The 64839-nt window shown below is 48.2% G+C and overlaps 1 protein-coding gene and 1 long non-coding RNA gene across 3 annotated transcripts; one reads left to right on the top strand and one right to left on the bottom strand.

Moving 5' to 3' along the window:
* Positions 1-12820: 12820 nt before the first annotated feature.
* Positions 12821-15239, bottom strand: FOXL2 (forkhead box L2). The gene has a single exon (XM_059479293.1). It carries the CDS (start codon positions 14989-14991, stop codon positions 14071-14073), a length of 921 nt encoding a protein of 306 aa, XP_059335276.1. The 5' UTR covers positions 14992-15239; the 3' UTR covers positions 12821-14070.
* A 2036-nt stretch (positions 15240-17275) lies between these two features.
* LOC132077725 (uncharacterized) lies at positions 17276-30948 on the top strand. Of its 2 annotated transcripts, none has more exons than XR_009419103.1 (3): positions 17276-17431; positions 22028-22117; positions 29912-30948. It is a non-coding gene; the product is annotated as an uncharacterized LOC132077725 (long non-coding RNA). The 2 variants fall into 2 exon arrangements; XR_009419104.1 differs by lacking the exon at positions 17276-17431 and adding an exon at positions 17859-17930.
* The last annotated feature ends 33891 nt before the right edge of the window (positions 30949-64839 follow it).

The raw sequence follows: 64839 nt of genomic DNA, 5'->3' as shown, positions 1-64839 counted from the left end.
CATCCAGAATTGGTCCAGCATTGGCCAGAGGCCTTTTTGGTTTTAGAAAAATTACAGATTAGCCATGTGCTGTTAATGAACCTGGGATCCATGCCTGAGCTAGAGTACTTTGTACCCTGGAAAAGGCGACAGGGCACGGGAATGAAGCACACAGGTCGCTGACAAAGTGCTGAAATGCCACTTCCAACAGCACCAGGAAATAAAGTATCCATCCCTGAACTACAAAATCCTTGGACTCCTCAAAAAGGGGCCCTCCCTGGAGGGATGAGGGGTAAACATACTCATGGGAGGAGCTGAGGATACCTGTGGAGAAGAGAAAACTCTCCAGAGTGTGGGAGAAAGCTAAAGGAGTCTGACCTTCCTCATACCTTGGGGAGAACATCAAATAGATAGTTTCAATATCACTCAATGACTCTTTTAACCCTAAAAACCATGAAAGTTTTGCTATTTTACTAACAGCTTGCATGCACAGGAACAGACAAGGCAAAACCAGTGGCACTAATCCAATTAATAACCAATTCAACAATGAAACATTTTATATATTTCAGATCAGTCAATGCAAAATGACAATATCAACAGGGGGAAACAGCAATTGCAAACAACCCAGGGGACAGCCCTGAAGTTAGGGGCTACCAGAACCCCCATTTCCAGCTCTTGGAGGGCAGGACAGAAACAAACAGAAAACTGAAACAGAAAGCCCTGGCTCACAGCATGGCATGGAAAAGGGCATTGCTGCTGCTGGACATGTGGCAGGGTGGGAAAACTGATAGTAGGGGGAACAGTGGGGGATGCCCAGGGAGACTGAAATTTCTGTGTCATTTTATGTATATGATTACATGGACACACACACACATGTATATATAAATACATATATATAACACCATGAAAAATCCCAAACCCCTCCCACATATTTCAATATGTAAGTAGCCTTTATGCTGCAGGCTTAGTTTTTCTAAAGTCAAAGCTGACAGATTACACATTAAAGTGTCATTATTTTTCTTGATGCTCTCCTTCTCTTTCCTATTTCATATCCCTCTGCATTTTTTTTCTTTATCTTTAATTCCTCTTCTTTCTTCCCCCCTTCCATTCCTCACTCTCCCTACTCCCCCCACATTAGCATTTCATCCCTCCACTCATTCTTGTTCTTTTCCTGCTGCTTCTGCTCTTCTGTCTTCTTCCCAGTCATTCATTTCTTTCATACTGAATTAATTCTACCCCTGCTCTATGAATCCTGACAATCTATCTGGTTTTAATTGTTGCATTAAACCTAGCTGGACATTTCAGAGAGCCGTGTACATTTAAACTGAGGACCTTTTCAAAGTCTTCATAATTCAAGTTGATTCCATGTATTTGATACAAGAGCCATATGTTTCTGTGGCTCACCTATTGATTGGCACATGTGAACACTTAGGGAGCAGACCTGCATTTGGGTACCCAGGGCTTTTGCTTTCTCAGCTGTCAAGTAATTTTGGGTCATGTAACAGCATTGATGCTTTGAAACATGCGGAGATTTTCTCCACGCTGCTAAAAATGCTCTTTAAATGTAACAAATGAGAGCTCACAATGCTGCCTGGGCTGTGCTTTCAGGGGTGGAAAAGGAGCCCTCCCATGCAGCTCCTGCTCAGGGCAGGCAGGGTGGGAGGGTTTGAGCAGCATCGAGACCACAGTGCCTCTTCATCACCATCAGCCTTGCTAACACTGCCACAGGTGCCAGCACTGCTTTGAAGGTTTTCTGATTCACTCCAACAGGTTGCCTAGAAATGATCAATTCACCTATTGCATCCTCAGAGCACACCCTTTACTCACACAAAACTCCTGTGCCTCACCTGCTGAGTGCTGAGTCTATAAAGAAGGGGAGAGAAGAGGGGGAACATCATAATGGATTCTGGCAAAGACATGTGAGAATTGACATTTCCTTCTTAGCACCTAACTCAGTAAACTGTACTTTAAATCCTACCCTAGGTGTCCCTGGCACATCTTTGTATCCAATGTGTGCATCTGCAGGGAAGAGTGGACAGAGACTAGGAATGATCTAAATGGAGGGGAAAAGTTCTCACACTGATTCAATTAGAGCAGTAGATGTTGTAATATAGCTTCAAGGGATAACCGAAACTTTTGGAGAGTGCTTCCTTTTATTTTTTTTCCCTTTTTCTTTCCTTTGGCTGCTGCCACATGGAGCTCATTTCACATTTCAACTATAATGTGAGTGATACAGGAAAACAGTTCTCACATTGTGTCAAATCCACTGGTGCCAGATCCACAGGCACCCTCCTTCAAGGAGCCTGAGAGCACAGCCATGCTCAGGGTTTGCCTTTTCCACCCTGCTCCTGCAGCACCTGGGCTCTTTAAATGGACGGGTTTTATTTCTGACTGCCAGCCAGAAAATACTGAGTGACCACCAGAACACAGTCCATCTCAGTCAGTTCTCTGAAAAAAGCACAAAATTAAACCATGACAGGTGTTCTGTGCTACAGTGATGTGAGGCACAGGACAAAGGGAACTGCCCGTGTCAATAGAAATCCATCCTAGCACCATGAGGGTGCACTGGGTTCATTTCTGCTCTGCTGATTTGCACTGGGGCAACATCAGCCCTGCCAAGTTCTCCAGGAGCAGGGCGCCCTTCAGTCTGGATGGCAGCAGTCTGCAAACATCACAGGAGTATTTTGTCTGGGGGCTCTCAGGAGCTGGGGCTGCTCCGTGTGCTGTGGTATTGCACAAACACCTCAGTCTTGCTTGAGCAGTAAACAAATATAACCATAGCTGCAAAGATAAACCACAAAAAAAAAAAAATTCCCACTCCTGGAATTCCCAACACAAGGTGAGCACCTTCCTCTCAGAAATAGCCAGCTCCTCATCTTCCCACTGCACTGGCTCAAGCTGTGAGTGCTCAGTGAGTACAAAATTCAGCCTTTGTCAGCTCAGAAATTAACAGATTTGAGAAAAACAACCCTGGAAATCAAGGTTTGCTCGCTGAGGAGAGCTGCCCCAGCTCAGTCCTTGCCACCCAAACTCTCATCCTGCCATCAGAGCTGGCACATTGACCCTGCAGCACTGAGCGGGGCTGTGGCTTCAGCACGGCCAGGCTGGGCAGCCAGAGGGGCATTCATGTGCAGTGTGTATTTCTGTGCTGGCAGGGGATATCACAGCTCATCCTCCCGCTGCCTGGCTGCTGGGACACAAGGACAGGAGCCTTCATCTCAGCCCAGGGGCCGTGGGGACCCCTCGCAGTCCCACACAATCCCTGCCCAGCCCCGTGCAGAACTGAAACAGGGCAGGGAGCTCCCAGCAGCACGGGGAATGCAGGGCTTCCTGCGAGCTGCAGCATCGCTTCACTGCTCCTCACATTCTCCAGCATCCAGCTCGAGTTTCTTCAGCAAACCCTGCTTGTCTTAATACTTTATAAATAGTTCCTTTTCAAATAAAGGGCAATAGCTGATCATATAAAGAATTTTAGAATTCATGTAGGATCTAATAAATTGTGAACACCTCAAACTCATGATGTTGGGAACTACAGAACTTGGTGATTTTGTTGCATGAATTACAAACCACTGCTACAAGCTAGCAACAATCCTGTGTCTGTGCATTAACAGATGCAAGTAATGTATGGAAAGGGATATTTCCTTAGCCCATACCCTGTTCTTTTTTTTTTCTCACTTCAAATTTCGCAATCACACATGTCCCTTTGTTCAAGGTTAATGCACTACACAGTGACTTTTTTGGATGCCAGTAATATAAAATGAAGGTTTACTACCAAAAACGTCAGTAAGTGTGTACACACACATTTTCTGTATTTGCAAAGTCTCAGTTGCCAAAAAAGGATTGTATCCTGCATGTATTTACAGGAAAATTTGGCTATGAAGATCACTTGACACCTTCCAGTTCTGCTAACCAAGTGCTGCTTTCCACAACACTTTATTAAAATTTGTACGGGGCCACGCTCCAAAACGCATTTGGAGCGTGTTACATGAAGGAAATTTTGTTACATGAAGGAAATTTTCCTTCAAGGAGAGATCGGTGGTTAAAAACATGGAACACCAGAGCAATGGTAAAAGCCTGCTGTCAGGAACGAGGACGAGAGAGGTAACAGCCAAGGAGAATCCGCGAGGGGAAGGGAGCCGGCAAAAGCAGAAATGTGCAACGGCGCGATTTTTATAGCAGGAATTCCCCGCGCTGCGAGACCGCACGGAGAGCCAACGCGCCGCGGGCCGGGAAACACCGCCCGCCCCCGGCTGGGCTGGGCTGGGCTGGGCTGGGCTGGGCTGGGCTGGGCTGGGCTGGGCTGGGCTGGGCTGGGCTGGGCTGGGCGGGCTCGGCCGCGGCGCTGGGACGGAGCGGAGCCCCGCGGAGGGACACGGAGCGGCTCCCGGCGGAGCGGGGCCGGCAGAGGGCAGCGCCGGGCCGAGATCGGCCACAGCCACAGCCAAGGACAGGCTCGGTCACAGCCACAGCGCCGGGCCGGGATCAGTCACAGCACCGGACAGGGCTCGGCCTCAGCCACAGCACTGGGCCGGGATCCGTCATAGCTCCGGACGGGGCTCGGTCACAGCTTCGAACTGGGCTCGGTCACAGCTTCGGACCGAGCTCGGTCACAGCCACAGCGCCGGGCAGGGCTCGGTCATAGATCCGGAACGGGCTCGGTCACAAACGCAGCTCCGGGCCGGGCTCGGCCTCAGACACAGCACCGGGCTCGGTCACAGCCACAGCACCGGGCAGGGCTCGGCCTCAGCTCTGGACCGGGCTCGGCCTCAGCTCCGGGCCGGGCTCGGCCTCAGCTCCGGACCGGGCTCTGTCACATCCACAGCTCCGGGCAGGGCTCAGGCACAGCTCCGGGCTCTGTGACAGAACCGGGCCGGAGCTCGGTCACAGCCACAGCTCCGGGCTCGGCCTCAGCCACAGTTCCGGGCTCGGCCCTGCCCCGGCCGCTGCCCCACACCGGCCCATTGCAATGCTCAGGGAGTGCTCCTGCCTCAGAGCCCCAAACGTGTCATGTGCAACATCAGAAAGGCGCACTGGTGAACTCCCCGCCTCTAATGGGAAACACTTGAGAGTTCTACCAAATCTGCCACTTTTTAAATGAAAACATGAAAAAGGGCCGAAATAAAACAAAACAACAGGGGAAAAAAAAAGTTGGAATCATGCGCTTTGATTCAGATACTGAAAAATTTTCCTCAAGGAATGGAAAAACTGATGGGGAGGGGGGGAAAGGCAAACCAAAATCTTCTGGTGCTTGCAGCAGCCGGAGCAGACATTCTTCCCTGTAATCCCCTCGCTCCCTTCTCGCTTCGGGAAGGGAACAAAAAACCCAAACCCTTCTGTGATGGCTCTTAGAGATTTTAGGACATTAAGATGTTTAAACAAGTGGTTCCCATTTCTGTTCCAGGGCAACTGGTGACTGTCCCAGACACCACTGGCTGCTCCGGGCTGAACTGAACTGTGGTTTATCAAAAAAGGCGAGCCTAGAGACTTCCACAGCAAACTCGTTGATTTGGGGGAAAGAGTGGGTTAAGAGGACTGTTCCCTGAGACTGGAACTACAACAGGCGGGGCAGGAGGCTGCCCTGCAGGAGATATCATCGCTGATGGGTATTTTAAAAAACCATATAGCTAACTTTTAACATCTCCTCATTGTTTTGTTTTTTGTTTGTTTGTTTGTTTGTGTTTGGTTTTGTTTGTGGGGTTTGAAGGATTTTTTTTTTTTTTCTGAAAACGTCCCTGTATCTCGGAGGCTTCATAGGAAGCAGAAAAGCGACTTGTAAGGCTGGGACAGAGAGGCCGCCCCTTCCCATATCCCTGTCCCTGCCCTTGTCTCTGCCCTGGCTGCCCGGCAGGGAACATCAGACCCATGGCAGGATCTAACGGGGACATGGACTGAAGCGCCTCGGAGCCCTTCTCCCGCTGGTACGAGCGGGGATTCCGGGGCCGTTCCGGTCCCTGCTGCCCCTCTGGGGCTGCTCTGAAAGCAGGAGGGGCTGGCAGCAGCTCCGCGGCCCCAAAACCTCGGGGAGAAGGCACAAGGCAGAACTGAGGCTGCCCGAACCTCAGGCTGCTACATCCTGCATCCCCCGAAACCCTTCCGGCCCGGAGGGAGTTTCAGTAGCCCGGCAGCAAGCAGTGGCGAACATTTCTCGGCATTTCGTTGTTTGGGCTCTGCGAGCCGTTACCGGGGCCGCTTCTGACTCTGCGCTGCGGCTGTCAGCAGCTCCTCGGCGGGGCTGGATGGGGGATGGATGCGGGGCTGGATGGGGGATGGATAGGGGACGGATGGGGGATGGATGGGGGATGGATGCGGGGCTGGATGGGGGATGGATAGGGGATGGATGGGGGATGGATGGGGGATGGATGCGGGGCTGGATGGGGGATGGATGGGGGATGGATGGGGGATGGATGGGGGCTGGATGGGGAATGGATGGGGGATGGATGGGGAATGGATGGGGGCTGGATGGGGAATGGATGGGGGCTGGATGGGGGTTGGATGCGGGGTTGGATGGAGGCTGGATGCGGGGCAGGATGAGAGGCTGGATGAGGGGATGGATGGGGGCTGGATGCGGGGTTGGATGAGAGATTGGATGCAGGACTGGATGCAGGGCTGGATGCAGGGCTGGATGAGGGGTTGGATGCGGGGCTGGATGCAGGGCTGGATGAGGGGTTGGATGCGGGGCTGGATGCAGGGCTGGATGAGGGGCTGGATGAGGGACTGGATGCTGGATGCGAAGCTGGATGGGGGCTGGATGCGGGGTTGGCTGCAGGGCTCTACGCGGGGCTGGATGCGAGATTGGACGTGGGGCTGGATGCGGGGCTGGATGCGGGGCTCTACACAGGGAAACCTTCGTGTCGCAAGAACCACTCGTACCCGAGCGCGGGGAGCAGTCAGGAGCCACGTACCCGATGCCTCAGACGTTGTGGCTGATAAGCACCAAGCGATATCGCCTCCAAAGCCAGGAGCAGAGGAAGCGCAGGTCAACATGTGCCTGATAGAATTTTTTTCTGAACATCTTGTTAAAAGCCACACCTGAAAAAAAAAAAAAAAAAAAAAAAAAAAAAAAAAAAAAAGAGATCAGTAGCGACTGACTCTTTCTTGTTTCCTCCCCGTTTTGATAACTGAGAACATTACGCCTCGTGTTGTGCCCAGCTTCACCCTGCACTTCATTGTTTATTTGGGTTTTCGAGGAACAAAACGATAGTAACGAAAAGAACCAGTTATCGCTGGGCAGAAAACGGGGAAACGGGCGGCACATCTTAAACAACAGCTCAGTAACTCTTGTGTGCGGCGGGGCCGGCAGCGTGCCTCCAAACCCGCACCTTGGAAGAAGTGGAGGCTACCCCGACAAACCCACAAACCACGAACCTTCTCCTCTCCCAGGGCCCATTTACTGAAGCCCCGCGGTTTTCCTTCCCCTGCCCCAGCCAAAAGCCAAATGCCCATCAGCTGTCAGTGACATGTCCCTCGAGGGCCAGCCCCTGCTCGCATTCACCCCGTGCTGCCTCGTGTCATCGCAAATGGTCACTGTGAACGACAAAAGTGAAATTCCGGCCAGTTATTTCGTGATCGCTCCGAATTTGTTATTCAGGTAGGGTGGGGGGAAAGTTACTTTTGGAAAGAGAAAGAAATTAAACGAAAGTAGGCGAACAATTTATCTGCCAGCAAAACCGTAGGATTTGCAGGGACCAGCTGGGAAGTCAGGAGATTTTGCCGGGGTCAGGAGCCACCTGTGTGCGCACACTCGCATGTGCCCTCAGGGAAAACCGAGTTTGGCATCTCCGGCAGGGCACGGCACGGCAGGGCAGGGTGCCGCTCCTCCTGCCGTCATTTTACAACGGGAAAAGGCCTTACACAGCTCGCAAACCCTCTCTCAAAGGCAGAGCAGGGACAGCCGGTGTTTCACTCTCAAATCGCACCTGATGAGATTTCTCAGGCTTTTTGCTCACTGAGCGACTTGAGGGAGAGCAGGGCTCTCCTTCCCTGCCCCTGCGCTCCTGATCTGCGCTGCTCGCTGCTGATCTGCGCTCCTTGCCTGCCTCTCTCTCTCCGGGACAGCGGGCGGGGTCCCGCGGGGCGCAGCCCTGCCCGGTGCCCGGTGCCGTGTGCCTGCGGCGGGAACAAGCAGGCTGTCGAGGTTTTGTCGAAAGCCGAATTCTTCTTGAGGAAACACGCAGCTGATTCTGAACGAATTCCCACCAGCCCACCAAATCCTGCAGCTGCTTGTTTGGGCAATAAAACCCCGTGTGGTTTCTAAACTCACGACAGAAAAAGGAAAAAGATGTTAATCCAAGTAAACTATAAGTGAAAACTCATTGATTACCTCCGCCTTCCTGTCTCTGATCTGATTAATCATTTGCCATCATGCTTTCCGAGTCACTTCTGTGTTGGTTTCCCTCTGCCTGAATCCTGTAAGACTTTTCCAGAAGGGCGGCTGTGATGTTGAGACCGACATACTGTAAACAACCACAAGAAGCAGAGCGAATGTTTTCAATACAGCTCGAGGACTAAAATAAACTCATCGGATTAGGCCAGCCCGAGCGATTGTTTTGGTGAACGCTTCCCAGGCCCGCTGCTGAGCACATCCCCGAGGGCTACCTGGGGCGGGCGGCTGTGCCGGGAGGAGCCCCCTGCCCTGCCCCTGTGCTGGTCCTGTGCTGGGGGCAGATGGTACAGTGCCTCAGAGCAGAGATGCTCCGCAGACCCAGGGATGGGCTTCTGGTGGATGGAGAAGCCGCAGGGGAACCGCAGAGCCGGGAATTCTGTCTGAGTCCCTTCTCCACCCGCCGCGGTGTGCCCAGGGCTGCCAGCGGCGCTCCGGGGCTCAACACTGCGCTCTGCGGCGCTTCTCGGGGCTCTCCAGCCCGGCTATCCCGGCCCTGCCCGAGCCCACTACAGCGTCGAGCTTTTTAGCCCTCGCAATAATTTTTTCGCTGTCTGGGGTTGACCAAAGCACCACTCCGCCTGCACGGAGCTGATCCCCCGCGTTTGAGGCTGGCCGGCCCTTCCTGCGAGCGGGCAGGAGCGGACCCCAGGGCGGGGAACGGGGGTCCCCGGTGCCCGCCCGCCCCTCCGAGCCGCCCTCCGGCCGCACAGGCCGGCCCGGGCCCGCCGGACCTCACCGCGCTCCCGAGCGTCACACACGCAGAGCGGAGATTTTTTAAGTAACAAATGTACTTTTTTATTTTTGAAGCAAAAATATCGTTTTCGGCTTAACAATGGCCGGATCTCGCTGAATGAAGCCTTTGCATATTTTCCTGTTTTAATTGGTTGTATAATAAACAGTCCTGACCCCGCACTCTCTTTTCAATGAGTTCAGGGTGAAACGCAGACCATGGGACTGGAAATGACTTTTTCACCACTTAAAACACTGACAAGAATACCAGGAATCAGGCGGTACTAAACAGCCGCTCCGGCCGGGGCGGGAGGGAGGGTGCAAGGTAAGAGCTGTGTGTGCGTCTCCTCACGGAGCCGGCTCTGCCCTGCCCTGCCCGCAGCCACCGCCCCCTGCCCGGTCCCGGTCCGGTACGACAAGAGGAACCGGGACAGAACCCACGGGGTCCATCATTCAGCATCCCGCTGTCCCCGCGCTCCCGCCGGCCCGCAGGCAGAGGGCAGCCGTGCCGTGCCGCGCCGTGCCGTGCCGTGCCGTGTCGCCGGGGAGCGCTCCCTCCGCCCAGGGCTCTGCCACCCTCCGAGCCCGGCCAGGGCTTCAAAGGACCTTTGCGGCCTGCGCAAAGGACCGGAGAGGACGAGAAAGCTGCGGTGACAAAACATCCCCCGGCGCTGGCACTGCCCCGGGGGCTGCAGCAGCACAGGGGCGCTGGGAGTCCGCTCTGTCTCGGGAATCAAAATCTGTCCTTCCCCGACAGAGGCAGGCTCCTTCCACGTCCGCTCCGGGCAGGGAGAAAACACCCCTCGCTCTTCTGCTTTCATCTCTCGCCAGCGTTGCATAAAGCCGTGGCCGCTCCGAAAGGGCAGCGGCGGCTCAGCAGCCCTGAGCCCCCCTTCCCTTCCCTGGCTCTGGCCCCCGCAGCAGCCCCGGGATCGGAGGAGGCTCCGCGCCAAGGTGCCGTCCCGGGGAGCGCGTCCCGCTCCGTGCGCATTCCTCCTGCCGTCATTTATATAACGGGGAAAGACCTTACACAACGCGCAAAGACCGCGCTTGCCAGGAATGCGGCTCGATTTTGTGAGGGACCCGCGGGGCTGGGGCAGGTGGGAGCCGCGGGAGGAGGTGGCGAGGGAGCGCTGAGCCACCACGGGCACCCCTCGGTCCTGTGCTGGTGTTCGTGCCCGCGGAGCTGCCTGCGGAGGGGTCTGCACCGCTCCTGCTCCCGTTCCCGCTCAGCCCCTGCCGTCCCGAGTGCCGCTGTCCGGGACACTCGGTCCCTGCGCATTCCCCGGGCTGCCCAGCGGGGAGGCACAGCTCCTCCGGGACACTCGGGCCCGGTGCCTGGCCGCTCGGTAGCGGTTCCCCAGGGGCCGTGCCCGCTGCCGAGGCGAGCACCAGCACCCCGGGAGATGATGGGCACCCCCTCCCCAGGCCGGTGGCATGCACGGGAGGCCCGGCCGTCCCCGGCAATGGCAGAGGCCGGGCTGAGCCCGGCAGGACCAGCCCTGCCTCGGGCCGCTGCCCGACAGCGCCCGGCGAGCGCAGCCAGCCACGGCGGCCGGACTCTCCCCGCGGTTCCCGTGCGAGTTTGCATTCAATGCAGTCTCTGTAAAATACAGAAAACCATCGTAAAAACATCTTAAAGGCGCGACGGCCACTGCCGCCCGGGAGCGGCGCGGGGAGAATGAGAACAGAGCCCAGCCGGGCACAGGGAACTCGGGATGAGGGAGAGCAGAGCCCGGCCGGGCACAGGGAGCTCGGCAGAAAGAGAGCAGAGCCCGGCCTAGCACAGGGAGCTCGGCAGAAAGAGAGCAGAGCCCGGCCGAGCACAGGGAGCTCGGCAGAAAGAGAGCAGAGCCCGGCCGAGCACAGGGAGCTCGGCAGAAAGAGAGCAGAGCCCGGCCGGGCACAGGGAGCTCGGCAGAAAGAGAGCAGAGCCCCGGCCGGGCACAGGGAGCTCGGCAGAAGGAGAGCAGAGCCCCGGCCGGGCACAGGGAGCTCGGACAAGCCCCTGGCCTGGCAGGAGAGCGTCCGCACGGCCCTGCCTGCTCCCTTCTCTCCCAAACGCACGGCTCCCTGCCTCTCTCTATGGGCTAAATCGGCCGCTGGTCAAGCGCAGCGGGAGCTGGGCGGACACCACCTATTCCAGGAACTGCAATAGCCCCAGGGGCCGCACGTCCCTGCCCGGTCCCGGCCTGCCGCCTCCTCTCCCTGCACCTGGCACGGTCAGGTGTCGCTTCACTCCAAGCTGGCGAGCCCCAGCCGTTCCCGGAGTGTGCCAGCGGGTGCTTCAGCCTTTGCCTCAGGCCGAAGGACGGCACAGCCAGGGACGGAGCCCAGGGAGCGCCGGTGGGCCTGTGCGGGCGTCCGGGGAGCTGCTCCCACCCTCCCTTCGCCCCGTGGCCCTTTTGGCCTCAACATAACCCTGAGGAAAGCAGCGGTATAGGCAGTACCTATCTAGTAAGGAACAAGCAGCCAAGGCCTTGAGCCCTCCGGTGCAAAGCTGCGATCCCCAGTGCGCTGGCAGCGGCGTGAGTCCCGGCCGCGTCCCGTGTGCGCCGGCATTCCCGCTTCGGCCTTGGGCCTCGCGTTACAGCGGTGTTCGTGCGGAGGCCAGGCTCTCTCCGTGCTTCCCGGTACCACACGGCCGCCTCGCCGTGACCCCGCTTTCCGGGCCCCTTGTGCCTCTCTGTCCGCCCGGAGCGGAGCCCCTCGGCCCCATCAACGCTCGCAGCGCCCTCCCCGCCTGCGGAGCGGGGCCAGGGGGCACCGCAGGGCTCCGGGATGGCCGGGCGGGTTCCTCAGAGCCCCTGTGCCCTGGCCGTGCCCGCCGAGCGGCAGAGAGGCCGCCAGTCCCCGCGTCTCGCACTGCGGGCCAGCAGGCCCTGCCTGCAGAAAGGGAGAGCTCAGGCAGCCGGGCAAGGGCGAGTGTCAGGCCCCTGGCTGCGGAATGCTCGGCCCCGTTATTACCGGCTTCACCCCGGCAGCGCTGGTTTGGGCAGAGAGCTGCCCGTGGGGCCCGTGAGGCGAACAGCGCAGCCCGTGAGGCGAACAGCGCGTCCCCGCCGCTGCCGCGGCACCGCAGGCCTGGCCAGGCCGGGAGCTGAGCGGGACCCGCTGCGAGCCGGGCCCGCACTGAGCGGGGCCGCCCCGCCAGCCCCATCCTGTGCTGAGCCCCGGGCCCGGTCAGGGCCCTGCCGGCGGGGACGGGCAGGGTTAGAAGCGAGGCCCAGGCAGGGTTAGAAGCGAGGCCCACGGGCCCGGCGAGGAAAGAGAGAGGCTCCGCACGGGGCTCGGGCCCCGTCGCAGCGCGGCCGGGCCGGGCTTGGAGCGGCACGGGACCGTTCTTTTCCTTCCAGGACCACGGTTCCGAGCATGCCAGGAAGAAATGAAAGCGAAGCAGCGTCCGGCACAGCCCCAGGCACAAACCCGAGGCCTCCGCCGGCCCGGGCGGGCACACGGGCGAGGTGCCGGCGGCTGCCCGGACACGGAGCGGAGGCGCCGCACACCGCGGAACCAACGCAACTCTTCCCGCACCTTGTCGGCCGCCGCCGAGACAGCGCCGGGGCCTGGCGGAGATGATGGAGCGCCCAGCAGGGTCCCGCAGCCGAGCTGCGGTGCACGGAGAGCGGTGCCTGCCGCCCGCAGCGGCCCCGGCACACAGCGCCCGCCCCGCTCCCCGCTGCCGCTTCCCGATCCCGAGCGCGGAGGAGCGAGTGAAATAAAACGATATGGAAAGACGGAAAGGCATTTTATTGGAGACTTTACAATGCTAGAAAGTACAATGAAAGTGCTAGTTCATTCTAGAAAAGTTGGTCCCAAAATGGTACTATGCCACAGCATCTATCGGTTTACACAAACATTTACAAAATCGCTATGAACTGGCCCCTGTTTTAAAATCGCTATTTTTTTCCACATTAATCTATGTAAAATTGAAGGATCAAAACCTTTTAAGAGAAAGAGTAAGCATTCAAAAGCAGAACCTACCGGGAAATCCATTTTGGGCCAGGTTTGGGGGCAAAAAAACTGAAGATAGTTTAAACTTTCATTATTAATAATAATATGCACACGGAAAAATATCCCAATTTACAGGAAAGAGTCTCTTTTTTTTTTTTAATAACATCAAAATATTTTTTTAGACCTGTATAAAATTACTTTTAAGACCTCAGAGGACATTGTCTCCTTTAAAAAATATATTTACCGCTGCCGAAACGTTTGACGAGTGAACCTGGCGCGTTTTGTTGGTTGGTTTCTATTAACCAGCAATATCGCACGTCTGCTGTTACAGCAGTCCCCACGTTAAGTACTATTTGAACGAAAAGCCACAGCTCGGAAGAAGCGCAGTGCTTTGCAGAGCGAGGAGGAAGACAGAGGGGATGAAGAAGAGGACGAGCACCGCGGGCACACCATGGTGTGTCTAGGCCCCGCCAGCCCCGCACCGCACGCGTGAAAATGCCTCCGCTATTTACAGACTCCGCTTTACTCTCCCCATGGCCGAGCCCGAAAAGATTCCGGCCGAATTACAAAATAATTTTGAGGGCTGAACAACCAATTTTTAATTAGATGCCCCCCTCCATTAAAAAAAAAAAAAAACAAAAACACAAAAACAACAAAACAAAACAAAATAAAACCAAAGCAAACAAACCCAAACAAAAAAAACCCCAACAACTCACAAACACACACGCGGAGCAGAGGAACTCCCGGTGAATCCCCGCTCGCCCGGAGAGGCGGCCCGGCCGCCGCTGCCCCGCGGGGATCCCCACACTTACACTGCTTTCTTCTCATCGAGGGACGCTCCTACACTGACACTACGCGCGGGGCAAAGCCGCTATTTCCCCGCCGCGAGGGTTTGGGCACACAGAGAGAGGGAAGTCCGTGACTAGAGACGAGGAGGAGAGACGCGGAGCGCGGGGGAACGCGGCGGGGTAGCAGCGGGGCAGCGGGGCCGGTGCATTGCTGTGGCGGCGCTGGCCGGAGCCTCCCTAGATGTCTATGCGGGAGTGCAGGGCGCTGTGTTTGCTGTCGTGCTCCCAGTAAGAACAGTGCATCATGGACAGCTCGGCGGGCTGGCGGGCGCAGGCAAACTGGAGGCCGGCTCCGTTTGCCGCCGGGGCCGAGGGCGGCGCGGGGCTGGCCGGGCTGAGCTGCTGGGGGTGGTGGGCGTGCGGGTGGTGGTGGTGGTGGCCCACGCCGTTGTAGGAGTTCACCATGCTGGGCAGCGCCATGCTCTGCACCCGCGAGTAGGGGCTGTAGGACGCCGGGCCCGAGAGTCCTTTCACATTGACGGGACTGACGTTCCCACCAGACATCTGGCAGGACGTGTAGGGCATGGGCGCGGGGGGCTGCGCCAGCGGCCACGAGTTGTTCATGAAGGTGGACTGCAAGTACTTGGGCGGGGACAGGTAGCCGTAGCTGTCGGGGCCGAAGAGGGTCTTGCCCGGCTGGAAGTGGGTCGGAGGCGGCCGGAAAGGCCGTTTCATCCTTCGTCTTCTGCGGTAGTTGCCCTTCTCGAACATGTCCTCGCAGGCGGGGTCCAGGGTCCAGTAGTTGCCCTTGCGCTCGCCGCCGCCCTCCCGGGGCACCTTGATGAAGCACTCGTTGAGGCTGAGGTTGTGGCGGATGCTGTTCTGCCAGCCTTTCTTGTTCTTCTCGTAGAAAGGGAACTTGCTGATGATGTACTGGTAGATCCCAGACAGCGTTAGCCTCTTCTCCGCGCTCTCCCGAATGGCCATGGCGATCAGGGCCACGTAGGAATAGGGGGGCTTCTGCGAGGGGTCCGGCTTCTCGGGGCCCTTGTCCGCGCTCAGCTCCTCCTTGCCCCGATCCGGCTCCTTGCTGCCGCCGGTGTCATGAGCCAGCAGCGCCACCGTGTCCTCCTCGCCGTCCGGGTAGTTGCTCATCATGGTGCCCCGCGCCCGGGGCGCCCGGCGCGGTGCGGAGCGCTGCCCGCTGCCCGGAGCCCGCTGCCGGCGGCCGTCCCGCTCCGCGTTCGCCGCGACGGGGCCGAAGCCGAAGTCGAAGCCGGGACCCGGCCGGAGATCGGGAGGCGCCTCTCGCGGCGCCGCTGGTCCGTGCAGCGCGGCGGCGTCCCTGCCCCCGCGGGCTCCGCTCCCCTCTGCCGCGGCGGCCGGGCTCTTTTCTGATTTGTATGGGCCCGGCCGAGTTCCGCTTTCGTCAGGAGCCCGCTCCCCTATCGCCGCCGAGCCGCTGGGCACGGCCGAGTTCACCCCGCAGTCACGGCGCCGCGCTCAGCCCCGCGCACACGCGGCCCGACGTGGCCCCGCGGAGCGGCGCGGAGCCGCCGGGGGCGGGGGGAGGCGGGGGGCGGCGTCCGGGGGGCGCTGGGCGAGCCCCCGCCGCCCACCCCGGAGCCCGCCGGTGCCGCGGCGCCGCGCTCCCCTCCCGCCCGGCGCGGGGTCGCGCTGGAGGCGGTGGGTGCGAAGGGGTGTGCCCGCGGCGCTCGCCCTGCCACGGCGGCTTGTCACGCTTCCAGCCGCACACGCGGTCGCGTTTATATGTCTTGGCCGCGGGCCCCGCCAACGGATCGTTCCCGGGGAGCGCAAGGAGGCTGCTGCCGCTCCCTGCAAGTCGATTCTTGCAGCTCTTATTTGCAGCAGGCAGAAAGCATAAGGTGTCGGGTCGCCCCTTCTCCCTCCCTGCAGAGCACACGCAGAGCCCCAGCGCGGCTGCGGGGCTGACAGGCGCCTCGAGGGCCGGGACAGGGTGGCCAGACGGGGGATGACACACTGGGCAGCTTTCCTGCTCCTTCCCCTGGAGGGCTTCGGCTTGTTTCACGCGGTTCCTGAAGCAGCGTATGTGGCACCCACATTCCCCTCTCCTTCCCTTTTCCTGCCTTCGGGCAGAGCCTCCCCGAGCAGCAGACAGGCAGTGTCAGCTGGCCCGAGCACAAGAGATGTCGCGCAGTGACAAACCAGTGCCCCGGGGCACAGCAGCGGACATTTCACACTGGTTTCTAACGGGATCTCCAGTCGTGTCCCGGGAGCGGGGCAGACCCCGTTTGTTTCCCGAGCCTTTCCAGCAGACAAGGCACCGCCGGCAGCCTCAGGAGCCGGGCCGGGCTCCGCGGGGCCGGCACCACCGGGGCGCTGCAGCAGCGAGCCCGCCGGACCCGGCATCACCGCCCGAGCTCAAACACAACCCGCGCTGCCCAAAGCGGCCCTGGCAGCAGCCGCACGCTCACCTCGGAGCCCGCAGCTCTGCCCGCCGGCAGCTCATGGCCCTCAGACTCGCTCCTGCCTTCCTTGCCCGCGAACCGCCTCTCACGATGCGCCCTGTCCCCATGATTTTAAGTGCGACATCAATTTTCGTAACCAAGCGTGAGCCCGGGGGGTGGCAGCTCCCGAACGTCCGTGCCGGGACAACCGGCCTCTGCCGTCGGGCCGCCCAGGGCTTCGGTGGCCAGTGAGCGGATTTCTAGTTCCTCTACCCGACCCGGGACAGAGTAATTGCGGGTAAAGGCAGTCGAAGATGTAGAAACCTATTTTAACCGAGATATAAATTAGCTCTTCGAAGAACTATTAGATTTATATACATGCATATATGTGTGTATATATATATATATATATATATATAAAATTATATATTTCGATATGTCTCAGTTAGAACACGTTTCTGCATCTTCGCCTAGAGCCATATAACCAATCCAGTACGGAGGAACGTATGGCCCAAAAGCCGGGCTGTGTGATTTCGGACACAGAAAGGAGGCAAAGCTGGGCTCTGTGATTTCTGTCACAGAAAGGAGGCAAAGCCGGGCTGTGTGATTTCGGTCACAGAAAGGAGGCCCGTCTATTTTCATACCCAGGCACGGAGCAGCGCACACCGGCCCCGGGTTCTCTCCTAACGCGCACAAACGAAAGGGCGAAGGGACGAGGCCTGCAGGAGAGACCCTCTCCAGGGCTCCCCTCCCCGAGCAGCTCCCGGCGGCTCTCCGGCAGCTCGCAGCAGCCGGAGCCAGCTGTGCCCCGCCGTCGGGGCCGGGGCTGCGGGGTTCCCCAGGGCCGGGCGAGCTCCTTTTTGCGGCCACCCATGCTGCTCCCTGCGCTCCCCCTCGCAGCATTTCCGCGGCCAGGGCCGGTGCAGGTGTAGCAGCGCTGCCGCGTGTGTCATCACCTCGGCCAAATGGCACATTCCTCCCTTCTCACTCCTGAGCCCGGCGCGCTGCTCCTTGGCAGGGCTCGCTCGCTCGCTCGCAAAGGGCGTTTGACATCCGAGGGGCTTGTTTGGGTTTTTTTTTTGACAGCCCCATCAAGGGGGATTTGGGATGAACACCAGGGCAGAAGCTGAGCCCAGCGCTGGGAGCGGCGGTCGGGCCGAGCAGCAAAGGTGAGCGCGCAGCCCCGTGTGCGGCTACTTGAACGCTTGACTCAAGGGCAGGCAGGGGCTGTCGGACTTTCCCCTCTCCCCTCTTTTAATTAAGCCCTTTTTGGGACATGAAACAACTACCTGAAAACGCAGGAACACGCCCCTGGCAGCCGAACGCTGTAGCTGCGGTTAAGCGGAGAGCTGAGGGCTTATCGGCACCCACAGAAAAGCCGCAGCGAGGGGAATGCAATAACGGGGACGGGCAGCGAGGAGGGGAGCGCGGAGAGCCCTTTCGGGACAAGGAGCGGGGATCCCGGCACGGCCCCGGGAAGCGCCCGGCCCGCCGGTGCCCCCGGGAGAGGCCGCGCCCCGCCCGGGGCCGGGCAGCGGACGGACAAACCGGGACACGGCGGGACAGAAGGAGCCGCAGAGCCGCTCCCGGGCCGGGCAGCGGACGGACAAACCGGGACACGGCGGGACAGAAGGAGCCGCAGAGCCGCTCCCGCAGCCGCTCGCCGGGGTAGGGGATACAGGAGGGGAATTAGCAGAGGAGGGGGCTCACGGCGCCGTGTCCTTGCCCCGGCCCGCTGCGGCGGGGAAGGGGCTCTCGCTTTCTGCACACGGGGGCAGAGCAGCCCCGGACACTGCCCGGCGCCGGTGCAGGGAAGCGGGAGGGAGGCGGGCAGAGCGGGGCTCCATCCCGGCCGCGCAACCCCGCTGAGAGAGGCGAGCCGAGAGATGCTGCAAACCGGGGCTTCGCCGCTACCGAGCCGGAGTTGTTCGGGTTCCCCTTCCCGAACCGAGCACGGCAGCCCCGCCGGGCCCCGGTGCGGTTTCCCCGGTGCGCAGCGCTGAGCCCGTTCGCGGTGGGAGCGCCGAGCGGAGCGGGCACGGCGAGCGGCGGACTCTGCCGCGGGGACACGGGACACGGTGCCACCCCCGCGTCTGGCCCCGGCAGCCCGGACGAGGATTGCCGCGAAAGCCGTGCCTTCAGCTGAAGCGCTGATAATACTCGAGTAGTTTGGGTTTTCTTTTCTACTCACTCTCTGCAGGCAGCAGAAGCTGGAAAGTGTTGGGGTCGGGGAGTCGGTTTGTTTGAAAATGCGGCAGCCTTCCTCTCCATAAGTAGTTTTGGTTTTTTTTTTTTTTTTTTTTTTTTTTTTTTTAAACTTTTGGCGAGAAAACGGAGCGCCGGTCCGCCCCTGGCTCGGAGAGCCCCGCTCCCGTTCGGCCAGCACAATCCGCCTGCAGGCACCGGGGCAGGGCTCTCCCTCCCGCACCGAGACCCGGACGGGCACAGGCGGCACAGCCCCGGTGTCAGCCCTGCCTGCGGCTCTTGCTCCGTTCGGCTGCCCTGGGGCCGTCCCGACATTACCCGCACTCATTGGGTTCACGGAGCAGCCACACGGACACGGGTGTAAATGCGGCCCCGGGCGCGCCTTGTTCCGAGCCCCGTTTCCCCGCGGCGCTCTCGGTCCCCGCTCCGTCCCCCCAGCCGTTCCCCTTCCCTCGGCACACCCCGCAAACTCACCATGCTGCCCTTTCAAGTATTCCTACTTTATTCCTTTCTTTTTCTTTTTATTTTCTTTTTTTTTTTAATTATTATTTTAAATATTGTTTTCCCAGGTACTACCGCTTTTTAAGATCGCGGAGTATTTTTCCCCATAACAAACCCAGAAAAAGCAGGCTCGGTGTTAAACGCGGCGTGCGCGGCTCTGTCTCGCACCACGGCGCTCATGAGAGTTAACGAAATGTACTGCGGGAAATAAAATATTCTGGCCTCAGTGAAAATTCAGCCGATCCGATCTGTGAAAAGGCTGGGACGGGGCCGTTTTTCCCGTTTTCCCCGTTTTTCCCGTTTTCCCGCGGTACCGAGCGCGGAGGGAGCGGAGGTGCCCCGGGCGCGGCTGCTCGGGCCGGGCCGGCCCCGCTTCCCTTCCAAAACCCGTTCGCAAAACCCTTTCTAAATGACGCCTAGAGGCAGGGCTCGAACCTGGAGGTGCTTTTGTCAGCAGGAATACAACCTTTGTAACCTCAGCGTAGCTATTATGTGAGACGAGACTGCGTGCGCGCCTTTAGACCCTAAACGCTGCCTTGGAAAAGCTCGCATTATCAAAATTTCACCTCTCACTTGGCCTGCAAATCACCTCGCTCACCACAAACACACAATCCCACTTTGCCGTCTGTTCAGGATTCCCGGCAGCACAATCCCGAACATTTCATAAACGCTCTTTAATTACATTACTCAGAGTGTGACGCCAGAAGAAGGAAATATTCACCTGGAAAGTGTCTTCTTCTGCATGAATGAGTCTCATTGTCAAAATCTTGAGCCTATATGTTTCGCAGTGGAGAATTTAGTTTCTCATTTATACCGTACAGCTAAAAATTTTGGTAGCTTCAGGCTTGTTTTTACAAGCTCCCAGCTGTACAAAGATTTCTGTTTTTACAGGAAAAACTAAGCAATCCGTAGACCATGATGGCTGTACATCTAAAATGTGAGCTTCATGAGAAACAGAGCAACTTTATTATGATCTGGACTGAAATCCCATTGAATAAAAGTCCATCTAGCAGAGCCCGAGGGGAAGAGTCACAAACGGGCTCAATTCTCTACCGAATCCAATGGGTGTGAAAGGTTTTAGGACCCGGAGAGTAGATTTCCCCGTTCAGCTGATACTCTGAGGATATTTTCATGATCCCATTTAGTTTTGAGCCTATTCCTGTTGCCTCAGTATCAAAGAAATCTATCTCACAAGAAAAGACCAGCCCCAGCCCTTTCCCCTTATCTATTCCTGCTTCCCATCTCTCCTCTGTAGCCTGAGCCCGACTCTTCACTCCAGTATATTTGTTTATGCTTAGAGAACAGACCAAGAGGAAAACAAACTCCGCATTTCACCCCAGCATTTGGTAGTTCCTTTCTTTCATGTGAAAGCAGAGCCTGATCCAGGGAAGGTTCTTGAATTCACACAACCGGTTACATGATGAAATGCAAACAGTTTCTTGTGGTATTAAATGGCAGCCCGCAGCAGAGTTCAGGTTGGCTGTTATGGATTCAACGGGCAGGGCTCTGCAGGATAATCCTGTGTTGCTGCCATCCTGCAGCTCGTGGCCTACAGCAACGCTGCCGAATGCTGCAAATAAAAACAAACAAGGCAGCCTCTGCTTTTTACACAGAGCAGAAATGATGGCTCTTTTAGGAAGCTCGAAGCAAAGATCGTTTGTTTCAGTCTGACAGCCTCAAAAGCAAGCTGCTCTTTCTAGCACTTCGAAATTGATGCTTATTTTTTCTACAAAGCATGGGAAGGGGGAAATAAAAAGAGGGATTAAAAAAACCCAAACCATACAAGTCCACTCATGTCCAGATCACCCCGAAGTTGTAAATTAAGAACATTGTACAACAAAATTAGAGCCAAAGCAGGCGTCTCCCGTTGTTGCTGCAGAAATACATGGCTTAACAGATCATTTTTAGGTAAGAAAAAATTCTGGGTGCTTGTCTAGAACGTTTGAAAATTGCTTTGTTAAATATTGAAGCCAGGAAAATTATACAAACTTCAGATTTTTTGAAAAAAAAAAAAAAAAAGAGAATTCAAGAAAAATTCTTCCAACCAACATACAGACATCAATGAAAATTTGTTTTCTATTACTTTTTTCAGAATGTGGGTCCAAAACCGTATGCATGATGAATTTCTATAATGTCTTAAATTATATAATCACCCAAGTCTGTTTTCTTAAAGGCTCTGTTACTACATTGAAGCAACAAGGTTTGAAAAGCTCGTTCAGGGTAGAAGCTGAAATTGAGGAGACAGAGATGCAGGGATGCAGTGTAACGATGGAACTGGATTGTTAGAGATGGGGAGGAGGGCAATGCCTCACCTGACACAGGCAAGGAGCAGCTTGGAGCCTGCACCTCATCCTTGGGGCTGGATCCTGCACCTCAGCCTTGGGGCTGGAGGCACCTCATCCTTGGGGCTGGAAACTGCACCTCAGCCTTGGGGCTGGATCCTGCACCTCATCCTTGGGGCTGGAAATTGCACCTCAGCCCTGGGGCTGGATCCTGCACCTCAGCCTTGGGGCTGGAAACTGCACCTCAGCCTTGGGGCTGGAAACTGCACCTCAGCCTTGGGGCTGGATCCTGCACCTCAGCCTTGGGGCTGGATCCTGCACCTCAGCCTTGGGGCTGGATCCTGCACCTCAGCCCTGGGGCTGGATCCTGCACCTCAGCCCTGGGGCTGGATCCTGCACCTCAGCCCTGGGGCTGGATCCTGCACCTCAGCCTTGGGGCTGGAAACTGCACCTCAGCCTTGGGGCTGGAAACTGCACCTCAGCCTTGGGGCTGGAGGCAGCCCTGGCACTGGGAGTGCTGGCTCAATTCTGGGAGCCCTTTGCTGTGGGAGTTTTGGGGATGCTCCTGCTCAGCCCCAGTCCCAGGGCAGCGCTGGGGACAGGCTGGGACACGTCTGCAGCTCTGCAGCTTTCAGTCTGAGCCAGCAGCCCATGCTGACTCACCCCGACCTCTGAATTCGGGCAGCGGCTGTGCGCTGAGAATTCCAGTTCTGTCTTTGGCAGCTCCTTGAGAATTTGTGCCAGGCATGGTCAGGGATTTCTGTCCACTCTCTGCAGGCTCCTGCCCTGGGAGAAAGCAGCCAGACACAGCCAGGTGCTGTGAAATTCACGTGTGCACCCAGACTTTGCCATCTACACCACGACCACGTAAGTCATGCTCCTCTTCCATCTCTGAGCAATGCAGGAACAGTTGAATTTGGTTAAAGCTAAGTAGTTGTGTCCCAGGGTCTTCCAGAACTTGTATCAGCCAGGAACAGGGTGCTTTTGTTTTAAATAGTCTGTCCACATCTGGAATGTGTGTATATATTACCCACCTAAAGGATTTGTGAATAACTCTCTGTACACACGAGCTTCTCCCCATCTGCTGGCTGAGCAGCAGCCCTGGCTGCAGCACCCAGGGAATGCCCTGGCACATCCAGAGGGCAGAGATGTGAGGAAGGGCTGGCACACCCTGCCAAGAGCACCTTCCACCCTTTGGAAACCTGAGGGGTTCAGGAGGAGCCTGCGTCTGTAAAGCCTTTCTTTTTCTCAAGCTTCCCAGTCAGAGTGGTGTACAAACTATTCCCTCCTAACTCCAGCTGTGCCTCTCCCAATACCTGCTGCACTTTAAAACAATTAGAAGTTTGTTTCTTTTTCAATGTAACTACTGTGCTTCTGCAAAGATTGAAAAATAAATAACCAGGTTTGATCTGACAACAAATCTGTTGGATCAAACCACATGCCATCTCTAGGTTAAAAGTGATGTGATGGAAGTAATTCTCTTCTTTCTGGAGGAAAAGAGCTAAGCCTTAGCCAAAGTCAGCTTCAGATGACACATTTAACAAATATGACAGTCTCCCCCCAAAACCTGAATGAAGCACACACTCCCTGGAGTGCCAGTGGAGGGTGGATCTGATCCTCAGACACCTCTTAGGCCCCTGCATTGTTCCAGCCAACCAGTGGGCTTGGAAGCACACTGTGAGCCCAAAGGACTTGATTTCCCTTCATGGCAAGAACTGAAACTTTGAAGAAGCTGAATATTTCAGTTTAAGTGTGGCCACCTAAATCCTTGTTGATTTTTGTCTGTGCACTCACCTCGAGGTCTTTTAGTTTATCTCCATCTTGTTCTGACCTTCTGAGTATGTAAACCTGAACTGGGAGTGCACCAAACATGGAATTTGCATGACATTTCCAGCTTGTCCTGCCTTTGACCTGGCCAGAAACAGCAGATCAGAGCTGCTTGCAGCTTTCCAGCATTTCTTCTCTTGGTCACAATTGAGAGCAAGGAAATGCAGAGCAGACCAAACAAAAAAAAATTAACCAAACTTTCTTAGACTCTCAGAAGGGACTTGGTTCAAATCCAGTTGAAATGTAGATGAAAGTTCAGCCTGCTCATTTCATTACAGTTTGTTTACTTGCATATAATTTAATTTCAATTTGTTTTCCTTTTTTCATCCAGTTTGTAGCTATCCCTTGCAACAAATAAAAGAGACACCCATTATGAGAATAGCTGTCAGGAGAAGTTAAGCCCTGTATCAGTCTTCATCTGCCTGGTGCCATAGGTGCTTCATACAAAGCATGAAAGAACATTATTTCCACAGAAAAGCATGTGCCACATGGCTGAATATTGCATTGAGCCAGTTCTGTTTGATGGCTTCATGTGGGGCTGAGCTATTGCACTGAATACATGTTAAAGCCTCCAGCAGGTATTTGGAATAACTGTTCAAAAAATTAAAATGTATTATTCTGCTGTGTTTCATTTTTAATGGGCAGGGTGCAACAGTTGGATGTTTTAAAACTCTGATTTTAGCTGACTTCAATCCACGGCAGTGAAAATGAAGGGGTTTGGCTGTTTCTTTTGCCTTGAGTGATGTGTCAGCTTTTAGTGTGTCCTGCAGCATCCAGAGAGAGCTCCGGGGATGTGCCAGGGGTCAGTGCATGGCTCACACTGCAAAGGGGAGAACTGGGCTCTGCTTCACCTGAAAAATTATTGAACCAACAGTTCTTAGAGCTGATCTATGCCTGGAGTGTTGTACACTCACTTTTTGGGCAATTCAAGTGTTTTACAAACAGCATCATTGCTGGAAGGCATAAAACAAAGCTTTACTTGCTAGTGGATCCTCCCTCAGTCATTTCATGTCATTTTATACGTGTGGTTTCTCAGAATTAGGTAATACACAGGATCTTCAAACACATCTGGGAAGTCCAGCTCTAAATCCTGGCTGTGATTGCTGATGTCAGACACCTCACTTTGAAAATGTGATGGGCCTTGACAGCAAGAAGCATTAAAAACAATGAATGAAGGGCACTTCAGCAGAGATTTTCAAGGGAGACATTGTACCATTGAACCAAAAAAAAATAAGCTCTAAAAAGAAATAAAGAGGCAGCAAGGCCTGCAGAAAAGCAGGCCCTGTAACCCTGATTTAAGGTGTAAGGAGCTGTGTCCCTGTTCCTGATTGAGGGATGACTGCAAAGGGATAGAAATGCTTGGGCTTTTAAACTTTCAGGCTTTCAGAATAATGCAGAGCTGCATTTTGGCTATTTTGAAGCTGAAAAGGAATTTCCCTCTTGATCTCAAAGGGAGCAGGATTTCCCCTACTGTTTAAAACCCCTCATAATGAAAAGGTGCTTTTCTGTTTCACTTCTTGCTGTTGGGGAGGTGTTAATCCAGCACTGTCATGGCCCTGCAGCTATTTTGCACATTTGCTGGGAATGAAGAAAAGGAGAAACTGCAGTTTATGACCTATTTAAAGTCTGTTTGTTCTAATAAAACATATTTACAAACCAAGATTTTACAGCCACTTCTGGGATAGAAAATGGGGGGGAAAAAAGCCATCTCTCCTTTCTTGCTCAAGTGTCTATGCATAGAGTCTTGCCTGCCTCAGAGAATTATTACCTTGAAAATACCTATATGGAGGGACTAATGTGGGGGATAACCCCAAAACCCCCTATATAGAGAGACTAATGTGGGGGATAACCCCAAAACTCATTGATTCATGAAGTTGGTGTAAATATATATTTTGAAAAACCATTTGTTAGGAGGCTCCCCCTTTTCAGAGACTGTTAGATTTTCCTGAAACCAGCAAAGAACTACTTAGGAAAAAAAAAAAAAAAAAACACCAAAAAAAACCAGCTGTGGGTTTATAAGCAATTATTTTAGTCTGAATAATGTACCAAAAAATCCCAGCCTGGCTTCAGTTTTTCATTAGAAATGCTATTAATTTTTGGCAAAAATCAAAACTGCCTGACTACTCCTTTGGGCACAGGTCAGTTTCTTGTTTAAAACGGTTTTGATAAAAGATTTCTGATTAGTGTGTGTCTGAAATGCCCAACTGAAATGTACCTGGGGCAGGAGCTGGAGCTGATTTTGAGTGCAGAGGCAGAGTTAGAGGAGGTTTGGTTGTCTCACACCAGCAGGGAACATTTCTGTTGCTTCACATCCTTGCCAGAAACCAACCTCCACTGAAAATGCTTCCATCAGCAGCAAGTTTTGCTGCTATCAAACCAAAAGAATCTTTTCAGAGGTGGGGTTAGTGTTTTAAAAGTGATGCTGTTGTGCAGCAGCTCCTGCACAAATAACCTACAGGTGGAGGCTGCTCCTGTCTTACAGAGTTTGTAAATGTGAATGAACCTCACAGTGCAGGTTATTCAGTCTCAGTGTGTCTGAAAACTGGCACAAAACCCTTTATCAGGGCCAACTGCCCACCACATGATGGCCACCACATCATCACAACACTGATTAGATAAAAAAGAAAGGAAAAATGGAGCTAATATAGTTGTTTTTTTTTTTTTCTAAATGGTGATAACTATAGTCCATGGATAGAATTGCTGTTTGTATGACTGAAATCAGCTTTCTTTGTGCATCTCTTCCATAAAACAATTATAAAAGAAGATTCTTAAGGGCAGGGTGGCTTGTTCTCTCTTGCCTCCTTGAATCAATAATGAGGCAGCAGGTTCTCCCACCCTCTTTCTCCTTTCTCTCAGATTTATTTCTCCAGCCCCATTCTGGCTGGGCTGCAGGGCCTGTGTCAGTTCTGGAGTGGCTGTGTTAGTCAAACACACAGCAGATGTCAGTGCGTTACAAAACTTGCTCTGAGGATGAAAAAAGAAGTTCCAAGTGAGAAAGTTAGATGGGAAAGCAAAAAGGCAGGGACTGCAAAGCTCTGGAGCTGGGGAGGAGGTCACCCCTGTGTGTTCAACATCTTGTTAACCACTGACACTGGCAGCATCACTGCAATTTTCCAGCCTCTCCTGTTGAGCCCATCTAAAGCTCTTAAATCTCTCACCCACCCAGATTTCCTCAACCTTCCCAGCTGGGTTGGGAAAGTGATGCCAGGGGATTCTTTCCCCCTTTTGCACAATTCAGCCCCTGGAAGTGCAGCAGAGAGTGGCACAAACTGAGAGCATCTCCGCTGCTCGCTGCTCCTGTAACCAGAGATTTTCTCCCTGCTTTAGGAAAGTCATCCCCAAGCTAAATATTTCCCTGGCCGGGGTGTCAGGGCTGAAGCAGAGGTGGGTCATGGAGAGTCAAGGCACACATACCCTAAGGCAGCCCGGGAACAGAGGAGAGATCCCATTAAAGGCTGCCTTGTTTCCCCAGAAAGGAGAGCACTGGAAAATAAACAGCAAATGAACATCCCCGGGGCCGCAGGGAGCTGCGGAGTGGGGAGGGACCCTTGGGCCTTCGGGACATTCCCGGGAGCCCCGCACACACAGCTCAGCCGCGGCTGCCTCGCTCTGTGCGGGCAGATCCCGGCAGGACACGGGGATCTGTGTGCGCGGGGAGCCGCGGCTACGGCACGGACAGACGGACAGAGGGACAGAGGGACAGAGAGACAGAGGGACAGAGAGACAGAGGGACAGAGGGACAGAGGGACAGAGGGACAGAGCTCTAGCAGGACACAAGCACACAGCTCCTGCAGGACAGAGGGACAGAGGGACAGAAGGACAGAGGAACAGAGGGACAGAGAGACAGAGCTCTAGCAGGACACAAGCACACAGCTCCTGCAGGACAGAGGGACAGAGGGACAGCAGGACACAAGCACACAGCTCCTGCAGGACAGAGGGACAGAGGGACAGAAGGACAGAGGGACAGAGGGACAGAGGTCCAGCAGGACACAAGCACACAGCTCCTGCAGGACAGAGGGACAGAGGGACAGCAGGACACAAGCACACAGCTCCTGCAGGACAGAGGGACAGAGGGACAGAAGGACAGAGGGACAGAGGGACAGAGGTCCAGCAGGACACAGGCACACAGCTCCTGCAGGGACACAGGGACACAGCTCCGGCAGGGACAGAGCCCCAGTAGGGACAGAGGGACAGAGCTCCAGCAGGACACAAGCACACAGCTCCTGCAGGACAGAGGGACAGAGCTCCAGCAGGACACAAGCACACAGCTCCTGCAGGACAGAGGGACAGAGGGACAGCAGGACACAAGCACACAGCTCCTACAGGCTCGCTGCTCCTGCAGCTCCCATCCAGGAAACTCCCAGGGCTGCCTTTGTCCGGCAGAAGCACAGCAGAATGTTTGTCTTTCTTATCTGGGATAGGAAACCGATGGGAAATGCTGTGCCATACTCTCCACTGTTCTCCTGTCATATCATTATAATGCATTGCACGAAGGAAAATCTCTTGGAAAATCAGCGAGGCTAATGAGAAGACAATCCCCTACTAGAAGGCACTTTTCCATCCAAATTCTGCAGGACTGATGTGAGTAGCCATTGGTACAAAAACAAAAGATGAGCTAAATGTTTATGTCAGGAAAACACAACGCACCCCGAGTGTCTCATGGCATTAGGAGAGTAATTGTTACACAAGACTAATCTCTTTTCCCCAAATAACAAACCTAGGCCAGATTTTTTTTCAGACTTCAAAGAAAGAACACAGTAGGGCCTTTCTACTGCCAAATGGCTAAATGGAATAAAAAATTGTGATTTTGCCATTAAATACTTGATATCAATTCAAGAGGATTTTTTTTTTTTGAAACAGTGATGCTATTCTATACTGGAAAAGGATAAATCAGAATTTCAAAGGCTGTGAGGTCACTGGGCAAGGAACTGTGCACACCACAATGCACAGTTTGCAGCATTTCCAATATTTCCAATCCCAAACCCTATCTATATCTATATCTATATCTATATCTATCATCTATATCTATATCTATATCTATATCTATCTATCTATAAATATATATAGAGGTATAGATCTATCTATCTATAGATAGATTGATATAGATATAGATATAGATGAAATATATATAGGTGTATATATATGAAATATATATATAATATATATATGATATATAGAATATATATAGAATATATATATGCTATATCTATCTAGATATAGATAGATAGATATAGATATATATATGAAATATATATATATAATATGATATATATTATATATATTATATACATATGATATATATTATATATATCTCCTATATATATTAAACCTATATCTGGTTCTATATATATAAAAATAAAAATAAAAATAAAATTAAAAAAAAAAAAATAAAATATATTCTATGTGTTAGGAAGGTCAGCATAGATTATCCTGAACCAGCATCAACTGCCTTCCATTCTGCCAACAGAATTTTCCCTTGAAGATTTACTACAAAGCTCACAGTATTCCTCTAAATTCCACTGTTTTAGATTAAAAAAAAAGACTCTGAACTAGTTGGGAAGGCTGACACAAATGACATCTCTAAGGAACTTTCATTTTCTTAGGGAAATGCTTAATGAAAAATTGATTAAGGGATTACCGAAGCTGTGCAAAAGGTTGATAACAACACAGTCACTGCAAAAACTTCAGATTTTGAGGAATAGTTACCAGACCTAGATAGGAACCAAAATCCTTTGGAGGAGAGTAAAATTCTCACTGGTTTCCATTTCTACAGCACGTGTTCCTCAGAACTGCCTACAGACACACACTCAGGAAATTATTCTGAATTAGTGTTTAAAGTGGATTAATTAATTGGCCTCAGCCTCCAAGTTATGCACAAGCAAAAGCTTTTGGGTTAACTAAGTTAAAAGCTGTTTAGAGTACTCAAATTCTGAAAGGAATTTCCACAGAGGATTTTAGTCCTGCTAAAGTAATTGCTTTAAATTCACATCTTCACTTAATTTGCTGAGGTTTTTTTAAAGCCTTCCTATGTAAATGGGTGCTACAGCAACACAGAAAAAAGCAATTTGGATAAGTAAATTTGTCATTTTAAAAGTAAACAAAGAAAATGTTTAATCTCAGCAAGAGTTCCAGGATCATTTCATGAGAGTTCTATGAGCAATCTCTGTGCTGCTTTTTGCAGCCCATGTCAGTACAGCAGCAGCAAAATTCTGACATCAGTGTTCTCTGCAGGTATTGGGCCCCCAGTTTAACACCTGAAACTGTTTGCAGGTATTCCAGGCTTTTCAGTAGCTTAAGTGAAACTCAATGATGTCACCCAAAGAATAAAAGTAATAATGAAATAATAATGGATAAAAATAATGAGGGTAAAGGAAGGTGAGCTCTGCCCAGGCAGCCCATGGGGGAGCAGGGTGGGTCAGCCCTGCCTGATGTCCACATGGACATTTTCCTCCTGGAAAATACAGCCAGTTCCACAGAAAAACAACCTTGGTATGGGTCCTTCAGCAGTCACCAAAGTGTGCTAAATTCACTCCAATCAGCCAGCTTTGTTGTGGTTGAAATTTTTATATTCTAGATGAATACATCTCTCATGGCTTCTTCTTTTAGTTACTTCAAAATAAATGATTTGTGTTGATTTGTGTTCGCTGCTGGCTTCAAGTCTGGGTGGTTTGCAATACCTCACCCCAACAGCAGCACCCTCAAGATGTGATTTGATGTGATTTTATATTCCTTTTTGTGGAGCTGTTATCCATGTCTAGAGAAAACCATCAAGAGGAAACAGCAGTGCAGGTGTTGCTGCCTAACTGAGCTCATTTTCCACTTTCCCCTACACAGTTAAGGTGCAGTGCCCTTCATTTGCTGTCCCTGCTGCCCTGGGGGCTTGGGACATCATTCCTCTGGCACCCTGCTCAAAACCAGGATTTAGCACCCTATCCCCACTGGGAAACAACCTCCTCAAAAAAGATGCACGATTTTGCTGCGAGTTTCTAACTTAAAAGAGGAGAAAAATCCAGATTTCCATTCTCTGGGGACAGAAAAGGCAGCCAGCCCATGAGCGATACCCTGCTACACTCCCCTGCATTTACAGCACAGTTCAAGGAGCTGCAAAAGAAGAACTCCATGCTATTATTAGATTTCATCTACATATTAAGTTTCCCCTGCCTATTCCTTGTTTGAGAAAAGGGCTACACACAGACACCCCAGCCCTGGAATAAATAATAACAACAGAAAAATAATAATAACAGAGCTGGAAAAGAAGAACTCCATGCTATTATTAGATTTCATCTACATATTAAGTTTCCTCTGCCTATTCCTTGTTAGAGAAAAGGGCTACAAACACACACCCCAGCCCTGGAATAAATAATAACAACACGAAAGGTTTGTCCCAGAGCATGCACTATCAGAAGAGCTGTAGTTATTACACTGTTTAGTACAGGAAGGAGGAACTTGAACACAGAAATCATCTTTAACTGGCTGTGCTTTCCAGCTGGATAAGCTTTTTAAAAAGCACAGAAGCAGAAGTAGAAGCCAGAAGAAAAGGTGTGCCACATTTCCTGGATATTCAGCACTCTACAGAAAGATTGCACTGGAGTCTTTCAAGCAGTATTAGGACAAATGAAAAGAAAATAAGATTTTCTGTGGGTTAAACAACAATACAACATTTTTAAAATCTCAAATAAATTTAAACTGGTCAAAAACCTCTTTAAAATGCAATGGAAATTATTATGGAAATTAATGTTATTTGTTGCTTATAACAAAAATAGCATTTGCTGTCTGTCAGTGCTATGTATACAACCTCGGATGAGGAATATGGAAAACAGAAGCCCTGGATTTCTTGGCTGCCAGCTGAACTCCTACTCAAACAAGGGATTCATTACAAAGCTGTGTTCAGTGGGTGTTAAACGTGTGAGTGGAAGCAAATATTGCAATTTGTGTGCCAGTGGCAGTGCAGCACAGAGCAGCACAAGGGGGAAAAGGCTGGAGAGCCTCTGTGAGAGCAGAGGCTGAGTGAGAGCAGGCTGAGGTCTGTGTGCTCCCTCTGAGGAGGGTTTGCAGCTCTGTGAGCTGAGTTAGGGGTTTTGTCAGGCACACAGATCTCTGTGAGCTGGGTTTGGGGCTGATTGAAGCACACAGATCTCTGTGAGCTGGGTTTGGGGCTGATTGAAGCACACAGATCTCTGTGAGCTGGGTTTGGGGCTCTGTCAGGCACACAGATCTCTGTGAGCTGGGTTTGGGGCTCTGTCAGGCACACAGATCTCTGTGAGCTGGGTTTGGGGCTCTGTCAGGCACACAGATCTCTGTGAGCTGGGTTTAGGGTTTTGTCAGGCACACAGATCTCTGTGAGCTGGGTTTGGGGCTGGTTGAAGCACACAGATCTCTGTGAGCTGGGTTTAGGGTTTTGTCAGGCACACAGCTCCTGCCCAGGCATGCCAGGAGCAGGACTGGCATCATGAACACTGAAATGTCACTCACACTCACTGTGGAACAGAAATTGCTTTGTAAGGAGTGACAGAGCTCCTGCTGCCAGGGTTCCAGATGAGGACAGGAGTTAAGAATGTTAAGATGAGGACAGGAGCTCAGAACAGGCTCCTCTGCACACCCACAGCTCCTGCAGCCCCTCCTGCAGCCAGCAGAGGTGGGAGCACAGCTCACCTGCTCTGCCAGCAAACCCTGGCACAGCACTTGGCTCCCTGGCTTTTACAAGGCTGAAGGACAAGTTTCTCTTTCCACCAAGAAAGAGCAAGCTCAGCTTCACAAAAGCAAGTAGAAATCAGAAGGTCTGGGTTTACCCAGGTCTTAGCAGCAACTAATATTAAATATTGAATATTAATATTAAATATTTAATATTAAAAGAAATTAATCTATCAACAAAAATCACAGCTCAGAATAATGTTCTGAAGTGCAGGAGTTCCATGCATGCAAGAGCCCAATTAGATACTTACAAAAATGTATGACAGCTGCTGTGAAAAAGCTGTATTTTTAGTTTTGTTGGGTTTTTTTTTTTTAATAAATATCAATGCCACAAAACGGTTCCCTTCTGAAGAGTGTATTTAAAAAAATAAGCTAAGTAAAATTGGAGCAAAGTACTATTTGGAGTAATTCAATTTATGCGTAGTGTATCAGTAAGACATTTGAAAGCCAAAATTATCATGTTATACACATGTGAAAGTCAGATATGTCTTAATTTAGAGTTATATATTATATTTTCAATAGGAAATATTGAAAGTATAATATATAACTCTAAATTAAGACATATCTGAATTTACATTCATATAACAGAGGTATTCAGCACCAGTTTTTCTTGACTCCATTGTTGCCAGAGGGAGAAACAAATCACCTCATTCTCCACTTTTCAAGTGCAAAAATTTCCCCTCTTACAGGTTTCAGAAAGCCACCCAGGAGGGGCTGTCTGAGCAAACAAGGAGGAGCTGCCTGGGTAATACAGCTCCACTGAAGTGAGACAGGGAATTGCTGCAGCTTCACCAAATCTTAAAGCTGTGCTGGTTTTGGGTTTGTCTGCAGCTGCCTTCTCCTGCTCTGCTGCTCCCACAAAGGACCCAATCATCATCACCCAATTAGTGCTGGAAGGAAAAAAGAAAAAAAGGGCTCCTGTCAAGCAGAGCTCCTTAAACAAATTAGCGCAGGTTTTGAACTGGGCTTTGCAACCTACTGCAAAGATTCATGCATCAAACACATTCAAATTTGTGAGTCAACAGAAGTGGAAAATGAATTAAAATTATTTACCCCTGAATAGAGTGAGGTTTGTGAAAATATTGGCAGGAGAAGTGTATAGTAGAGATCCTTATCACAGCAGTTCAATCACAGGTGTTTCCCCATATTACTGGATTATCCTTATCCAGAATAAATATTTAATGTTAGCATTAACAAAGAAAAGCTGTAGCTCCAACAACAAGCTCTGTGTATTTAAAACTCAGCGATGATTATCCACTTTAAAATCAATTGAATCACGAGTATTAAACAATTTTACACAACACAGCAAGGAAAAAGCTTCCAGTCCCCAGAGGCTCCACGAGCCAAGGCTGCAGCCAGCTCTCCCAGAGCTCCAGCCAATGCTCCTGGCTGCTTCTGCTTCCCCACAGGGGATGTCCCCCCACCCAAGGGATGAGTTCCTGGAGCACATCCAGCTCTGCAAGAGAGAGCAGGGCTGTGCCAGCAGCTCTCTGAGGATATCCTGCCCCTTGTGTGCCTGTGGCAGCCCTGGGTGAGCCAAGGGTACCCCTGGGTGAGGGCCCTGGGTGAGTGTGACCGTGTTCACAGGGGTCCCAGGATGAGGAAGAGATCAGGATCTGACTCCATGTTTCAGAAGGCTTGATTTATTATTTTATGATATATATTATATTAAAACTATACTAAAAGAATAGAAGAAAAGGTTTCATCAGAAGGCTGGCTAAGAATAGAATAACAAAGAATGATAACAAAGGCTTGTGGCTCGGATCTCTGCCCGAGCCAGCTGACTGTGATTGGCCATTAATTAGAAACAACCACATGAGACCAATCACAGATGCACCTGTTGCATTCCACAGCAGCAGATAACCATTGTTTACATTTTGTTCTTGAGGCTTCTCAGCTTCTCAGGAGGAAAAATCCTAAGGAAAGGATCTTTCATAAAAGATGTCTGTGACAGGTGAGGGCAGTGCACCTTCCCTGGGTAAAGGCAGAGCTGAACCACGGTGGGATGGAGCCCCAGGAACCCTCTGGCTGCTCTAGCAGCCATCAGTGCCCCAGCAGGTCCAGGGAGTGCAGCTTTGAGCAGAGCAGGGGCTGGGAAGGCTCAGGAGACCCCAACCCAACACCCCCAGAGCTGGGGCACCCCTGCTGCCTGTGGGGGTCCCAGCTGTGGGTTTCTCTGGCTCTGCATTGAAGGCACTCCAGACAGCAGTTTCATGTTGGGACTCAAGTGTTTATAATCTCTTATCAGTAAAACAGTATCACTGCTGTGAGTTCAGCAGCTTTTCATTAGAAGGCACAAAATGGCCAACAATCTCTAGGTACAAGGTCTCAGTTTGGAGGTATTGAAGATTGCAATGCAGGTTGTTTTCCATTACCATCTGCATGGCAGATTACCTTTGTCAAGTGGGCAGTTTGCCTTATCTCTCTCTTTGAGTGACCACTCGGGAGGGGACATTGCTGATAACAGCTATTGAATGTCACTACATGGCTGATAAGAACTACAGCATCCCATTGGGAGATGTGAGCCCAGAGGGAGGAGCCAAGCATTGCTACCCAGATATAATCCAGAGGTTTTGAGACACCAGCACGGCTTCTGCACTGGATTCCCCAGAGGAACAGCAGATGCCTCTCCTTCCACTGGATCTTCAGAGGAAGAATCCATCCTTCTCTACAGGATCCCTGCTCCAGCAGAACCACCCCTGACACTGCAGGAGGGCTGAGCCACAATTCCAATGGGACTGCCACCAACACCCTGACCCACAGGGTGTCAGGTTGGGTTCTGACTCTGGCAGTGTTGTTCTAGTGTTCTGCATTGTTTATTTTATCCTTTTATTTTTTTTTCTTTTCCCTATTAAAGAACTGTTATTTCCTGCTCCCATATTTTTGCCTGAGAGCCCCTTAATTTAAAATTTACAGCAACTCAGAGGGGTGGGGAGGGTTTACATTCTCCATTTCAGGGGAGGCTCCTGCCTTCCTTAGCAGACTCCTGTCTTTCCAAAACAAGACAGGAGGCATCACTTTCCCCAGTGCTCCCTGGGGTGCAGAGGGTGTGCAGCTCAGCCAGGGTGTCACCACAGCCTGGGCAGGTGCCAGCTCAGCCCCAGCTGCTGCCTCTGCCTTTCCTTGCCACATCTGCATTTCTCACAGCCCCCAGTGCTGCTCTGGGGCTCAGCACCACCTTGGGACATGGGCACACCACCATGATGATGCCTTAAGATTTGAGCTTTTATATTTTTCAGATCCTGTACTGCATTAGTGCATAACTCCAAACTCCACACAGAGTGTGAGTTACTGTCTTCACATTTTGGTCAGACAAAACAATCCCTCTGGGCCTGGGATCCAAGGACACCCCACAGCCTCAGGCCCTGAAATATAAACAAAAAGTGATTTGGGGGGAGGAAACTGGTGATAAATGACTTCACTACCTGAAGCTGTAATTGCAGAATTAACCCCTCATATGTAAATGGACCAAATTTATAATTGTCTGAAAAACTCAACATTGTCTACCTTGGGTGTAGCCCCTTGGGGAGCCCTTAAAGTACCTGAAGACCCTTCATTAAATGCATCTGCTTTTATCTTTTTAGCTTTGTCTGGCTCTGTTTCTAGGTAAGCCCAAAATAGGAATGTCCTGTAATCCTGGAATAAACAGGGCAAACAGGCACCCAGAGGAAGCTCTCTGCAAAAACAAAACTCTGCAAAATGCTTCCAGCCTTGGGTTGCTCCTCCTGGGAGGGGATTGACATCAGGGCCCTAATTCCAGAGAGCATCCCTGTGCTCTGGAGGGGATCCCAAGGCAGCTGAGGCAGAAATTCATGCTCTCCTTGATGGGACCAGCAGGATTGTCCCCAGCAGGGCTACCCCCAGGGCACCCATGTCTCACCCATCTCTCCTCCCTGGCTCTGCCCTGCTGGGTTGGGTCCCACCCCAGGGCCAAAGCTGCTGTTCTGAGTTGGGATTATTTACAAATGCATTGGATTGCTCGTGCTCTTGTTTTAGTTGGTTCCAGGAGCTATGGACTAGGTTCAACAAAACAAAAGGCTGTGGGATTTTTTGATTGGGTGGATCTCTTTTTTTTGGGTAAGAGAAATGGGGATATTAAAAGCATCTCCAAGCTTTCCATATGCTCATGGGAAGGATAATATCCATTAACACAATCAGGAACATTGCCTGATGGAATCAAAATTGGAGTTTCGATTGTGTTTATACAAGGCACAGTTAGAGGAGGGATATAGGTGGAAATAAATGGTGCTAAACTCAGCCCTCTTTAAGAGGATGCACAGTGCTGTGTAATTTTCTGATGTTACTTAGGATCCAAAATCCATGTAAGGATTACATGTTCTGATGCTATTTAAGATCCAAAATACATGTAGGGATTACATGTTCTGATGTTATTTAAGATCCAAAATCCATGTAAGAATGACATGTTCTGATGTTATTTAAGATCCAAAATACATGTAGGGATTATATGTTCTGATGTTATTTAAGATCCAAAATCCATGTAAGGATGACATGTTCTGATGTTACTTAAGATCCAAAATCCACTTTGTCTTCATGCAAGGCATATCCCTGGTGCATTAAAAACAACAAGTCTAAGGGAAATGGTACTTTCCCTATTGCCTCAGTGTACCTATGCTGGAGGGCTCCATGAGGGTCTCCTTCCAGGCCTTGCACAAGTCAGGCTGTAAAGCTGTGCTTTATTTGTGCTGAGGAATGCAGCATTGAAACCAGGCTTCCCTGTGGGACATCTCTGGGGCACCCAGAGGAAGAAGTGCAAAAAGCTTCCTGCCTTGGGCTGCTCCCCTGGGAGGGGATGGAGATCAGGGCCCTGATTCCAGGGAGCATCCTGGGGTTTTCTGGCTGAGCACAGAACTGGCTTCCTGCACAGAGCCTCATGCAATTCCCTCCCCTCTGGTGTTGTGAAACATTGATCTGCTGCCTGTTTTCCTTCTGCATAGCTGGGCTGGCTCTCCCTGCCGTGCCATCAGGGTGGCACTGGGAGCAGCAGGTCTGATCCAGGCACGCTGCCAGCAAATAGAGATGTTTCCTGTCCTTCCAGGGCTCCCTCTCACTGTCTTCTCCAAAAGGCTGAACCTATTCTGCAGCTCTAATAACAAACATTGTAACCTTGCAAATAGCGAGGCTCGGAGTTTTCTTTAATATTTATATTTTTTGACCCCAAAAGGGGAAAGAATTTACCATACTTAGGCTGGAAAAACAGCGTGCTAATTTCACTTATCAAAGGCGTTCAGACCAAAGAGCCTGCCACTAATAACACCACGGTAAAAAAAATGTTCTGCTGCGCCTCATATGTTACTGGGTTTTAGCACATGCTGGTACCTAGCTCTAAATGTCAGTATTTTCACAGTGTAATTCATGTCAGCTCCCAGCTCTTATGACATCAGAAGATGAGTTCAAAGGGACGCAGTTTTCTGCTTTTATAAAAACAGTTTAAAGATAAAAGCCAGTTTCAACCAAAAAAAAAAAAAAAAAAAAAGAAGAAAAAAGGAAAATAGAAAATGAAAGTATTAAGCAGTGCGTTAGCCAAACAATTTTCTGAGATGCAAATGCCAATCAGAAGAAGATGACAGTATCTTATAGTGAAACCATATTAGCAGAAGTGATCAACTGCTGTTGTTTAATGCCTTGCACAACACTCAGAGTCTTCTAAACCACACAGCTGAAGAACGAGTAAAAATCCTATCAGCTATTGAGCAGAGAAGATGAAACCAGAATATTCTCCCTTACACCACTGGCAGTTTTTATTACATGTAATGTATCTACTATCCATAAATCAGCTCCTCTGTCAGTGTGAACGGGCAGAGAAGAGAAAGTGACAGTATTATTCTATATATTCATAATTAAAACAAATAAGTATCAATCACATGGCTTTAAGCATTTAGTTTTCTGCAGACCTTTCAAAACTTTTTTTTGACCCAGCACTCGGTGCTCTGGAGCTTATCAATGACACCAGGGGTCAAAAGTGTTAGTGCGACTAAAATTACTTGGACAGAGGCAGGACCAGGTCAGCTCGCCATGGGATAGTCCCACAAGGCCTCCTGGAGGCTGCTGCCACCAAGGAGTTCTAAGGGAAAGAAAGGAAAGACCATGAATCAAACATCCCAGAAAATTCACCAGCAAATGTGTTATTAATCAAGGAAAATAAAAACAAAGTTTATTAAAATGCCTTGTAATAGTACATTTCAAAACAACACAAAGACGTCTTATGTGATGGCCATTTTATCACCGAGGCTCATTCCAATTGAGTTACATTCTTCAAACCCAAGGAGCCACAAGTGTGCCAGAAAAGAAAATAAACACTGGAACGATGTGTGCAGTCACACATCTAATTTGACGATTGATCTCACAATTTAAATAGACACTTTCCACCCCAAATAAATGCAGGAGTCTGTATCAATGGCACTTCTGCAAGCTGAAACTAATGGTAGGACTGGTACAGTTTGCACATTTCTTTCCATATTTAGCTGAGAAGTTCAGACTAGGACCTGAAGGAAGCCAGAGGAAAAGAAAACAAAGAAGATGTTGTCCTGCATGATTTGGAACACCACATTAAAATATTTTTAAATTGCTACAATTGTCTCATTTTTTGCATAAATATTTGTGAAGAGGATGAATCCTCATACGGTGCAAACAGCCCCAAATTCATTGGTTTCAGTGATACCAACACAGCTAAGGAAGTTATAACAATTTACATCAACCATGGATTTGCCCCAGCGTGTTTACACAGGAATTTCAAATCGAATTCTGCGTTGCTCGGGCTCTGGGGAATCGATGGAACTGTTACAGCACAAGATTTCAGCCTTTGACGCTCTAAAGCGACATCAAAAGCTGGATCCAGTTTCTCCCCTCCCACAAGCTCTTGTTTACCCGATTATTGTCTGTGAAGTGGCTCCTGGGAGCAGGGCTGGAGCTGCTGGGGCTGCTTTGTGCTAACGAGCCCAAAGCACCGGGATATTTGAACTGCAGCGAGTTTTGGAGCTGGGGATGGAGGTCAAAGCTGCAATTTTATCAGTTACATTTTGGAGCCCTTCGCTTGATCACGACAATGCCATGTTCATAATACAATTATTGTAATCATATTTCCAGTGGTGCTTGCCTTCAGTGGAAACAGATTGTGTTAGGCTCTGCCTGGAGTGGAATGTGCATTTCAAAGTCACACAGAGGTTATGGAACAGGACCTCTCAATTCATCTGCAGACTATAATCAGGACTTGATCACTGCAGATAGTTTGGAGGCTTTTGTGAACTTAGCAAAAACCAGGGATTATGTCAGGAGAGGCAGAGCAGTTCTCAGGTAGTGACCAGCCCGGTGATTGCACAGATCTTGGCAAGGCTGTGGGCTCTCTGTGATGGTGGTGCTGGTTTGATTTATTCATGCACACCATTTATTTGCTTGAAATTTGTACCAGGCAGCAGCTCACGTCCCTGCTGCTGCAGCAGAGAGCTCCCAAAATCTCCCTGGCTGGATTTTTTGTGTGGACAATGGCTGCAGGCAGTGCCCACTCCAGCCAAGACAGAGCTCAGCCTGCATTTCTGTCTGAATTTCTCTTTTAGTAAAATTTATTAGTGAAAGCATTTGAAAAAAAAAAAAAACTACTTTGAAAAAATAAAATCTACTCCTTCTATCCTTGCTTTCTGAACAACTCTCCTTTTTAGTCTGTGCTATTGTTTATGATCTCCAGTCGGTAACAAATAATTATATTAAAATTAATTACCTCCAGTCTTATAAATCCTGAAATAGCATTATGTAAAAGAGGAGCTATCATATTACCAGGAAATGTAATATACAGAAAATATGTCTTAATTATTTGAAGAGAAGCTGGACAAAGATTTATCACCTCACTAGCTCCAGAGATCAATGTCTAGAACAAAATAAGTTTTGTTGACTGACTAAATCAGAGGTTTAAGAATGGATTTTTCACCTTTTTATTTTTTTCAGCTCTAAGAAACTAATTTCTAGAGATTTTTAAAATTTTTTTCCTGACTTAAATGAAATCTTGATTAAATCTTGTTGGTTTTCCCAGTCTATAGAATTATGTAAAGTAACATTTTAGATTTCTAAATAAAAATTTGAAATAAGAAATGTGAGCTTTATTTAAATACTGCAAGAGTTGGTTTTGTGTTCGCCTTTTCTTAAAAAATAGATTCACTTACTCCTTAGAAGCTTTGAATTTAGTAAAGGATTTTAGAACTTGCATTTCTGGTGAATAACAACAGAGAGCTGCAAAGCATCACCCAGCTCTAGTTATAGGAAGAGAAGAAACAGGGAAGAAATCCCAGACATCTCTGGAAGTGCAGAAAAAGCACTGGAGATGAAGTGAGACCAAATACTGACTTTGTATGAGGGATAATTTGCTATATTAGAAGGCTGGGGTTTGGTTTTTTTCCTGTAATTTTAATGTATTAGGTTTTGTTCTTCTGAATGAAAAATTACCCAGCTTCAGGAACAGCTCAGAAAGCAAAGGTTTGGGAAGGAAAGCAAAGGTGGGGAAGGAAAGGAAAGTTGGGAAGGAAAGCAAAGTTGGGAAGGAAAGCAAAGGGTTGGGAATAAAAGCAAAGGTTGAGAATGAAAAGAAAGTAAAGGTTGGGAAGGAAAGCAAAGGTTGGGAATGAAAGGAAAGGTTGGGAAGGAAAGCAAAGGTTGGGAAGGAAAACAAAGGTTTGGGAAGGAAAGCAAATGTTTGGGAAGGAAAGCAAAGGTTGGGAAGGAAAGGTTTGGAAGGAAAGCAAAGGTTTGGGCGGAAAGCAAAGTCCTCGTGTCGTGGCTGCGAGGAGCTTACCGCGGTTGTCCCCTCTCTGTCCTGTGTTGTCACAGACATCTTTTATGAAAAATCTTTTCTTTAAGGTTTTTCCTCTTGAGAAGCTGAGAAGCCTCAAGAACAAAATGTAAACAATGGTTATCTGCTGCTGTGGAATGCAACAGGTAAATCTTTGATTAGCTCATGTTAGTTGTTTCTAACTAATGGCTAATCACAGTGAGCTAGCTCGGACAGAGAGTCTGAGCCACAAACTTTTGTTATCATTCTTTCTTTTTTTATTTTTAGCTAGTTTTCTGATAATTTTTTTTCTTCTATTCTTTTAGTATAGTTTTAATATAATATATATCATAAAATAATAAATCAGCCTTCTGAAACAGAGTCAGATCCTCATCTCTTCCCTCATCCTCAGACCGCTGTGAACACGGTCACACTGTGTCTCTTCCCTGCCTCGTGTCCCCTCCTGCCCCGTGTCCCCCATGCTCCACAGCCGGCTCCAGCCCTGCATCTAGCACTCACAGCAGACCCCAGCAGGGTCCCCTCCCCTCCCCTTGGTGCCATGAACAGGAATATTGCCAAGCCCTGAGGGGACAGCACAGGGGACACTCGGGTACCAGGGAGGGGACAGCTCTCCACAAGGGCTGGACACTTCTCCAGCCCCCTGAGATGTGTGAGCAGGACCAGCCCCAGCACTTTATGGTTACAGATTGTGAGGTGATCATGTAACATGCAGCCTGACTTCCTAAATAACACAGGCCAGAACAACCTCTCCTGCTCTTTCCCCTCCATGAGCACAGGCTGTCTCCACCTTGGAGAGCATCAGGAGTGAGCAGGTGTTGGGATCTCTTGCTTGTCAGAATGACCCTGAGAAAAGTTCCAAAGTCTCTTTTCCCATCCCGGTGCTTGAAGAAGGAGTCAGAGCTCTTCATTTCTCAGTCTCAACGTTGTTTATTGTATCTTATCTATAAAAACTTTTCTCCTGCCCAGCTGAGGTCCATCCAGCAGGACAGTTCCAGGCACTCTGCCTGCCCCCAGGCCAGTGTTATGTCTTTATACTAAAAACTACGTGTACAATGTTTACAATTACTTCCCAATACCTGTCACCTATGTTAGACAGTGAGCTTCTACTCTAAACCAATCTGTCAGTGCCACCATCACAGCAGAAGATGGAGGCCAAGAAGAAGAAGAAGGAGAAAGGCTGGACATGCCCAGTTCCCTCCATCTTGCCTCCTGAACCCCCATTCTAAAAACCTCAAAATCTACTTTTCCACCCTGTGATAACTTCATTATTATTCTACCTAAACTGTTGTGGCTTGCTGATCTTCATCTAAGGTTGGTAATTTGCTCCACGGGTCACAATCAAACCCACAGGTGTTTTGGGCTGTGTGCCAGGGTCTCTGAGCCCCCTGGCAGGGTCCTGGCCATCCTGGACAGCCAGAGGGATGCTCTGGGCTCCCACAAGCAGGCAGCAGAAGGAGCAGGATGTTGTTCCCAGCATGGGCCCTTCTCAGAGCTGGCTCCTGTGCCCTGGTGTGGGCAGGGGCTTTGTAGAGCAGCGTGTTCCTCTAGAATGGAGGCTTTGGGGCTGTTTTCAGACACTCACAGCTTGGCTCTGGAGCCATGGAGTGTCCCCAGCCCCTGGCAGGCCAGTCCAGCTCCCTTGGGAGGGCTGGCTGCAGCATCCTGCAGTGCCAGGAATGAGGAACACTCCCAGGGCAGGAGGAGCAGAGCCCTGGAGGCCTCCTGGCCTTTCCAGCAGCCCCATCACAGCACTGGAGCCTTGGACTGCAGCTGCTCCAGGGAGCAATCACAGCTTTGTCCTTTGTTTGTGAGCTACACAGCCCCACAGCTCAGCTCTGGCAGGGTGAGAACACCAGCAAGGTGTCTGGACTGGGTCTGGCCACTTTGAAAGGGTTTCAGTCCTCCTTCCATGGGCCTGCTGCAGGAGTGTCGGGGTGGGATGGTGGAGATGGACGGAGAGCAGAGATCTCTGCAGCCAGGGCTGAGAACTTGGGGTTTATTGCCAAGGGCCTGGGTGCAGGGCCCTGCTGGGATTTGGGGTTCATTGCAAAGGGCCTGGGTGCAGGGCCCTGCTGGGATTTGGGGTTCATTGCAAAGGGCCTGGGTGCAGGGCCCTGCTGGGAGCTGCAGCCACAGCTCAGAGCAGGCCCCAGAGAGGGAGAGAAAGGGAAAGAGAGAAGGCAAGGTAAAGGGGATGAGAGAGTAAAAGAGAGGAAAGAGAGTGAGAGAGTACGAAGTTCCCGTTACAATACCATAAATCTTCTTCTGTGTTGACTATTCTGATTCTCACTAACCAATCTAATACAAGATACAAATCCTATAGGATTTCCATACAGCCCATAAGAATCATTACATTACCATACTGTGTTACATTTTAAACCCTAAAAACTCCTCTTTAAACCTCTTCTACCAAGCTGTTAGGGTCTGCTGTGACCCTTGGAGCTGTCTGCAAGCAGAGGGTGTTGTTCCATCAAAAAAAAATTACCTTCAACCAACTATACCATTGCTTTCCAGTTGTTGAGTAACTAAAATATCTCAAAGCTTACTTTCATTTCAATCTCTCTTATAGTTTCCATATTCTCAAAATCTTTCACCAAACAATCATATTTATAAAGCTTTCCTGTTTCATCCTCCCCCGTGCAGGTCCACACAACCAAATCACACTCCAGCAGGTAGAGCTGATGGGAAAATAGAATGCTGGGGAATCAAACCTCACCATGGACCTTTCCAAAATGCTGGACAGCCTGGCCAGAGCCTCCATGCCAGGCAAGCCCCAGAGGGAGCAGGGGGGAGCAGCTGCACCTCAGGTTCCCCTGGAAGGAAATGCCAGAGCTGTGTGTCACCCAGCACTGGGTGGCTTTGCAGGTACCTGCTGCTGTGCCAGCCATGCCTGACTAACATGTTTGTAGTACACACAAGTAATCAATACTGTTTCCTGTGGTATAGAAAGTAAAAACCAAACAAAACCCCCCCAAGCCTCCAAAAAACAACCCCCCAAAATAATGCCCCCCAAAAAAACCCCAACAAAAACAAAAACAAAACCCCACCAAAACCCCATAAACAAGCAAACAAACAAACAAAACAAAGCACAAACAAAAAACTGACAACAACAACAACAAACCACCAAAAATTATTGGACTGTTATAATTCTCAGTTCAGAACTGGGTACATGATAGAAGTCAGAATCCAAAGTGCTGGGCACAGCCTGGCATTCCTGGCATCCAGGAACACACTGCCCACAGTAGCCAAGCTCACAAACCAGAAATTCGAAGATATTAGAATGCAGAAATTCCTAGATATTCAGAAAAGCTAATATCAACACAGATTTAATTTATATCAGATGCAAGTAGGACTTTTCAAAAGTTTTTTGCTTTGTTGCTGGGTTTAAATCAAGAGACTGGGAAGAGAGCAAACAGTGTCTAAACTTGGCAAATATTTCCCATAAGTGCAAAGATTAAAGCAGAAATGAGTGGTGGTCTGTACTGCAACCTGAACCCCACTTAACAAACCAAAATATTCACTTACTTGAACATTTAATGAAGGTTAAATATAACCTTGAAAACAATTTCAAAAGTTTCCAAGAGCCTCTCAGCTGCACCCCCAACCCCACTCTCCTTAGATTTTGGAGCAGTGATGAGTGATATTTCTTAGCTGCTTCAGCTATTCCTCAATCTCTTACTGGAGATGCAGAAGGGAATTTTTCTGCAGCTCTCCTGCTTCATTAATGACTCTCAAGCTGGGGTTTTTCTAGTGTGAACTGAGATGACCATTCTCCCTGGAGCTTATTCAGGTGTCATTTGTGTGAGTCTTCAGTGGTTTTACACAAATGATCACCCCAGGATTTTGAACAAAACGAGCCAAATGGCCTCCTTCCTCTAATATTTTATTTAAGCAATAACCTCACTCTAGCCTCAGGCTTCCAGTGCAATAATTGGAACCAAACTAGCATTTACCCACAGATAAGTAAGTGCTGTATTTAAATACAATAGCAGTGTGTAAGTAATTCTAATTCAGAGATGAAGCAACTGAAGTGGCTGAAAAAAGCATTAAGGAGATGTTAAGGACTTTTATCCCCATTAAGACTGGCTTATATTAGGGTTAATAACATAAACAGTATAGTGGTGTGGGAACAACTGTTCACATCAGCAGTTGCAATGCTCACAGTACTGAAAGAGAAAAGGAAGAGACCCAAACTTTGAATGACACTGAAATTTAATCTGGACAAAGCTGCCCAGTCTGGTACAGAAAAAACTTCATTACTTTGGGCAAACATCATTTTATCACTCAGATTGATGGTGACTTTCTTCTCTCCCCTCATGGTTGACAATTTTTCCTCTTCATGTAAAATTTTAGGAGAACAAAGTTTCTAGGGCCTAAGGGGAAATCTGGGGTTGTATCAACCCTCATGAAGGAATTTCCTACCCATTGTGCACTCACACAGAGTAAAGAGCAACAAAAAGTTACAAGTAGAGGAACAGGGAACCTGCTCAAAGGTACAAGTCCTATTTTCTCAGGTTGCTGTTGATAATTGCTGCCCTGAGATGTGCAGGATGTCTCTGCTTTGGCCTGCACAACTGAAGAACGAGTCTGGACTATTCACTTTTCGGTCTTGAGGTTGTTTATTAATTCTTATCTATAAAATTTTCTTTCTGCCCAGCCGAGATCTGCTCAGCAGGGCAGCCACAGGCACTCTGACCGCCCCCGGGGTGGTGTTGCCTTTTTATCCTACAAACTACATATAACATATTTACACTTAATTCCCAATACCTATCACCTATGTTAGACAGTGCACTTCTACTCTAAACCAATCCCAAAGTGCCAACATCACTGCAGAAAATGGAGAACAAGAAGAAGAAGAAGAAGGAGAAAGGCTGGACATGCCCTGATTGTTCCATCTTGTCCCCATAACCCCCATACCAAAAATCCTAAAATCTACATTTTCACCCTGTGATCATTTTGTTATTACACCATTCAAACCTGTGTGACTTTCATGTCCTCATACAAAGCTGGCAACTTGCTCCAGGGGTCAAAATCAAATCCCCAGGTGTTCTGGGCAGCATGCCAGGGTCTCTGAGCCCCCTGGTGGGGTCCTTGGCAACTCTGGACTCTCTGAGGGATGTGCTGAGTTCTGACACTATTTCACCATTTTGTTGTGTTTTATACAACAAGGTACCCTGCCAGGCGAGGCAGGCACCCCTGGGTGCTCACACAAAGCCCTTTCCAGGCGTGGAAAAGAAATCCTGAGTGGCCCCAGCAGCAGAAAGAAGAGCTCACCTGGCTGGCCTAGAGAGTCTGTCTGGCAGTTTCTGGCTGAGCCACACCACGGCTATTTCCTGATTTTAGCCATTGCTCCAGCCTTACCAAAGACAGCAGCTGTTTTAATCTATTTTAGCTATTTAAAGTTAACAACCCCCTTTTAAAAACAGCAACTGATTTGTATTAAGCTCAAGTCTTTTGAATCCCTTTAGCGAGACATCTAAACCACCTTTTTCCTAATGAAGACAAGATCTGCGTATCTGGTTCCAAGCACAGCAATCTTTTGAGCTCGACTAGGGACAGTAGGCTCCAAACACAAACAAAGAACACCAGAGGTGTTTCTCGTTAGGAGGAGGCTCTGCAGAGCTTCCTTGCCTTGCTAATTGGAAGCAGGGTGCTGCCTTCCCCAGGCACAAGGCAGAAGCTGCTCCAGGCTGGCTGGGATGAGCATTCACAAGCAACGCCACAAGCAGCAGTGAGAAAAAGATGGAAAGTTACAGGGAAAATAGCCCTTGAGAACTTTAGAGAGAGAGCAAAACACTGAGCAGTTAGTAAAAATAATGCTGGAAGCAAACACTGAGGATGACTTTGTGATCTCCCTCCCTGCTCTGCTCCTCTCAGCATTAGCAAGGACTTTGCTAGAAAGTGGCTCCCAAATGCTTTTTGCCTGCCACGTTAATTTGAATCAAACTTTCTTTTACTCTGCTGAAGCCTGGAAACCTGCCTGGTGCTGCCTTGTCCCTGGCAGAGAGCAGGATGGAAAATACCTCCTGTAAGAACTGAAGTGCATCCATCACCTGTGGGGATGGTCTGGAGAGAGTTTCACCAGAATGGGGCAGAGGCTCTAAAACAGGGATGGTCTCAGCAGCACAGAATTGGGAATTGCTTTAAGTGAGTTCTTCCAATCATCCTGTTCTTGATGGGTATTTAACCTTATTTCTGCTTGAACAGTACACTCTGTCCTTACTACTGCTTAACATACACCTGCTCTGAAATGATTCTTAAGAACCAGGAGTTGATGGGAATATTACAGAGAAGCAAACAACAAAAAAAATCAATATACCAATATGTTTTGTTTGTATGGATAGACATTTTTTAATTTTGTATTTTGCAGGCAGCAGAGGAAATGGTCAAGATTATATTTTATAACATATAACATATAATATATAACATATAATATATAACATATAATATATAATATATAATATATAATATATAATATATAATATATAATATATAATATATAATATATAATATATAATATATTATATATAATATATTATATATAATATATAATATATTATATATAATATATTATATATAATATATTATATATTATATATGTGATTTTATTTTTATTATATGTTATATTTTATATTTTATTTTATTCCTGTTACCTCTTGGATAAAAATCCGACCAATATGGATAATATGCGTGGGGTCTTCCTCCTATTTGTTTTTGGTGCCCAACCTTTTTACATTTAGGAGGGTTAGAGAAATAATTATTGAACCCTCTTTGGGTAGCAGCCAGAGGTTGTTTTCCTTAAGCTGCTGCAGATTGTTCCAAGGCAAGGCTGAAGCTCTAGGCTTTCACATGGCATTTGGAATGCAGCTGGTGACTCAGAGGCAGCAGGCACAGGAAGGCTGCTCCAGGTGGCAGAGGCAGCAGGGTCACAGGGAAGGCCACTTGTGGCTGAGCAGGGGAGAGCAAAGAGGGGAGGTTGTTTAGCAAGGCTGCAGCTCTGCCACGAATCCAGGGGAGAGGCCTGAAAACAAGCAGGGCAGTTTGGGATCCAGGGGATAATGGAGCTGTTTGAAGCCGGGGGCTCTGATGCTGTGCCTTTTATCCAGGAGGGAGAATCCTGCAGAGCAGCACAGAACTGAGAGGTGGCAGGCAGCAGAAAAGTGCAGGGCTGGGCTGGGGGGAGCTGCAGCTGATGCTCAGTGCCTTGGCTTTCAGCACACACAGCAGAAGCCCAGAAACACAAGGAAAACCAGCACAGATTTGGATGGAGGCTCAAAACCTGCACTGACACCAAGGAGAAAACGAGGGGAACTGTGACAGTGTTCACAGGGGTCTGAGGATGAAGGAAGAGATGAGGATCTGACTCCATGTTTCAGAAGGCTTGATTTATTATTTTATAATATATATTATACTAAAAGAATAGATGAAAGGATTTCTTCAGAAGGCTGGCTAAGAATAGAATAGGAATGAATGATAACAAAGGCTTGTGGCTTGGCTCTCTGTCTGAGCCAACTGGGCTGTGATTGGCCATTAATTAAAAATATCTAACATAGGCCAATCACAGATGCACCTGTTGCATTCCACAGCAGCAGATAATCAATGTTTACATTTTGTTCCTGAGGCCTCCCAGCTTCTCAGGAGGAAAAATCCTAAGGAAAGGATTTTTCATAAAAGATGTCTGTGGCAGGGAACTGTGGAGAAAGGAAAATGGGAGGAAGATCCCAGCCCTCCCCAAGGGAAGGCAGCACTGGTGTGGCCAGACCAAAGCCCAGCTGAATGGGCAATGTACATATTTATCTTTTATATGCTGAGGTTTCTGCATGGCCACACCTGCAGCCATTGCTGTAAATGATGCATTTCACACATTGAGGTTCTTGTGTGGCCCCCAAAGTTCTGACAAATGTTCAATAAAAGCAATGAGAAGACACCCTAATGGATTTGGGAATTTTTTTTTTAAATACATGACACTGAAAGCCATGAAATAATATCAAGGTACTCAAATATTTACAAGTATGGGAAAACCAAAAGCATTTTTCAGCTTGAAGGAACATTCTGAGAGTGTTTTATTGGACATCATTAGAAATATCATATGAAACAAGCAGATACCCCAGGAATTTCAGAAATTCCACTAGACCACATAACCACCACTAGTGGAATTAATTTATCTTTTAGAGATAATTAGAAAATCGACTTTTTTAATGTTTCTTCCCTTGAGTGACATTCAAGGTGCACTTTATTCATGAGCATCTGCCTGAGTCTACGACCAGGGAGGGAAATTCAGTGTTTTTGTTATTCAACAGGATTAGCAGCCTAGATTCAGGTTAAAGTGATACAGAAGGGCCTTAACTAGTTCTAAATGACTTAATTCCCTGAAAACAGTATTTTTTAATGTGCTGCTAATTAAAATATTTAAGAGCTCACTGTAACAACATTTTGAAAACAAACCAGAAGAACCAATGTAAACAAAATATCATTTTACAAACCAAACGGAATCACTTAAAATCCAATGTAATTCTAGGTTCCAATAAAAATAAATATATATATATACAGGTGTCAAATTGAGATTGTCAAGCACACTCCCAAGATACCGTCTAAGAATGGACTAAAAGTCAAAATTAACCCCTCCTGTGCTTGTTCTTGCTTTTTGGGAGAGGCAATAGAATTTCACCCACCTGTGAAGCCCCTGGCAGTGCCCAGAACATTCCAAATGGAGGAGCAGGAGTCTCCAAGGAATTTTCTGGTGGAAGTTCACCACAAGCCTCTCTGCAGGACTGCAGTGCACTGTTACCCACATCCTGTGTTTCCAGGCTTTTACTCAACATCCTTAAAAGCTGCAGATTTTCTTCATAGTATCTGTCTTATATTTTGATAGTAATCTGAGTATGGCAAATACAGATTTAAGGAATATGAGTCATGACAGTACTCAGCAGCTTGGTTCTCTTAAAAATTAGCTTTTTTTGGCAAAAGATTATTCTTGCTCTTCCCCACTACATTGTACTGACACAAAATTACATGAAGATGAAATGCTTTATTGGTTACATATATTTGTCTCACAAATTCAAACTTATTTTTTCCACATCCATTTGTTTCCTTGTCCTGAGAATGTTTTAGGTGCTGCTTACCTGTGGTGGGGGCAGCATGACAGCAAAACATTGAGAAATGATCACTCAAGGCCAGCTGCAAGAAACAAACCTTGTGCCTCTGCACAGGCTGATCCCTGCCCCTGGAAACTGTTTGTCTGCAGAACCTGGCATTTCAAACCTGGGTCTATTCTTGCCTTCAGCTCCTTCAACAGAGCTAACTGAATAACTTCAGGAGAAAAAGAGGTGATAACTGCTTTTTCCCTTTTAATTTAGTGGTATTTCCATGTAATTTCTGAGTCTTCTGGGTTAGAAGACAGCAGGAGCCCTTGGCCATTGTTTGGTGGGGCACAGCTCCATGCATCCCTTCCAATGTCACTCCTTGTGCCCATTTCAGATGAACCTTTCCCTGGTATTCTCTGTGCTGGACATGGTGTAGCTCTGGAAATACTTTAATCCATAAAAAAGTGATTACTAGCCTGCACAGTGTTATCTCCTAGAATAACATCTTACTCTTATCCAGTGCAAAAAAATGCTCCACATCCAGATGACAGACAAGTGGGAACATCAGGTTGGAGCCGGAATGCTTCAATTTAGCCACTCTGTGCACAAGCCAGCATCAGGCTACTCATACCACAATAAATCCACCACCCATACTACAATAAATCCTTGTAGCTAAGCAAGGATTTATTTTGGTTCCAAGTTTAAAAAATCTACATGGGATAGGTGTTGTTTCACAGCTGAAAAGATAATATTACATCAGAAGTCTATTTTGGCCATTAATAGAATACAGCTGGTAACTTCAGGACAGGAAAAGAAAAGTTGTCTTTTCCAAATAATCAGGTCAGCAGGTTCCCCACCCTTCAGGATGTTGGCAAGGGCCAGTGCTAGTACAGAAGACAGGAATATTTCCTAGGTGATCTAATAAAACCAGAAAAACCTCATATCAGCCAAATGGGGATTTTGCTGATAAGCTGTTGCCATAAACTGTGGGCTCTTTCAAATGTCTCATCTTCCAGAGGCCAGGTTCTCATCTGTCAGTTCCCAAAAGCCAAAATACCTTGGCCATGTAGTCCTTAATGTGGTTAAATTCAGCACTGCATTATGAAGTTCATTAAATGTGAGAAATTTAAGGTGACAGAGGAGAAGGTTCTGCAGTTCCAGTTGCCTCTTCTCCAGTTCTTAGCTATTATCTTTGTTGATGAAAGGGCCCAGACAGGCACTCCCTCTCCTCCTGGAGGCTGAAGGAAACATCTCCCAGGGCACTGGGGAGGAGGACTCACCATGAACCTCTCCTCTCCGGGCTTCCAGAGGGACACTGAGGTGAAAGAACAAGAGACAAGGCACAGCCTGAATTCCTCCTTGCATTTTTCTCCCCTCTACTGGGAAGTGTCTACAGCAAGCAGAGATATCAGGGATGCTGCCAGGGCAAGGCTGTGCAGTCATCTTCCCCTTCCCCACCCAAAGCAGCTCCTCAAGGCTTTTGCAGCAGGAAATTGGCCCCAAGTTTCCCTTGCAGGCACTGGCAATTCTCACACGGGTACAAGATCCTCCACAGATCAAAGGGTCAGCATGAAAAAATAATAGATTACCTTCATGAAAGGGTCTTGAAGAGCTTCTCGAAAGAAAATGAAACCCAAATATTATTTCATGTTCCGAGTGCAGAAATAAGCGCTGCAGTCACTGGATGCCAGCCCTTAACCAGCTGGGCAGCCAGCCAGAGGGCCAAGAGGGTGTCACATTTAGGAATTCAGGCCAGGCAGGCAGGAAGCACCAAGAGGAAACACCAGCAGCAGCTGTAGAAGCAAAGGAATGGGCAGAGGCTCTAAGACAAATAATAACAGGCAGAGCAGCAGCAGTAGCAGATGTCAGACTGTGCCTTTCTGGAGGGGGATGGGATGCCACTTGTGAAGAAAAAGGATTTTTTTTTAACTACTTAGCATTAATTATCTGAAAAGGGATTCTTCCCCAAAATCTTTTGAAACTTTGTTATTTTGGGTTCGTTTGTGAGGAGAGACTCAAGTGAGCACCTCCTCAAGTTGTGCAGTGCCCAGGACAGGCACTGCTGCTGATCATGGTTCCATTCATGGGTTGGAATTCTCCCAATCTCCTGTGATTAAAAATAATTCTGGAAATAATTTTGATAAAGGAATTCTTTATTCTAAATTGGTTTTACTGTAAGGTTTTCTGGACTTTGTTAGGAACTATCAGGGAGAAAGAGGAATTCCTGCTCTTTCAGAGGATGCTACAACGCTGCTTTTGTCAGGACTGTGATTTCTAGGGAGGCTGATACATTTAAAACCTTTTGATCACATCCATCACTTGATTAATTGGCTAGGAAGGGAGAAGCAGCTCTGTACTCTTCTGGAATGGCCATTCTGGGAATATCTGCACACAGACTGCTCCTTATCCTGTGGGACTTCTCCTCCCCGTGGTGTTCCAGGGAGCTCCTGCTGCACAGAAAAACAGAGCTCCCAAAAAGTTGATTAATTCCGTAACACACACCACAACAGCAAAGAGTGCAAGTGCTTGGGCAATAACCAATTAAAAAAACAAACAAAAAAACCCCACAAAAAAGCCCCCAGACTCTGTGTCATGGTGATGTGTGTCACAGTGTTCTGCCACTCCTGAGGAATGTGTCCCCTTCCACACAACGTTAGGCACTCTGCAGAGAGGATTTTACACTGACTCAACCACTTCTCTCAGGCTACATTCAAAAGGTTTTAGATGAGAGAAGAACTAACCAATCTTTCTCCTCAAGCACCATTTGCTGGATTTTACCTTTTTCTGACCCAGAGATGGGACAACTGAGTGGTGCTTTAAAAACTTTTATTCCATTTTCAGTCTCATGTGAAGGGTGAGACAATACATGTTATAATTCATGCCATCACAAGCAGAAGCCAACTATTTCCTAATACAATACATTATAAGCATTTCTTGGCATATCAGCTTTTGCCACACCATATTGCAAATGCCTTAAAACCAATAATCTAAAATTACCCCTCATAGGTCCTACTACAATGCATTTTTCATAGTTCTATTTCTCTAAAGTACCTAGTCTTATTTGCCAGGTCATTCTTTGAAACTTGTTTCTAGTTCCATTTCTCTCTCAACAATGTCTGCCCTATTCCATGGCATTTCTAAATCAGCATTTCTTACCTCAGAGTTTACATACAGATACACACTATTTAAGCCTGCTGTCAAGTTTTGAGAATTTTCTACAAATCCATTTCCCACAACCATCCAAAGGAGAGGAGGCACCTGCCCAGCTTCAGACCAGCAGGGCACCAGTTCAGCCAGGAGCTGGGGAATGACTGCAGAGCCTTAGAAAATAAATGTGAAGAGAGAAACCTAAAGCCAAGGGAGGTGCAATAATCTCTGTAGAGATTATTGAAGTGTGTATGTACAAATCAAGGCAGCACAAGTCACAGCTCAAACAGAGCAATGCATTTAACAATGGGGAAGAAAATCCCTTTGCTTTGGGGAGCAAATCATGAAAATGGGACAAACCCAAGGCTGAAGCACAGGGGCTGCTCAGTGGCACTGCTGGGACACAGTCAGACACAGCCACCAGCCTGCACATGGGGTGGCTCAGCTGATCCTCTCTCAAGAAAATAAGTTCTTAACAAAGTATTACATCTCAGAAATTTTTAATAAATGTTTATGTTCAAATTGTCTGTTCATATCAAGACACCTTCAATTTAACCTTCAAGGAGCAACTCCTTGACATGAAAATGAGTAATTTTGTTTCACATAAGATCATTGTGTTGGGCTTTTGAGAAATCCATTTCAAGTTTTTATTTTCCTAAATAAAAATAAAATTAAAAAAAAATCAAGGTCTAACCAAGATGATTTTTTCACCCAGTTTTTCAGGACCCATGTTGGATATAATTTTAAAAGTCTAGTCACATTTCCAAGTTTTCCTGTAAATAATATTGTAATAAAAGCCCCAAACATATCTTCCCTCAAAAAATTTATAAAGCACTTGGTCAGAATATACACAAGAGCAGAAATAATTCTTTGGTTGTCCTGGATCAAAATGTTCCTAACAGGAACACTTAACACATACCATGTTGCTGCTTGTAGGAGGAGAACATCCATCACAGCAGTGCTCTAACTACAGAGTTAATTCTTGTTAGAAGAAAATGAAAATCAAAAGGTAAAAAAGAAAATCTTCTATGTGAAGAGTGCAGGAATATTTAAATACATCATATCAGGGGGACAGAAAAGGCACATTTATCAAAATAACCTTAAGCAAGACCAAGGAGACTGGAATAGTTAATGGCTGCCAGAATGTTAGAAATACTGATTTGCTCTGAAAAGACAAACAAACAGATATAGGCACCTTCCTCATGCACCTCACTTATATTCTCAGAGAGCTCATGATAAATTTTTCTCTCTCTGAGCTTTAAGTTCAAATGAGATAAAAAATATAGTAGGTGTTCATGTTCATAAATAAATCATTACCACTTCCTGATAAGTGGGGCCACTTCCTTGGCCACAGGAAATTGTGGAGTTTCCACAAGAATCTGCACTGGAGTTGGGGTGTCCAGTGTGCTCATGACTGTCTCAGAGAAGTGCAGAGTGAGATGAGATTTCCTCATGATATGCATTTTAAGTGAAGTGAAAACTAAGGTCAGCCATGGAGAATTACATGGCAATATTATCATCTGTCATAAAATGGCATATGAAACTCAAGCATTTAAAAGTATGAAGCAATCTGCAAAGTAAAAAAAAAATAAAAAAAATCCTGATTTTATCAATGCAGTGAGGCTATCACTAAGCAAAACTTTGAAATAAGGGATTCCATAAAAGCTGCCAGCTCAGGGAGCAGCAACAGACAACAGTGGAATTTTATGAAGAGTGAGAAATTTACCTGTACACCCATGGCTCTTTCACATCCTGAATAGAATGTCTTGCTTGGGCCCATCTCAGACAGGACAGCCTGGAGCAGGCACAGGCAGGGCAGAGAGAGCAATCCAAGGCACAGAGCATCTTTCACAAACAAAATCACAAAATAGACCTGGACTTTAGGGCAGAACAAAAGACTTCATTGAGCAGAACACAACACAGAGCAAACAGAACCGAGCAGTACAGAAGTGATGGAAAAGGTGTGAATCAGGATCCTTGTGCCAATGGCTGTCTTCCTTGAGCTCATGTCAGTCTCTTTGTCCAGCTACTCCTGGTTTTGGACTAGGATGGCTAAGAATTCTAAATTCAGTTTTCTCCTTCCTTATTCTGCCCACATCATTGGCTGCAGCACACCCAGCCTAAGCTGCCACCCCATTATCATTTCTGATCACCTTGTCCACCCAAACGTTTGCCCTTCCTCAGAAACGGTGCCCTAATCTCTGCCTGGTCCTCCAGCACAGCTCACAGCCTGTTTGAGTTCAGCACTTGTTAACTTCTCTGTGCTGCCTGGGTGCAGAAAATTCCCTTTCTGCTCCTAAAGCTCTCCTGATGGGCAGGGTGTCTCTGAGGGTGAAGTGACCAGAGCTGGTGTAACCTGCACCCTGTGCAGGGTAACCAGGAGCCCAGAAACTCTGAGAGGTGAGGAGCTCTGGAATCTGCTGACATCCGTGTGCCTGGCAGGTGCCTCCCCAGCCACGTGCAGCGCCAGCTCTGTGTGCCTGGGCTGTTCAGGGGATGCTCCCTGTCCCTCCTGTGCAGTTCTGAGCTCTTCCCCCTGGCAGGGAGCTCCATCCCTGCCCTCCCTGCCTGCAGCCCTGGCCTGTGAATCATCTGTGAGCAGGAGCATCCTGCAGGGGCAGGGACGGGACAGCCAGGGCCATGGGCTCAGGGTCTGCACGGGCTGGGATCTTCTGCTGGCTCAGGAGGGACAAAAGGACAACAGCTCCTCACACAGCTTGGGCCCGCTCCAGACCCGCTCTCAGGACAGCTCCCAGCAGCTTTTCTGAAAGGATGAGCAGCCTCAGATGGGAGAGATAGTGAGCAGCCCACTGCAGGCAAGGTTTCACTGATGTCACCCATTTCCTCTCCTCCAGGCAGGCCAGGCTGATGCATTCAGCTGAGACAGACAGGGCCAGCAAACATCTGGCTGACACGAGAATCAGCAGGTCCCAGCCCACAGCCTTGTGGTTGTGCTTTTGTTATGTGATTTTAAATACAGAAAGATGTCAATGCAACAGATGATTCTGATGCTTTCAGCCCATTTCTGTCCATCAGATGTGACTCATTGTATGGAGGCCCTTTGTCAGATATGTGACAGTGGCCTGGCCTTGTAGCATTCTGAGAGTTCTTTTCAATTTAATGTGCTCTTAGCCTTTTGGAGCACTCCAAGAGGACACAAGAGCCAGGGAATTTGGTTGTTGGCTGCATGTCAAAGAAGCATAAAAACTCCAAGTTGTTAAATGAGCCAGTTGATACTTACTGACAGAAAGCCTTCACTGAAGCAGTGATATAGATTTAATGCCCTTTTATTGTTTATTGAATGTTTACAACTGAAATAGCAGCAAGAAAAAAAAAAGTTCTGAGAAACTATTTTAAACCACAGGCTACATTATGTGATCTAAAAATTACCTATAATTTAAAATTAAATTCATTAAAAGTAAAGATGGAAGTACAGTGCACACTGTAAGATTTTTATTTCTTATGCATCTTGCTTCAATAGAAGTGCTTCAGTAATTTTCTTGAAGCATAAAATTACAAATCTGAGCATTTGTTATATCACCTTCTACACAGCTTGATCTCCTGAGATCCCAGGATGTAAACCAAGCAATCTGGTGCCCTTCAAACACCTTCTTTTTCACTTTTAGTCTGCATAGATTTGCATTTATTAGCACATTTATTAGCATTTATTATTCTGTCTTGCCCATTTATCTAGCTTGGATAGCCACGTGTGTTAGAGGTTGTATTTTCTGATTTGCCACATTCTGTCATACAGCCAAACTCCAAATGTGATCTTTTATTAAAACTTAATGAATGCAGATTTGCTGACTACCTGTGTCACCTCATACATAGAATCAAATTCCTCTTTAGATAAAGTAAATTACACTGCTGTTAACTGTACAGATATTTTCAGAAAGGAATAAGTCAAATAAGTGTTGATAATTATTCTCATAATTATTGAAGCATATCAATATTACTGACAGAGTGCTAAGTCAAAGATTCACATCGATTTAAGGACATTTGAGCATGTTAATTTGAAATTTACCTAAATCTTTTATAAATTAAGTTTTTCTGGACATCCTACTTGTCTCCAATCTTGCAAGAGCTAATATAGCTGTACTTTTTATAGTCATAAAATCCCACCAGTGCTCTAAATTGCCCAATTTATGTATTATGCATTGTTCAGTTTTCCTAAGAGCCTCTATCTTGCACCACTTTTGGCTGGTACACAACAAAGACAGAACTAAAGCAAATATTTTGTGTAGCATGGTGGTTTCAGTGTAATTAATTTACTATTCTGATGGAATCTCAAAGGAAGTACAATGAGGTTCATGTCTTAGAGCTTTTTTTTTTCCTCTCCCACAAGATTTTTGCACTTGTGATGGTTTAAATTCAAATATGACCATTTTAATGGAACACATTCAACCTTGTGTTTATTCTGGAAAATAGAAAATAGAGCAAATGAAGTACACAAAAATCCACCACCCCCTTTTTCACTGGCAGCTTGTGAAGTCCCTGACGCACATAAAGAAATCCAGGTAACTGTGCTGAAGAAGGAGTTCAATTTCCTACAAAATCATGAAGCAGTTCCAGCACAATTCATCAGGTACACCCCACATATCAGACCTGGAAGAGCCTCAGCTTTCTGAATTTGGACAGGCTAAGTCAAGCCCACATTGAAAGCATCTTATCTATAAATTGCAAAGAAACCTTTCCTTCCCTTGGAGGGGCACACAATGCCTCTTTTAAGGCACACGAAGCTAATGGCCAATTTGGAGTCAATGATAGGCAGTGAGAAGAAACAAGAACACGGCACAGAACCTTCTGCTCCTCGACCATCCACCTGTTAATGACTCAGTCACTGAAGAAAACAAAAAATTAAGTGTTCTGTTTCCCAGATAATCCCCTCTCTCTCTCCACTCGAGAGAGGAAACTGATCATTCTGGCACTGCTGGGGATGAAACGCTCCCAGTACTCCACGTTTTTTAGAGAATTACCTCACAAAGCATAATCTGAGTATAAAGCTTCCCTTTTATAGCGACTGTCATGACTTGCAACTGCCAAAACAACCTTATTCTCAAGAGCTAACAGCACAGACTTGGATTTTTTAAATTTTTTTTAATAGTATTCATAAGGAAAGGAGAGGAAGGAGGGGGAAAGCATTGCTCTGCCTTTAAGATGCAGTTTGAGCCCAGGTGGCTGGAGGGAAGCTTGGAGCACAGCTGTGCTCCCAGAGAGGGATGGGCTGTGGGCAGGAGCAGCCTGCAGCTCCCATGCAGCCCAGCGCTGAGTTTTCATCTGGCATCACCGTGGTGAGATGAAAGCTGCAGGCTGATAATGCTCCTGACTGCTGCCTGTGGGATTAACAACATGAAATACTTTCAGCTGTGCTTCGCAGGAGCAGCAAATCACCCTTTTTAGGCAGTGGTGATAAGGGGAGAAGGCAGCACCTTTGTGCAGGTACCTGGGGAGCTCAGTGTGAAATGCAGGTGCCAGTGCAGAGTTTGCCCTGCAGCTCAGGAGCTTTTTTTCCTGACTAATACCAAGAACTACCAAAAGGCATTCCTGGTTCTTTCTGCCAGAGGATTTCTGAGATGAGAACTTGTTTCAAGGCAGTGACGCTATTAGAGATACCCTGAGTGACTTCTGTAATTTTTTTTAACCTCCATTTCCTGTACAGTATGCAATTACTAGGAGGGTGGAAACTCCTGAACTCCCTGGGAGAGTTTGCTATGTCTCTCATTTCAGCTTAATAAAATATAATCTGCATTGCAGCATCTGCAAGTCAGAGTTGTTCCTTATCCAGCTGTTCTAACTCAGGTTATTCACAGGATGATGAAGAAAAAATACTTGCTGAAGGGATGCTGGATTTATTTGATATGAATAGCACAGCTAAGTCTTTTTTTTTAGTATTTCAGAAATTTTCCCCTTGTCAAAGTAGTTAAATAAGAAGGATTTGCCACTATTGTGCTGATTCAGTTATTCTTTTTCAGACTGTCTGCATTTTTACATGAATTATGACTTTTCATTGACACAATCTGTGTGTTCATTGTCTTTCCAGGCTATCTGAGGACTTCCATGCATTTTCCTAGAAAGAGAGTGTCTTCTGGAGCAGCACAACCACAGGCAGGGCACTCATCAGGAGAGTTCATTACCAGGAAGAAGAGAGGGACAATGTACCCTTCCTCTTGCCTGGACTGAACCCATTTACCTCCTAAAAAGAGAGATATATGTTGTTCATATAGACTGAACAACAAAATCATGACAGCTGTCTAGGTAATTAACAGGTCCACTTAATTAGACCCTTTAATGTGAGAGAAAGGGCAAAAGCAAGGACACAAAAGGAGGGAAATCAGAGAAAGCTGGAACAGAGTGATTGCTCAACTCAGTTTTTTCTGTTGCCAGTTACCTCCCCAAGTTATTTGCTGTTGATTACTGACACCAAGGAGCCTGATCTGGCCCTGCATAGAGACACTCCAAGATTAGTCCATTGAGAAGAGCTGAAGTTCAACTACAAGGCTTCTTAAATGATAAATTCCAGCTCCCTATCAGATAGCTCAAACCAGGGCTGAACAGACATTTCATCTTTTTTTTTTTTTTTTTTTTTTTTTTTCTCTTGGAGTGAAACACTAAGGTATCTTGTTTTCGGCTAATACATAGCCCCACAAAAGGGAAGTGAAGCCTTATTGATTCCCTCTGAATTTATACAGCAAAACTTCTCTTAATTCTCATCTTTAAAGGAAAAATCCACTTAAGATCCTAAAAAATATGAAAGAAAAAAAAAGAAAAAGAACTAGAACTAAAGCACTAAATACAACATAACAGATTTCCACAGGGATACATTTGACCAAAGACATTTTCCTGGGACTTATTAGAATAACGGCAGAACCAAACTCTGAATAATTCAGTGAAAATGACTAATCAAACTCTGCCCCTGTTCAATACTTGCTTTTAAAAAGTGTTTAGGTAAGCTGCATATAATTTCTTTGCCTACAATAAAGAGAAATAAATTATTAATATTCATCTGGCACACAATATATTTTCAGGAAAAAATACATGGTGGGATAGGAGATAGTTATGTATTTGCATGTCTGAAATGAGGTGAAAATCAGCTCCTAGGAAATAGCTACCTCATTACTGCTTGTTCTGCTTTTGTCTAAACCAGATTTAACACTGGAACAACGCATTGATAAAATGTACAGCATTTATGAGTTTTCTTTATATTATTTGCTTACATCTTCAGGCTTCTCCCCTCCCCAGATTTCACAGCTGCACATTAAACATGCTCCTGCAGCATGCCACACTGAGCTCTGTTTTCCTGCTGCTTCAGCCTGATCGAAATCCATGGGTCCCCGAGAAGCCTTTGCACTCAGGAAATGTCTCTCAACTGCACAGGGTAAAAGAAAGGTCTCAGGCAGCAGAGAAATGGCTCTGGAGCTGCAGACAGGGACTCCTTTCTTTATTTCCTGCCCCACACTTCCTAAAGGCATTTGCTGACAAGGAATTTGCAAATCTCGTCTTGTTCAGGGCCGCAATGCTGCTCGGTGTGGCTGAGATATAATCATGGTGTACCTGCCAGGAGTGGGGCTGAGAGTCCCCTGTCCCCTGCAGTGACCTTCCCCAGAGCCAGCAGCTCCAGGAGTGGGGCTGAGAGTCCCCTAGGCTGATTTTTTCATTTTATCCCTCTACTGCACTTCTCAGTGAACTGAAGCATGGGAAGTAAAGCCTCGAATTTCCAAATCATTTAAAGCTGTGCTAAAATCTAGGTTATCATTTTGGTGATAAATCTCCGCAGCTGGGGAGCTTGACTGTTCTCTGAACCTACCTGTGTCCTCAAAGACAGTGAACTGGGGGATGTTTATGGAGTTTTGGGGTTTTTAAAAAAGAATTTTATGGGGTTTCTTTATGGGAAATGTTGGGGTTTCTCTGCACAGACCTTCCCCAGAGCCAGGCAGCTCCAGGCCTGGAGCCGAGAGTCCCCTGTCCCCCAGGCCGATCCAATGTCGGAGTTCCCTGCAGTGACCTTCCCCAGAGCCAGGCAGATCCCGAGTGTGGGGCTGAGATTCCCTGTCCCCCAGCCCCATCCAATGTCGGAGTTTGCTGGCAGTGACCTTCCCCAGAGCCAGGCAGCTCCAGGCCTGGAGCCAGGAGTCCCCTGTCCCCCAGGCTGATGGAATGTTGGGGTTTGCCTGCAGTGATCTTCCCCAGAGCCCGGCAGATGGTGAGTGTGGGGCTGAGAGTCCCCTGTCCCCCAGCCCCATTAGCCTGGCAGCTCCAGGAATGGAGCTCAGAGTCCCCTGTCCCCCAGCCCCATTAGCCTGGCAGCTCCAGGAATGGAGCTCAGAGTCCCCTGTCCCCCAGGCTGATCCAGTGTCAGAGTTCCCTGCAGTGACCTTCCCCAGAGCCTGGCAGCTCCAGGAGTGGGGCTGAGTCTCCTCTCCCTCAGGCTGATCCAATGTCGGAATTCGCTGCAGTGACCTTCCCCAGAGCCGGCAGCTCCAGACCTGGAACCCAGAGTCCCCTGTTCCCCAGGCCGATCCAGGGTCGGAGTTCCCTGCAGTGACCTTCCCCAGAGCCTGGCAGCTCCAAGAGTGCAGCTCAGAGTCCCCTGTCCCCCAGGCCGATCCAATGCCGGAGTTCCCTGCAGTGACCTTCCCCAGAGCCCGGCAGATGCTGCCGCCCCCTCCTCCCGAAGGCTGTCCCGGAGAGAACGCGGAGTTCCAGGGTGACTCATTCCCACACACATCCTCACTCACCCCAGCAGCTCCCTTAAAGGCAGGAAGCACAGCACAGAATCTGTTCTCTGCTCTGGGATGCTCAGGCAGATCAGGACAGGGACAGGGATCCTCCCCGGGTGAAGGACAAAGCTCAGCAGGGACAATTCTGGGGTGCTGCTTCTCCACAGCACCCCTTATTCAAAGCATTCACAAGTGTTCATTCATTTCTACACCACAGAACCAGTGCAACGATCTACAGCCCCTGCTCCCCAGCATGGCTGACATTTGCTATTTTGCTTATTTACATTAAAATTCTTTAAAAAACCCCCAAAACTCCCCCAGTTCACTGTCTTTGAGGACACAGATGAGTGCAGAGAACACTTGAGCTCTCCAGCTGCAGAGATTTATCACCAAAATGATAACCTAGACTTTAGCACAGCTTTAAATGATTTGGAAATTCAAGGCTTTACTTCCCATGCTTCAGTTCACTGAGAAGGGATAAAATACAGGGAAAAGTGCTTCTCAGGGATAAAATGCAAACCCACAGAATGTAAAGGGTGTGAAAGCAGCTGAGGAAGCAGCCAGCAAGCCCTGAAACCCCTGTGCTCCTAAAGCTGCTTAGGAAACATCACAAAATAGGGAAGCTCCAAGAGCAAGGAAGAAAAGGGAATCAGAGGGAACGGTGACAAGGCTGGTGAAAGAGAATTCAAGGTGTCTGCAGAGGAGCTGTTCTGAGCAGAGACCACCACCACCATTTGGGGAGAGAGGTTCAGGGTGTCCAGGGCAAGGATTGAGGCAGCAGAGCCAGGGTGATTCTCAGGGCCGGCACTGTGAAACAGCCAAAACATCAAGCAGATTCATACTTTTTGGGAGGGGGGCTTAATTCCCTGCAAAAATGAGTTAGAAAACAAGGAGCACATTTTAATCAACTGCTGAAAAATGCATCTGAAATTTCCAGGGGGATCTTTGCATGGAGGATGCTGTGAGAGTCACACTGGTGTGCTCAGAAGAGGGAAGTGCAGAACATCCAGCCTTGCAAGCAGGCAGTTCTTAAAGGGTGGTTTTAAAGAAGTCACAAAAGAACAGCTAATATTGGTGGAAGTTATCAGATAAATCTAAAATAAAGCAGAAAATGTCAGAGAAAAGGTGATTTGCTGAGAATTTTGCTCTTGCCAACATCCGGAGTGCTGCAAGATCCACAGTCATTCACAAGAAGTCAGGCCTAAAAATATTCCTTCCTCAAAGTAAACCTGCCATGCCAGTGCTGACAGTGCAGGCTCCTGGCCCCCCACCTCTGCATTTACAGCCAGAAGTGCAAGAGATTTTTTTGTGCCTGGTTGTTATTCAGACAGCTGGATACAGCTGAAAAATAAAATAACAATTCTTTTCTAAGCCCAGAAGTGTTAATTTCCCAATAAGCTTGTTTGATTAACTAAGCAAACCCAGAGGACAGGCTGACTTTGTCTTGTTTCTCTTTCCCCAAGCGCATTTTTACAGAACTCCAGTGGAGTTCTAACCAAAACAATGTGCTGATAGGAGAAGCTGTCTGCATTCCTCTTTTGCAATTCACCTTACACTCTCCATGTTGCTGGTAGATAAGCTCTTCTAGATGCCAAAAAACTCCAGCAAGAGGTGAAGGCTCCTCTGCAGTGGGTAGAATACCACACAAATTATTCACTGCATTTTTGCCTGTGGTTCCCCACCCTGAGTGAAATCCCTGCAGTCATTCCTCTTCCAAGTGACCCCAGGGGTGGGAAGAGTCTATTTCAAAAGTGACTATTAGCTAATCAACATTAGGCACTGTTTTAACTTTTTTATATTCACACTAACCCCTTTGGATGGAAAGCAGCACCTTATTTAACTTGGCACCTGCTCATTTCTTCCTGCAGCAAGGAATATCCACAGGGCTGGACTCATTTCCCGGGAAGGAGCTTCACATCCTGGGATTTTTTTGAGTGGGCAAGGGAGAGAGAAGAACAATGCTTGTATTTGTATTATTTCAGGTTTATTCTAGAGAGGTGCCCTCCATAAATAAAATATTTACTATATTAGAGTATAAATAAAATAAAAATATTTTAAGAAGAGTAGAAGAGAAATGGTCTTTCCTGCACACATTTACACGCACACACATCTCTCAAAGAAACACAGATGCACTGAAATCTGCACTTCCAAATAGGTGCAAAAATGCAACAAATGCTGTAAACACCTTAAGCAGCTACAGATGAGGTGAAAAAGGAGAAAACTGGTATTTTCTGACACAATTCAACCTTTCCTTATGGCACACACATTTTATGACTTTTGCACACAGAAGGCAGGTTCCCATCATCTCCCTGTTTTCAGAGCTGATGATGTAACAAAGCAGATTCCTCAAACTCAGGATCAGCAGGAGAGGAGAAACCAATGAACCTCAGAAGAAATTCTGAAAAACCATTAGAAGGACAACTTCTATTTAGTCCCAAATCATCTCTTGGATACCCCTGAAAAAAGGTCCCCTGTAACCTGGGTGAAGATGAAAAATGCAGTTCCTTAGGGTTATTTAGGCCCTGCTGAAACTCCCACCGGAGGCAATGTTGGAAGGTTCTAAGGGAAGGATGACAATACCTAAGTGTAGCAGACAGTAGAATCCTGAGTCTTTTCTGGAGCAAATTGCAGTGTTATTAATAAATATCTCTCATGGAATTCACTGTTCTTCTCTCAAGGGTTCCTGTGAGCTGAGGAACAGGCTTTGTGCTCTGTATTCAGAAAGAGCCACCAGCAAAAGAAACAGATTTGAGGAAGAAGGTAAAGATGAGGTAAAAATGCATCAGTGGATGAGCCAGAGTGAAGATTTGGCTGGATAAGAGTGTCCTGTGAAACGCAAGTCCTTTGAGTGCTGGCATGGAATAACATTGCATTGCTTTTGCCTTTTTTCAATGAATTCAGGTAACTGATGCAGATCACATCACTTCCAAAGTGATTCTGAGTTATAACCTGCTTCAATCACTCATCTGAGAAAAAGTAGAGTCATTAACTGATAATTAACTTGTGCAAATTTTCAGGGATGTAGAAATAGAAAAGGTGCATGGAAATTAAATTCAATTAAATGTTAAAGCTCTTGAAATCTATCACAATTTCTTCTACCTACTGCAAACCAACATTAATTCATAAAAAGAGCCCTCTCACAAAAAAACAGCCTCTTCTGCAGTGGAATCTAAAAGCTGCCAAGAAAACAAAGCTACACTGCAAATAATTTTTTTTTCTAATAGCACTAATGTTTTATCTACTTATTCAGCTGTTTTCTCTAGAAAAAGACTAAAATTTATCCAAACCACTTCAATATTGGAAAACAACTGTAAATCAAATAATTTCTTT

The sequence above is a fragment of the Ammospiza nelsoni genome, chromosome 10, assembly GCF_027579445.1.
Source record: "Ammospiza nelsoni isolate bAmmNel1 chromosome 10, bAmmNel1.pri, whole genome shotgun sequence".
NCBI classification, from domain to species: Eukaryota; Metazoa; Chordata; class Aves; order Passeriformes; family Passerellidae; genus Ammospiza; species Ammospiza nelsoni.
The sequence above is the reverse complement of the archived record's forward strand: the minus strand, read 5'-3'. Positions and strand labels throughout refer to the sequence as shown.

Coding starts and splice junctions, on each gene's coding strand:
- FOXL2 (XM_059479293.1), bottom strand. CDS start 14,991: ATGATGAGCAACTACCCGGACGGCGAGGAGGACACGGTGGCGCTGCTG.